Source organism: Argiope bruennichi, chromosome 5, assembly GCF_947563725.1.
Source record: "Argiope bruennichi chromosome 5, qqArgBrue1.1, whole genome shotgun sequence".
Lineage (NCBI taxonomy): Eukaryota > Metazoa > Arthropoda > Arachnida > Araneae > Araneidae > Argiope > Argiope bruennichi.
In genome coordinates, this window is record NC_079155.1 from 96,092,001 (window position 1) to 96,164,089 (window position 72,089).

Consider the following 72,089-nt stretch of genomic DNA (forward strand, 5'->3'; position numbering starts at 1 on the left):
TGTGTAAAACATCGTAGTGAAAAGGAGTGAATTGCCGAAATTATATTTTTCACTATCCAATATAACGAGTAAGATAATATAAACTAGAATAGGCAATATAAATTATTTTGCTAAGAGAGGAAGGTAAGATATTTCTAAAAAAGATTATATATATATATATATATATATATATATATATATATATATATATATAATATATATATATATATATATATATATATATATATATATATATATATATATATATATATATATATATATATATATATATATATATATATATATATATATATGTATATATATATATATATATATATATATATATATATATATATATATATATATATATATATATATATATATTTACCATACTTTTCGAACAAGACGTAAATTGGAATATCTTTCGCATACCTGGACAGCAAAATTTTCTAGACAATAAATACGTCTTATCAATTTTCTGCATCTGGAACACGAGTCATTCGATGGGAACGAGGAACAAATTAGTTTGACTTTTCGCAGAACCGGGAAATCAGTATTTGTTGCATATTTATGACACAAAACAGCTTGAGATTCATTTTAAATAAATTTATGAATGATGAAAATTAATAGGAAAATAATTACTTGGCTCATTAATGGCATCTTATGATAAAAGATAATATAATTAAACCGTTGTTCTTTGAATTTTATTCCAATGGATTGTTATTCAGAAATGTAAATATATATGTGTTCCCCAGATCTATGACCAGAATAATTTTGTCAATATGTTCTATCAAAGCCTTCTCCAAGCAAATTTAATTTTAAATCAAATTATATGAATTAATTGATTATCTCCGAACACATGGTTACACTGCAGTTATATACTTATACAGTATTACACTCAATATAACACAATAGTTTTATTGCGGTGTATTGTTCGTTGTCAAATATAATCTTTAATATGCCTTTTTGTATTTTTTTTCTCAATATACTCCCCAAATGATAGGGCGCTAAAATCTCATCAACTCATAGAGATTTCGAGAATATATTGTGGTGAAAAAGAAATAAAGTGTACACTTTAAATCAATGCAGCTATTGAAAAATACCTTACTAAAATTGAAAGCTGAATTACCACGAAAAAAACAGACTTTTGTCTGTAAATCGCGATGAATTTTTATTTCTCCTTCATTTGCTTGCATATAATCGCAAATAGCTGTTCGAATTTCAATAATTTGCTATATTTTTTTTTATAAAATTCAGTTGCTAAACTTAAAATGGTGGATGAGCTATAAAAATAATTTTAAAAAAACCGATACTGCATTTAAAATATGATAGATCCTGTTGATTTGTTTTTAAAAGATTCAATTCATATATTTAAAAATTTAAATTAATGAATCTTTACAAAACATTGATTGTTCTGAAAGATATAAGTTACAAATAAAGAAATACAATGGATTTTAAATAGCGAGTAGTGTAAGAAAACTCATAGAAAAAATTATAAAAGAATAATCAGTAAAACCTTGCATTTTTTTTAATTTTGAAGTGGTATTATGAAATTTTTTCAACATTTAAACATAAGAAAATACTTACAATAGCGTGAGATATGAGAAAATTATATAAGCTTTGTGCAGAAATTTGTAGAAAGCTTATAGGAAATATACCAACTGGTCTGGTTCAATGCATTTTAAAATGGGATATAAAGATATTTCTATGTAGGTTATTGAGGGCTATATTCACAATGTGTGACCTTGAAAAGTTAATCGTGACTTTTCAAATAAAGACCACAAAAATATAATGAAATTGAAAGTTATATTAATTGAGCAATGGACTAAAATCTATGAAACTTAGCTAAATAAATAATGAGTGGAAACTGAGTTGCTTCAATAGAATGTAATTTATGGTTGATGAATTAAGATTTGATTTCCAATACTTACAAATAATTATAAAACGTAATAAACTAATTACCAGGTAATATCATACACATCTCTGGTTAAAATATTACTATATTTAGAAATTTTGAAAATCACTATTTGTCAATGTAGTTCATTCATCGATTTTAAAACTTTTGATTATCAAAACATTCTCTTTTAAAAGCCAAAAATAAGATTTGTTAATACCAAACTCAGCAGAATTTATTCTTTTGCACGTTTTTATGATATGCATACAGAATATACCATAACAATTACTAACACAAGCATTCCAATAATAATGTCATGCATTCATCGCAACGCAGAAATTGTTTAACTGTTCAAGTTACCTGAATTTCCATTATAAAAGGCAATATCAGAGAATCATTCTTCAAAAATTTAATCTTTAAACTGTAAAATGAACCTTGTGTATTCTAAAGAAAGAGAGAGAGAAGTTTTGTATCATTGATTCGTAAACACTCCTACCATGAAAGCAATTTATGTGCTTGTACATGTACGAGTGCAATTTGGCCTTTTTTACTGTAAGTGAAAACTTGTGTCTTAGATTGAATGCCTTAAAACGATGGAATAAGGAAATGCGATCTCAGGAAATCGGTTTCTTAAATTTAGAAGAATAAATGTCGATAAATAGCTATTTTCTTGTTTCGTTTCCAAATAAATTCACATGAAATCAATAAAGCTTTGATTTAAATCTTGGTATCTTTTGATTTAAATCTTTTTTCTTGGTAACTCGAAGGCTATAACCTAAAATTTCGTAAAACTAGCCTTTCATGGGCTATCATATCGACAAAACGATCTATACACAAGACTGAATGCAATTTAAAATAATTTGAATTGATTGCATTGTAAGGATAGATATGAATTCAAAAAATAAATTCATTTTATGACACGTTTCATACAAATGGATTGAGTAGTTCTGAAACATTTCCACTTATTTATTACTTATGATAATAATTTTCTTAATTTAATTACGAATCATTAATAGAGAGTCATGAATTCATAAGTAATATTTAAGACAATTATGTTAGTTATTAAGCTACAATTTATATCTGCTGTAAGCGAAACTTTTTATAATTTTGATTAATTCGCTCTAATTCATTGTATGCTATTCATTGTATGCTAATTCATAATATGCTATCATTTCAATGCCATGTAAAATTAAAAATTCCTAATACAGCATGAGAAATTAAATTCAATAAGAATCATTTCGAAAGTGTTTATTAATTGATGTTGCATAATACTATGGAAATGGCTAGTAACATTAAAATTTAATAACGATATGTATTAATTAATGAAATAAACTTTGAAAATAATTTGAATCATAAATATTCGAACTTTAGCTTCTCTTCTCTATTTTGATATTAATTACGGATTTTGGATATTAACTATAGATAAATTTGATTCTATTTCTTTTTAGTTTGTTTCCATAAAAAATATTTTATGCCAGTAAAGTTAAGAGATGAAGTTATTATACTTTTTTTCATTATTTCTGATGTTCAAATTTCAATCTGATGTACTTTTAAGCTTCTACAACCCAAATTCATTTTGAATTAAAAAATAATATTGAAAAATTTCATTTAAATTGTCCTTAGCACCTTAAAAGATGCAAAGTTTCTTCCCATTATTAAATAATGTTTAAAAATTGATACACACTTAAGTTATATTTAAAGAAATACAATTTTTCAGTATACAAGGGGGGCAAAATTAAAACACCTCTACTCTGAGCTCAATATATAGTAAAGTAAGTGCAGGGCTCCAAACGTTTTGAGCCTACTATTCAACATAGGGGGAAATGAATTACGCGAAAAAAATAGTTACAGAAACACCGATAGATGATACTGTAGAACAAAAATATGTTGAAAAGACACAAAATACTAATTTCTAATACATTTTATTTGAATGTATCAAACATTCATCTCAAGGACCTTATCGATACAAGGGAAACTGCTTAATATGTTTCCTTCTGCTAGATGTAAAATTTCATTCTGTGGACAGCTTGTTCAACTGTGGATCGTAATTGATCGATTGAGATGCTTTTCACATGCATATTGATACTGTCTTTCAAATATGCCAAGGTCACCAGATGTCCTCGTTAAACAATATTTTTTAAGAATCCTTAAAGCCAAAAAAGATCGTGGGGATTAAGATGTGTATAACGAGATGGTTAGGTTACCGCAAAAGCACAAATAATTATTCTATCATTAGTAAAATGTCTCTGAATAAACACCGCTGGTGTGGTGCTGAAATTTGGAGAGGAGGTGTAATCTCAGGTCGTGTTCGTCACCCGACCGCAGTTCAAAAGTACGATTATTGTCCCAAAATAGCCCTTTTGTAGCTTTAAAACGGACGTTAGTATAACTAAATTGATTGCTGAAGAAACTGCTGTATACAGAGTCCAATGTGTGGAGACATTTCATCTTCCATAAAATTAATTGAATCAAAACAATGACACTGTTGCATTTGGGGCACAGCAAAATTTTCGAGCATATTTTGGTACTGCCTGGTCCTTTGCGTAAATTCTCAAGTCGAAGAAACGCTCGAAGTGCAACTTCAGCATTTCCTTTGTTTTCATGAAACAACTAACTTTACAAGCAAAGCGCGAATTCATCGCTGGTAAAAAGGATATATACCCAACTTTATCCATTTTATGCCTATAACAGTAGCACCAAACGAAGGATATATGCGCATTTTCGTGTATAATTCTTTCGCGGATAAATTTTTGCGAAATTGCAGTTGTATTGGCAGTTTTAGGTTCTTCACTTTTTTTTTTCATATGAACAATATAAATTAGAAAGGAACGACTCCATATCGCGTGTATTTTTTGGTGATCATTTGTGCCTTTTTAGCATGTTTTCTGTTGTACAGCACCACCTATAGGTGTTTCTGGAACTAGTCTTTTTCTCGTATTCCGTTTCCCCAAGTCTTGAATATTATGCTCAACAATTTTGTAGCTTTTACACTGAGTAGTTCGCTGTATAGAGAGCTCAGAGTAGGGGTGTTTTAATTTTGACCATCTTGCATATCTCATTGCTATTAACAATTTGAATCTATAGATGTATTAGAATGTTTAGAAATAAAGGAGAACATCAGATCCTTGGATCTAATTGTTTAATTGATGCATTGATCATTTACTTTAACATACATTTCACAGCGAAGTATGATTTGATTTGTGTGCATGAATTGTGACAGGTATTATTTCGCTGTCTCAACTGGTTGCTTTAACTAATGGAAATAAACAAACACATTAAGAACATCAAATTCGGAAATGAAAAAATATAGAGAAAAATAAATCATCAAATCATCAATAATAAATAAGTAAGTAAATCCTCAAATACACTTATTAATAACAATATGAATATAACTACGAATTTATTTGTCCATTACGGAAATTCACCTTCAGTTGAATTTTTATATTTCATAAACAACAACCATATCTTTTGCGCACGGAATATTTAATAGAAAAAAAATATTGTGTAAAAATGTAAAAATGGTATTGATCTTTCTCTGCGCTGTTTTGCTGATCTGTTACTATGTGCGGGATTTCTTGGGCATATACTTTGAGAAAGTTCATGCATGCAGGCTAATGACCTTTACGTTAAAGATTGGTCAAAAATTATTGAAAATAATCAGTGCTTTAATTAAAATGAAGCCAAAGTTAGAATGGCATAGTTGAGCTTTGTTAATTAATTATTATCTACCTGATTTAAAAATGAAGAAAAGATGGTTCTTGTGAATGCAAAGTGCATTAACTTCCATCTTTCAATATTATTTTATTAAATAAATTAATCCCTTTGAGGTGAACTCAGCAGCTCTTTCCAGAAACTGTTCAGAATGGGAGTGACTCGGTTTATAGAAATTAATAGATGTATTAAAGGAAAATTTCCATTAACAGATTAAAACTTAAAACCCAATATCTCTAAGCGATTTAAATGAAAATTCCTTTCAATTCACATCCGACGGAAAAAATAATTGCTTACCATAAATTATGTTAAAAGCAAATCCCCTCTAAGATCGTAATTATTAACATTAAATTAAACAATATATTTAGAATTATCTATAAGAAAAGATGTATTTTGTAAACATTTTAGTAAAGGATGTTTAGCGCTGTTGCATTTTGTCCTAGGATCAGAAATTATATTTAATATGAACTTGACAAATGCATATTCAGATATTCAACATTTTCAGAAAAGATATGTTATGAAATGTCATTTCGAAGGCACGGGTGTGCGTATAAAAGGTAAGAAAGAATTTTGAATGATATTTCTTAAGTAAAATTTAAACCACTTCGTACGAGTTAAAATATATCTGTCTGAAATATTCTCAACACCATTGAGGTAGCCAATTCAGAAATATTTCGAATTCAAACTTAACAGAATAATTTAGGTATTATAAAAGCAATGGCTACTTAAAAATCAAATATAAAGTTTAAGGATTTTATTTACTTAAGAAATAAATGCAAACTAAACAATAAATATCGAAATTAATTACTACTCTTTTATACCGGAAATATTTTATGTTTAATAAGAATTATATTTATAGCGGGAATCATTTGTATACATTTAATGTCGTATAAAATGATATAATTTTATTGCTTTGCAATATAAATGTAATATTTTAAGAATAATCATATTTTCTATTCAGTAATTTTCGATAGAATTCTTAGAAATATCTTACAAACGGTCGCAATTAAAAAAAATACAATTTTAATGTATCGGATTAGATTATAATATTGCTTTTTCCTGAAAAGTAGAGATTTTATTTTTTGACTTAAAAGTAAAACCCAAACGATATTGAATCTAAAGCAATCTTTCTTTTGATTGTAAGTAAGATACAATTATAGATACCATGGTTTGAAAAGAAAGTGACTCTTAAAAATGAAATCGGAAAAAGTAAAACTTAAAATTGGAAATGGATTTTTTTTAAATTTTTATTATAAAATTTTTCAAAACTAATATTTTAAATGCTTATATTAACCTATTATACAGTCAGCCATATTTACTTATTTTAAGCAATACGATTAAAAAACTTAAAAATATCATTTATTTAAAATTAATATGCAATTATATCTTTTAAATGCATTTCTCAAAGAATGAATATTTCACTAAAACTGGTCCATAAGAAACATAATATGTCAATAACTACTCAATAATATTTAATGAAATTTGATATCCGTATAACAATCACATTTAAGGATGTAATAGACAACATATTTTATTATAGATTCGTTTATTTATTCAACCCAAACATTTTCATTTCAAAAACATTGAGAAAAAATATGACAAAAACAACTTTAATGACAAATTAAAATGCTCGTAAAGTATTTCTTTGTAAAATAATCTTCATCTTGATAGTTGGCGTGTCGGTGTTATAGCACAAGAGCCAGAAAAGGTATGCTGTGCTAGATATATTATTAATAAAAAAAATGTAAAAACTTTCATTAAATTCAAAAAATGCATTCAATGCCTACATTAAAACTGTAAAACGAAACGGTGATGTTTTAGACACGTTTACAAATTAGAGTTTTAAATAAGTTGATAAAAAAAATTGCTTTTATGTAAATTAAAAAAAAAAGATTTAGGTGAGATTTCCCCTCAACAGTGTTCTCATGTCCAGTGATGAGGAGTTAAAAAACGTGAACGATGAAGATTAAAACCAGGACATTCAAAAAATGAGGAACCGTTAAAACCACTTAGCATCTCGTGCAATTTTCATTTTGAAATGTATTACATTCTAGATTCTTTCAGAAGCAAAATAATAAAAATTATAGTAGAATTAACGTTAAATAATTCAAGTATTATTTTCACATGTACTATATTATTTTTTAAGAATTTGTCTCCAAATCCAGATTACTTTAAAATGAAATAAAATTATTTCTTATAATTTGTTGTACAAATGTTACATCGTGCTTCATATTGGACTTACATAAAAAATGTTAGAAAATAAAATGTGACGAAACATTCACTCTTCAAAAGAATTTTAAATATATTCAGAATACTTGTACAAAAATTTGGTTCTGCATATAATTATGTTTCATTGCAAGTAATTTTGAGATATAAGTTATTTATTTTTTTGCTGACAGTAAAATGCCGTATTTTTTTTAAATAATTTATATTATAAATGTTATACCATCATTAAAAGTCTATTTATTTGAATAAGTGAACACAAATTAAATTGCAAAGAATTATTCGCTAATCAAAGCAATTTTAAAATACCCAGAATGCGTGTACGTGTACAAAAATGCGATTGCGCAAATAATTATATTCCGTTGCTCGGGAATTTGATATATAGAAATTCTTTACCAAGTTAATCTTTTATTTTTATTTTGTGTAAATCATTTTCTAGATTTTGAATAATGAATAGATATCATCTGATATTAATAAGCTATATGATATTAATATAGCTATATGATATAATAAGCTGATATTAATAAGCTCTTTATACATTCAATATTTAAAATTGTAGATTTTGCTTATTAATTAGTAATTAATTCAAAGTCCGCGCATAAGGAAATTGCGGTGAATGGATGCTTTATATATATTAATTAAACCTAGTTATTTTAGCGAAATACATTTACATTTCCTTTTTTCTTCAAATGAATTTGAAATATTCTGGTAGCTTCAAATATATATTTTAAGCTGATTAAGAATATCACAAATAGTATTATATAGGTTATAAAACCAATTCAATATCAGAAGTAACATCTTCAGTGTGGTCAGATATTTAGTGCAACAGATGCTGATTTAAGCGTAGCATGAAATTAAATACAGAATGTCATAGAGATTTGATGACTGGGAAATACTCTCGGCACCTATCATATGCGACTTACAGAACCATTTCTTGATGAACTTCTACAGATAGCTGAGAATGTCTTATATTTGGTGGTATGCAATCTCCTTAAAATACTGCTGAAGAAAATACGTTTGTTTTGGGGTGAAGGACATTATTCTTAGGCAATTGAATCGATTCAGGGAATATCAGAGCCTGAATTGACACTGATGAATTCTAGATTCAGTAGGCAAAGTGATTATCTTAGAATTTTTATTGGAGAGTTTGGAGTCCGTTAATACCCACCAATTTAATTAACAACTAGAATCATACTTGCTGCAATCCGTAGGTGGAGATAAATTTTTCTAAAGGATATACATGTTCATTCCTTGATGAACTTCTACAGATAGATAGCTGAGAATGTCTTATATTTGGTGGTATGCAATCTCCTTAAAATACTGCTGAAAAAAATACATTTCTTTTGGGGTGAAGGACACTATTATGGGGCACCTGAATCGATTCAGGCTATATCAGAGCCTGAATTGACTCTGATGAATCTATATTCAGTAACAAAGTGATTAGCTTAGAATTTTTATTGGGGAAGGTGGTGCCCGCTAATATCCAGCAGTTTAATTAACAATTATAATCACACCTGCTGCAATCCTTAGATAATATTCATCGATGAACGATTTCATTCCTCGGTGAACGTATACAGATATATAGCTCAGAATAGCTTATATTTGATGATATGAAATTTCCTTAAAACTCTGCAGAAGAAAATACGTTTCTTATGGTGTAAAGAACACAGTTCTTAGGACCTAAATCGATTCAGGGAATATCAGAGCCTGAATTGACACTGATGAATCAAGGTTAAGCACACAATGTGATTGCCTTGGAATTTTTATTGGAAAATGTTGTCTGTTAATGTCCAAGAACTTAATTAAAATCAGAATCATATTTGTTGGAAATGCAATCCTTAGGTTATTTTTTCTCATTATTTTATTCTAATTTTATTCTTATAGACAACAATGAGAGGCCATACAGAGCTCAGCTTGCTAAAAACTTCCTGGAAAAGGATATATGTTAAATATTACTGACAACTAGATAACTGGACATGGATCTCGTTCAAAATGTTTGATATCATATAAAAATGAATTAGGGGATCAGATTCGGCAATGTTCTGTGATATAAATATCATGCTTAAAGAATTCGCTTAGTTTCCATTCGAGAGTTATTGCTAAAAGTTTTGATTATTAATCTAATATTTAGCAAGGTGAAATGCTCATAAGTTATGTGGAAGAGTTCTTATTAATTAGTCGAATGCTTTTAAAAATATTAGGTGTCGTGTTTGTGATTCATGCTTTAAAAATATCAGGTGTTTGTTTATTTGAAGATTTGAACAGGAGTAAAGTTTATACTATGATTTTATTGTTATATTTGCTATAGTACTGACCATGCATGAGCCTGTATTATTGTAAAAATTGGTTACTATCCCAAGTATTAAATGATTCTCGTTTTTAATATGTAGATAAAAGAGTGCAAGAGACGATGAAACCAGCACATCAAAAATCCAATTACATGTTGTGAAATTTTAATAAACATATGCCGATTGTATTTTATGAGAGAAACATTATGAACAATTTTAATAACATTTCAAAATGAGCTAAAAAGTGAATTATGAAATTATGTGCTTGAAATTAATATAAATAGTTATATTTATTAAAATTCAATTAAAAATCTTAAAATAAAAAAAATCTTAATAGATATGTTTATATAAGTTGAGCAAAGTTTCTATATTTATAGCTATAGTCTAAATTTTACATTTTTCTGATTTTATATTGCTAAAATTAAATGAAATATATCCAACAAAAATTGAGTCATCTATAACAATGATTCCATTAATTTTACAAGCGCAAAATGAATTTTGAAGTAAATTTCCTTTTGGGGATTTTTTTGAACAAAAACTTTTTTTAAAAAAAGCCAAAAACATATTGGATCTTAGTTATGCAAATGCTGCTGAATAAATATAAAAATTCATCAACTGCATTGGAGTATTTTTCAAAACAAATCAATAATATATTTAATGCCTCTATTCTCTAAATGAAAAGCAAAAGAACTAAAAACGTATTTCACGAATTTAAATTAAAAAAAACACTCGCATTTTAATAATTTGAATATTTTGGTTTTTAATAAATGATTATTGGCATAATTTTGAAGAAATAAGGATTTATGATATAATACGACGAGGAAAATAATTCGAATACACGATTTTTTTTAAAATGTCTCTCAAAGTTTTGGAAAATAAGAAAATGTCGAATTCATTCGCTATTTTCAGCAGGAATTTATAATCAAAGTACTATCTGGCAATTAAATTCCATCTGAACAGCTTTGGACTTTCCCTACTGAGACCAAATGCAACTAGTCTGTCGATGAATTTCTATTTCATTCAACTAAGAGACGCATTTCAATAATGCAAAACAAAAAGCTTTTCGTTTTCGAAATGAACATCAAATGAAATTTTATTTTTGTTCTTATTAAGAAACGAAAAAAAAAAAAAAAAAACTTTTCTCTTCCTCTCTCTTCCCTTTTTTTCTCATCAAAATTATCTACGATCTAGATTTTCAAGAATAATGCAACAGTTATGGTGATGATGGTTAGAGATTATATTGTTAACGAATTAGAATCAAGCATTTTAAATTTTTGCATAATATAATCTTACAAATAATTAGCTCACTTATTTTGTAAGAAAAATTTACTTTTGATGATTGTCTTATCACTAAGCTATGCAAGAACTATGAAATAATTTTTATATTCTCTATGGTCAGCTTCGGTTCTTGTATAATATTTTTGTGTTTATATTATAAGAAATACACATATTGAAAAATAATTAAATCAATTTTTATGAATTTTATCAATTTTAATATCAATTGTTATGAATATTATCAGTTTTAACATCAATTTTTGTGAAAATTATTAATTTAACCTCAATTTTTTATAAATATCATCAATTTCATGATTATTATTATCACTAAATAACGTTGAATTATTCACACTCTAAGAAATTAAGATTTAAATGAATACCTAACGGAAAATTCATAACATTTAGTTACGGATCTCTCTTCGTCTATAACTAAAACGTTAAAATTTAAAAACAAAATATCAAAATTACTATTTTACAATTAATAATAGTATCGAAAAATGAAATTTCTTAATCAATTATATATGCTTTGAATCACTTGCGCAATCATTTTTAATAATGCTTTAGATTGCGCTTAAAAACTTGCTACATTTATTGAAAGATTGCTGCTTTTCGTTGTGAACATCATTATATATACTCTACAATAAATAAGAAAGAAATAAACTTTTTTGTTTAACAGAAACGAATGAAAGAGTTTTTTGCTAAATTATGATAAAAAGTGTGTTAGTTATACTTTGAAACATCGCTTAATTTCAACAGTAAGAATACGATTAAAAAAATCTCAAAAATCTGGAAATGTTCTCTTGTTTTACCTAGAAATATTAAAGCATCTTTCAAGATGTATTAGAACGTAAAGCAATGCTTAAAGTCTTTTCCATCTGGCTACAATGGCTGATGTGAAAGTTATATCGCAAGAAAAACTTCGGTCTAAATCTCTAAAGTTTATTCCTCTCGATATTCTCAAGCAAGTGGAAAGTTTAACTTGAGTATATGAAAATGCTCATCCTTGTAGGAGCTTCCGAAGAAGTTCAGGAAATAAAACTCACGTGCAAGGGAAGATACCCTGGTAAATGCAGTTATGGAAATGCGGGCTTAGGAATGGGGGAAGGCGAAGTAATATGCACAGCCGGTAAGATAGTTGGGCGGAAACGGTCTTGGAAATTGCTTTGCTATTTCGTGGAATTTGAAGGCGAAGAAGTGGATGGGGGAGAGATTTCCGTATAATTTTGTTTGCAGGGAATTATATGTTTCATCATAGCGGAAGACAGAGGAATAATTTGAGGGATATTACTTGTCATATCTGTTTTTGTTGTGAAAGGACACAAAAATCTGGCTGAACATAGCAAGGTATTTAATTATAACAATAAGATACAGAAATTGTGCTTCAGAGCAAGTTCTAATTCTAGTAAATGTAACCGGGTGGATAAGTATTGCAGCTTACTTTTACTTTTCGAACTTTCTAACTCTTTCTATTTTTCTAACTTCGAAAATCTTTTTCATGTTTAATTTTAAAGATCTCTTATATTTTTTTTGTGAACTCACAAACAAGTGTATCTACTAATTATTTTTTTTTAATTCGGAAAAGTATAAATGAAAATAATTAGAGAAATTAATTGCTGCTAGTGTTTTCATTTATTTACTTAAGGTCGTAGTGATAAGAATAAGTTTTTTTAATAGTTTTTATTTCAATAAATTGATCTCTATATTCACTTAATATTTTTTTAAAAATTTTAGTACTAATAAGGATTTACTTTAAGGCTAATAAATTTTATTATATTTTTCGTTGGAAATAATACATTTTTGTCATATAATAACCTTGGTTATATAATTCAAAAGGAAATTATTCTAATTATTACAGATATATAATGAATAGCCAATACTTCAAAACTAACAAAACATTTCGGCATATAATATTGCATAGTGATAAATAATTTCACCAATTCATGAAACATGTATCAAGATATATTATATGCATATAAAATATTTTCTTAAACTATATTTATTATTGTATTGAAATTTATAATATTTACTTTTAAAAATATGTGATTCTGATACGAAATATATATTTAAACTTATTTAAAACAATAAGGAGTACTTTTGTGTTCTTTTCCAAATTTTGTAACAAATGTTCAGTTCAAATATAATGCAATTTTTAATAAATGTATTAAAAATGTTGTTCTATAAATATGTTATGTTTTTCTATAAATGTATTAAAAATACATATATAGAAAAAGAGTATTAATTTGTTAACGTTAATTGACACAAATATTTTTTTTTGGCGAAATACAGTTTAAAATCAATTAATTCTCTTTCTATGTAAGATAATTAGAATAAAAATCTATTGCATTGGGGTTTTTGTAACAGTTTTGTTTTTTACTATAATTTTTAATTAATTAATGCTTTGATCAAATATTCATCCTATTTAAGATAATTATATTTAATTTATCTATACTTTTTTCATGTTCCAGTTTTTTTATTGAACTTAATAAATTCCATATAATATTTTATAAAGTTAAAAAATAATAATATTTCATTTAAATACTTTTTTTTGCTTTTTCTTTCATTGTGGTAAGTATATATGATCTTATAGGCTGAATAAAGACATTTCTTATTTACCAGTAAGCAAATATTTATGAAATAAAAAATTGTAAAAGTTTTATTTCCATAACAGTAATATAGTGACAAATAAAATATCAATGATTCTGCATATTTTTCGAATGAGGATACTGGAATATTTTAAATGAAGGATATAGATTTCAAAAGTATTAGAAATTATATAAACGCATTTAGCGTTTCTTGTTCATTTTTGTCACTAAAAATGTTGTAAATAATTTATTTTAGGGATCATTCTCCAAAAGTAAAAATTTCTTCCCACAATTTTTAACTTATAAAGTGAACGCAAATTGAATGGAGGGACAAAAACATCATTATAAATATGTACACAAAGTTCCTTGTTTGAAGAATCAGTTATATGATACTAAGCATTTCCTCGTTTATGGCTGGAGTGACCTGGTGGTAAAGTTTCGGAACTGGAGGGTTTTGAGTTCCAGACTCTCTTCCATCAGAGAAAAGTCGTGAAAGTGGGTGCGTTAAATCGTCTTGGGCAAATGCTCTCCAGCTGGGGAGGCGCGGAAATTTAGAGATAGATGTAAAAGCGGAAGTGCCGCCCTCGTCACCTGACCGCTGCAGAAAATTATGAAGTCGGTCGCAAAATAGTCCTAGTGTTGCACTAAAATAGGCATTATTATAGCTAAACTAAACTGAACTTATTATAACTGCTTTCAATCAGCCAAAAATGAAAGTAAAAATTAGTTAAAAAAGAAGAAATATGGATAATTAAAGTACTTATTTAAATATTCGTTTCAACGTTCTTCATTTTTACTTAATATTCTTACAGAATTTCAGAAATAGTGTTTTCGAAAAAAAAAAAAAAAATTAATTCCGTTGTTGGGTAATCTAAATGTTTTAAAAATATCTATTATTGATTAAGAATTAAATTAAATAAAACATATCTAATTTTTGTTCCCGATGTGATATATTTATCTACAATTAGTATTTACTTTTATTCCTTATACGTTAAAATTAACTAAATAAAAGTTATAGGGTTAGTTATATAAAATGAACGAAATTTCAAAAAAATGAATTTTTAAACTAAGTAAAATATCATTACATAAATTTCATGAGATTTTATAAATTATATTATAATATTCTGGCTAAAATTATTGTTACTAAGTATAATCCTCATTATTTATTGACAATAATGGTATTTTAAAATTCTTTTAAAAGATTGGACAATAGTTATCCTACCGCTCTTCAAAGAGAATGACAAAGCTAAGCATTCCATGAGTGACAGAATTTCTGATATAAGATGATCTTTGGCTATGGAAATTATTATCTTCATAATGTCTTCTCTTGAACATCTTTACTTCCTCTCTTATGCTTCTTGATTACACGCAGTATCATACAGATATCTGAAATCACGAAACCCTTGCATCCACTTATTTAAAAATACATGTTAACAAGTCAATTCAAAGAACAGTTTTATTGTGTCGAAATATGTGCGAGAAACTATTTCTGACTTCCTCTGAAGTTTAACAACAACAGAAACAAAAGCCTTATGTTCTGATTACATCACTTTTAACAGGTTTCTACATCAGCCAGAAGGCTGTATTTGTTAAACAAATTAATTATACCATAATTAAATGAAGCCATCCTTTAATCATATGTGACATGCTATACATTCAAACAATGCAAATATAAAAGTGAGGTTGTAAAATAAAAATAATTTATACAAATAACTTAATTTAAGTTTATTAGAAAATTCAGTGATAAATTGACAGGAAAAATCAATATTTGTTGGTGAGTAGAGGAATCAGCTTTAAATTTTCATCATTGAGTTAATACTTTTTTTACTCTTCTTATTTTCATTAAAGATTTATACCAATGATTTGAAAAAAAATACCCTTAATGTTTTTATTCATTTAGAATAAAACATTTTTTTTACAGTTTAAAATGTTTGAAAATATAGTATGTGCTTCAATGAACAATATAGTAATAAAAATTGAAGAAGATTAAAATAATAACTACTGTTATAAAACCTGTTAATATTCCCTGACTTTACTGTTATAAAACTTTGTTAATATTTATAAATTATATCAATTAGCATTCTATAGCCACACTTTTTCACCACGACAAAAACTTTTTATGTTTTGTTTGCATATTTACTTGATCAATTACTTTAAAATTTACCTTTTGATGTATATTCAGGAAGAAGTAAAAAAAGAGCTTTTTTTGTAATTTTAGACATTTTTAAATAATTAGAGTTTCTTTTAAATAGAGCTTTTCCAAAAAGCCTACTTTACAATAAAGCTTTATTAAACTTCGATAATACCTTATATAATTTTAATTTCATTATTTGTTTCAGAACATATTTGTTAAGTAAAAATCAGAGACATTAATAAGTGTTTTAATATAATCAATTTTATGAAAATAAGTTGAAAATACAATCAATTAACTCCTTTGAAATATAACCTTCTTTGAATAGTTGCTTAAACATTAATAATTTATAAGATTCTTATTAAAATCTCGTTTGAAAAAAAAAATTTAGTCAGCGTGATATCCATACCTATTATTGCTAAATTCTATATCTCTTAAGAGCTTTATTTTTATTCCAGAATTTACATTATCATCAGAAAGAAATATCTTTAATTAAATAACGAATAAAATATTCATTTTGTGAGATCTAACAAAAAATATCATAATTAATTAAAAGCACTATTAATGTTAATAAATAATTATTAATAACGTGAGCATTTTTTTCTTTTATCTAATTTATTCTTTTCAAGGAATCATATTAATGAATCTTAATTTAACTTTTGTTTGGTATTTCACGATTATGTCATCTGACATTCCAGAAGAATAAAAAGTAGATAAATTTATTAAACCTGGTAACTTGGAGAAAATTAATTAAAATCTGTAATCCTTTTATATGTGTCATTGGATATATTTTTTTTCTTTCGGTTAGATATAATCGCCTGTTTCCAAGGAATCTAATATCCAGTTAATCCTGTGACCCAGTCTGTGTCAAAAATTCTGTTTATGTTTATAGCTTCGAGAAAGCAAAATTATTTTTGACATTCATGCAAATAGTTTTTCTTTGTTTGAAGTTTTTTAAATCAATCATATAATCTCAGGATATGTTTAAGGTCCACTTTGATTGTTTGGGAAAATCTTGTTTTTATTACAATTTTTGCAAACATTCTGAATATAATCTACAGGAAATGACCTTTTTTCGATACGCAGCATCCTAGAAAAAGGAAAAAAAGATATATATTTCTCAATTCATGCGTTATCAGAAATTTTAAAAAAAGATCAATAAATAAAAAACCAATGAAGTTTTTTAAAAGGTTCTCTACTTTTCACTAATTTACGTTCTGGTCAAAAAGCATAAAAATATTATTATATAATATATTAAAATTTATGATTTTATTTTTCATATTAAGCATTTGAACACTTAATTAATCCACTTTTTATAAATTATGTTTAGTATTATTAGAAATTAAATCATGATTGGAAATGCCATTATTTGTTAATATTGTTTAGTAATTTAGACATTCTCTTAATTTCTCTAATAGAAGAAAATAGCATTACGCTTTTGAAATTCTTAGATTCATTTAAAAAATAATGAAGTAAAAAACTTTCCATCAAAATAAAAATATTTTTTTTTCGTCTATATATATATATATATATATATATATATATATATATATATATAAGATTTGAAACTTTCTTATTAAATCCTTTAATTTATTTTGATAATTATATATTCACGAAAATAAAATTTCGTTTTCCATGTTCCTATCACTTCTCAATACGTTAAATTATTGGAATTTTGTAAACAGTTGTATGCTTTATACCAAAGATTTTTCAAATAATTTTATGAGTTTATTATGGGTTAACACATAAATTTAATTACATTAATTTTTCATATGAATGGCGTCATCAAATTGAGAATTTTAAATCTGTTTTAAGATTCTATGATATTTTTAATAATGCATTTAAATTAATGATTGATCAACAGAAAAAAAAATACTAAAATAATAGTAATAAAAAACTTTGTTTTATGTGCACTAATAATTTGTGTTATATAATCTACTTTTACTAAATTTTAAAAATTAAAAAAAAAAAAACATTTATAATCATCCATTATATTTATATTGTAAAAATTAAATAAATTATCTCTTTCTAGAAATGAAAATTTCGGAACATGAGACCGATCAAAAACAAAGATTATTCTTTTGAATATCTGGAAATCATCTCGTGTTTTATATCACTTGGGAGAAAAAAACTAACAGGGATTTAAAACGAACATAACAATTAATTAAAGCGAAAATAATTTCAAACAATAATTCAATTCATGTAAATATCTGTGATATTTTATGAACTTCTGGCAAAGAACAGTAAAGTACGAAGGTTAAGTCATAGCGTTGTGAGGTTGTTTGCCATATAAAAGGACAATGTGAGATTCCAAGCACAAGATCTCTCTTTTATACATTGTTTGGTAACGTGCTTTCCTCTAAAGGGTACTATTTATTATATAGATTGACCTCACTTTGAAAAATGCTACTTTGCAATCTGCAAATTATTGGGCAAGCTGCAAATTATTACACAATTAAAACAAACGATCCTTATCATAAGATTTATGAAAAATTGCATGCTAATTCAGATACTTGACACATGAAAACGAGAAGCATGTGATGAATTCTGGTTTCTGAAATCCCTGTTAATTAGAAAATATTAATGCATTTCCTGCAATGAGAAAATAGTTATCTCAATGAATGTCGCAATTATTGTATCCATAAACTTTTTAAGCTTGAACTTCAATTCTTAACTGCATTTAAAATGAATATTGTTTTGAATGAAAACATTTAAACTAACTCTATTTTTAAACATTCATTGACTGTCACTATTATTTTTTTTCTAATAGAGAATAAAAATAATTTAGTTATTATAGTTAAAGAACAATCTTAAAGCCATCGGTTGAATAACACTATACACAATAACTTAAATTATGTTATGCGCTTTTATTTTTCAGCTTATTCAATGCATACTGAGAAAAAACTGGAAATGAAATTGATGATAAATTAAATCGCAAGTAATAGTATTTCAGAGCAATATTTAGTAAAACAAATGTCTTTAAAAATTATAATTTGTAACATAGTTATAAATTAATTCTATTATATATTTAAAAGAGATTATTAGTTACAAAAACTTTATGATATTTTTTATTTTTGAAAAAGTTCGGAGAGATATATTTATTATTATAGGAAAACATACAGATTACCTGACCTGGCATTGAAGGATTGCCCTTTGTTCGGAGTTATTTTTCAGTTAATAATCTCATCAATCTCGCATATCAAAGGCCATCAGATAAATTCGAGTTATCTAGGTAATATTATACTTTTTTCAGTAGCAATATTAAGACAGATTTTCTTTAAAATTATAAACTAATCATCCACTTTCATCAATCCTCATTTCAAGTTAGTTCCATGTTTCCTAAGTTGAGAAGGGACAATATTAATATATTTCAAAAATTTTATAATTTGTTTTTATTAATATCAAAGTAGAATGTCCTTGTATGTTGATGGTTAAATATCTAAAATCACCTTATTTATCGTATATATGATTTAGAGAATACGAGTAAGGATATATTTTTTCTTGAAATTTTAATTTCTTAAAAATTAAACGAGCTTTTGAATTTGCTTTGCTTTAATTTCTGAAAATATAATTGGAATAACTGATTTTTGCACCATCATAAAACTCTGTTATTTATAACTTCAATATTATTATTTCAGTTATTATAAAAATATTTTGTATAATTTGGATTTTAAAAAAAATTGTATGTACATTTTACAGCAAAATGGCCATTGTTGAAAAGAAACTGAAATCTTTTTTATCGTTACTGTGAGTATACTTTTATATATCTACTGTGAATATATTTCATCTGGATTTTTCTTCCTTCGCTGAAGACTAATTTATGTGGATTTCTCGTATGTTTCAATAGTGGATTGGTTTTTATTTCATTTTTTTATTTATCGTTTTTAATTTTGTACAAATAACAATTAGGGTTTAATTTTAGAGATAAACAAAGATTTAAAAAATCGTTTTATTGCTTGTCTCTATATATATTGCTTGTCTATATATATAAATTATTTTTTTAATTTAAAATTTTGATTTCCTAAAGTAGAGCGCTAATTTTTAAAAGAAAAAATTGAGAAATTTTTATTGCATAAATTCCTCAAATGAATAAGTGAAGTATATTCTGTAGTGTTTCAGTTTCACTATTCACTAGTTCTAATTTCTATCTTATATATTACTTTTTGAGAATCCATATAATTATAATCATTGAAGTTTATTCACTTCTTTTTTGCCAAAGTGCCAATTTTATTTGAAATGGAAATGAACAAACCCTCAATATAATAGATAATATTATGCAAGGCATAATATTATGCAAATATAAAGTACATATTTATTAATATTTGAAGTTTAAAATTTGCTAAAGGGGGCCATTAAGTTAAAATTCCACATGCAAGATTTAATAGATTTCTTTCGCAGCCAATAATCCTGGTGAACCAACTTGTCGCCAAAGTTGGCAAGTTATAAAATTTTTAGAATTTTCCCTGAACTGTACATACATATTTCAACACAAGCATTAAAAGTAAGCTGAATGATTTATTTCAATGTGACTGTGTACAGATAAACAATAAAGGGCATTAGACAATTTTATGAAAGAATTCATTCGTTACGAGGTAACAATTTATTTGCACTTTACAAAAATGTGGGTCACACACAATTTGGTATAATGAATTTCTTCGACACCCATATGAATAATTCAGTTGGAAAATGTTATTCTCTTCAAAAAGCAAATAATAATAATAATAATTTCAACATTTTCTTAATCATTTTGGGTATTTTAATATGCATAAAAATCCTTTGCTTTAATAAATTGTCCACATAATTGTTTTAATCCTATTATTCCCAATTCAGGATGTGATTCTTTGAATAAATGCAATGTTAAAATTCCATAGCCTAAACGATGTATGATAAGGAAATTCTGCTTTCAGTTTTCTTTTTCTCTTAAAAGAAGAATTATTACAGTGTTCCATTCAGTATTAAACATAAATTAAAAGAACAAAATTTAAATATAAATATAAACATAAATGGAAGAAAATTTTGTACCAATAAAAAAAAATAATTCTGAACAATTTAATGCTTTTAATAGTCCGAAATTTTCTCATAATATAAAATTTCTTTCTTTGAGTTTCCATATGAAAAGAGCGAAACTTCTTCTTTACAAAGAAAAAAATCAATATCATGCTGTAAATGGGATTTTTTGGAAATTTGTTATTGAAAATTATTTTACCTATTTGTTTCTATAAAATAATCTATGTCTGCATTCTGTCAAGTTACACAGCGAAATACTTTAATAAATTCTATGAAATATGCCGTAAATACAAATTAGAAGTAGAAAATCCTGATCTGATCTAATTAATCTTTTAATTGGATTTTTTTAATTGTAGGTAGCTGTAATCAAAAAATTATGCAAGGCTGAAAAGGTAGAAAATGAGTTTTCAAATATAGTTAAATGAACACGATAAAAATAGAATAATATAAAATTTCTATAATCTTTTTTCGTTGGCTTTAATCTGAATTCATAACAGATTGGAATAAAACTGAAACTGGAGCAGAATTTGTAAAAACTAAGAAAAAAAACTCTAACTAAGTAAGTAAGTTATTTTTCAAATCCACTTATATGAGCAAATTAAATACAAGGGCTTTCCTTTAAATGCCTGCTAGGAAACAAGATGGCACGAATTGTTCTACTTTTTTTACATGGAAACTTTCTATTTGTTTTGGAGTTTAACAATCTGAAGGACTGTTTTTTCTCTACACGCTGCCTTAACACGATGGGTTGTTTAACGACGTCTGCCATCCCGGAAAATTAAGTTGCAGCCTAAGTTAATGCAATACAACAAATGCAATTCACCAGGAAAAAAAATCTCAAAGAAAGGAAACAATTAAGCAAGATGCGGAACACCTTTTTTTTAAGATCTCCTATTTGTTTTTATTCTTTTGGAATTGGAGAAAATATATTCTTTCGTAGTCTGTGACATACTTTCGTACATGTAACTATTTATTCATTTATCCATGTATAATCCAGTTAAGAGCTACTGTAATAGTTGAGATGTGGAAAAGAAATCGATAAGAAATAAAGAATTAAGAAACATATTTCAGGAAAGAATATGGGAACTTTACTTGGATACTCTTTAATCTACCATTTTACTCTAGTTTCAAGTTTTATACTGTACTGGATGATCCATAAAGCCATCTATGAACTGTAAGGTTAATTAAAACTTATAGAAAAAAGTCAACTTTACAATATCTCTTGAGACCAAAGCACAATGGGTGACCACTATAAAGGATTCTTTGTTAGTGAGTTCAGCAAAAGGGAACAGTTTACTACATAAAACATGCGGCATTTGTTTAATGGATTATGTGATCTCAATAGTACATCTACATCGCTATAGAATAAAAATGTGCGAAATTTGTGTAGCTTCAGGCGCACTTACAGTCTTTTGTAGTACACGGTTAAAAAAATTTTATTCTACAAAATATTTTTTTTTATTGAGGAAAGAATTACCAGATAATCTATAATGCTGGTTTGAATTAAAAATATGAACCAACCCCACACTTGACCCGCACAGTAAATCTCAATTTCTGAAGCATAAATCTCAATTTCTGATTTGACATCAAGTAATGCATACATTTTTTTTTTTACATATTTAAATTGATTTATTTCATAATGTGCAAATAAACCTAAGCACATAAGTTATATTATCGTAAACCTCAAATTTTTATTACAAATCTTTATGCTAAACTGTGACAAAGGTTAATGAGCATAGGTCTGCATTTTTTATATAATTTTGCACTGATTCAATGGGCCTAATAAATACCATTTTCTTTCTGTATAATTTTCATTATTGAACATAACTTATATAATCTGAATTCAAATTTAATTACATAAATTCGAAACGAACAACTTTGGTCATTAAACATATTTACATTGATAAAATAACCCTGAAATAACCCTATTTGAAGGACATGGTGAATTCTTTTTTTACATATAATATAATTTAAATTCTGAATTAAATCATATAAATTATTTCTATATTTTTAATTAATACTTAAAAAAACTATATATATATATATATATATATATATATACAAAAGTATTAAAATTAAGTTAATAGGAAAATCAAATAAACCAAATAAAAATTAAACCAAATAAAAAAAGAATCCGGCCTGAAGACTTTTTCAAGGGTCACCCTCAGGCAGGGATTCAAAGAAAGGGACTTTTTCTGTGTAGGAAATCCAGACAAAGGTCTAATAATGATTCCTCGTGACCCGAAAATCCCCTGAAATTAGGCCCAAGAAATATACCATTTTAACTGAAAGGAAAATACAAAGCAACAAATTAGAAGAAAAAACCCACGACAAAGTAAAAATACAATAACAAAATTAACAATATAAACAAAAATATCATAAAATAGCACAAACGGAAAAAAGAAAGGCAAAAACTTACCATTAGAAGTCAAGGAAATTGTTAAGCTATCGATTGTGACACCCGCTTTTTAAAAAACAGTAACGGTAAATTAGGTAAGAAATTGTAGGCTCCCAGCGCCATCTATTGAGTGATCTAATATGCAAGGAAAGAACTATTTTTATTTAAGCTAAAGGATTAATCTCAAACCATACCTTCTTTAATTAAAAAATTGACATTACAGTAATTTCTTGGAAATTCATTTTTAATTAAATTTTTAATGAGGTTGTTTGATGCTTCAATATAGGAATTTGTATTATTGCAAACCCTTTTAATCCTGTTAACTTGTGAGAAAATTAGATTTTTTAAATTTTAGAATTTAGATTGGAATGGTAGTTACATAGTTTTGTTATTTTAAAGTTGAATTCATCCCTTTTATCGTATATACCAACTATTGTTTTTTCCTTAGCAATTTCAATTTTTAAATCCGGAAATGTAGCCGCAAGTTGATTTTTATTTGTTTCCGTTAGAATTAAATCTTTTGGATAGCAATTAGTAACAATATTAGTATTGTCGAAGTTAATCAAAAGTAGGTCATCAATATATCTCCACCCGTTTATTAAATTATATTTAATTATTTTTTTTCATAGTAATGTAGGAAAATATTAGCTAAAGAACTTGAGAAAGCTGTTTCCATTGGAATGCCCTTGACTTGTTTATAAAAATTAATACCATTAAAAACGTAATTTTCAGTAATATTAAAATTACATAACTCAAGCCAGTTATTTTTAGGAATGATATTTTCATTTAAATATTCGTCATATATAAAAGTGCAGACCTTTATTAATTTTTCATGAGGTAGATTAGTGTATAAATTTTCGAAATCAAAAGTATTAAGTTTATTAATGTTGTTATGTTTAAGAAAATCCAGTACTTCTTTGTTACTAGAAATAATAAAGTTGTGTTCAGTTTTTATTTTGTCCAGGATAATTTTTAAGTATTTAAAGAAATGTTTGCACATATAGTAATTATAACTGCCAGTGCTACAGGTCACGAATCTGAATTTTAATGGATTTTTATGAAATTTAACTGTTGGGAATAAATAAGGATAGTTAAGAGAGCAAGTCTTAGTTTTGGGGGTTTTTTTTTTTGCGAAAGCTAGCATTCTTTTATCTAATTCCTTTTTCCCGGTATTCTTTAACATATAAGTTGCATTAGAGTTATATCCATTATATCATCACATATCAGATATAAAGAACTTCATTAAAAATAGGACAACTGATTTTGAACTATTTATCAAAAGGGTTTGCAATAATAAAAATTCCTATATCAAAGCATCAAACAACCTCATTAAAAATTTAATTAAAAATGAATTTCCAAGAAATTACTGTAATGTCAATTTTTTAATTAAACAAGGTATGGTTTGGGATTTATTCTTTAGCTTAAATAAAAATAGATATTTCCTTGCATATTAGATCACTCAATAGATGGCGCTGGGAGCCTACAATTTCGTACCTAATTTACCGTCCAGAAATGCCAAATTTGGAACTCGATTTCTTGAAAAAAAAAATGTCGTGGATATGGAGAATATGCAAGCTAAAACTCAGAATCAAGTTGGAATTCGTGCTTCATCCCAAAATAACTATTGTGATGCTTTAGAACAGGATGTTAAAATAACTAAATTAAGCATTAATAAAATAATGCAGCATAGTTTTTCTTGTCGTATTTTATCATTAATTTAAAAAAAAAAAAAAATTAAAATGGAATGTCTGAGTTATCACATGTGTCAATTTTCGGGCGAAAATCATGTTGCTCAAAAAATATATCCAGTCTTTAACTGTCTTGTCTAGAAACAGCCTTGACTTTCTCTTAAGCTAGATTAAATTTTATATACTTTATTTTTACTATTTCGTTAATAAATATTGTGTTTTTATAGCAGATACTCCATAAGTATCTAAGAACGCTTGAAAAAAGAATTACAACTGCGTCACAGAGATTAAAACTCTGCACATAGTTTTAAACTTCTGTTTTATAAATGTAACAAATATTCTCTTTGGTTTGATATGTGTCAGCGATATCGATTTTTAAAAGACATATATTTTCATTTCACTCCACATACCCCTATATATTTAACCATCATCAAGTCAAATTGTCGAACTGCGAACATTATGTTTAACCGTCTAGCTGTATTTAAGTGATAATTTATGAGCTAAAACATTCAATGTTTTAAAGGGATGGTATATCACCACCTAGAACTTCGTCTAACGATGCGTCAAAATATAAAGACGTGCTATCTTCCTGATGTTTGTTGAAAGTACTTCGGTTGTAGCTAGTCTACTAATAAACGGAAGATAATGGCTATTCTACGATTAAGTTTCCTCAAATGGAGGGTGTCAGTCAGATAATAGCAGGACTCAAATATATCGTTTTCTCCTCGTGAATTGTAGAATGTTTAAATTAACCGAAGTTGCAAAGAAATCTAAAATTTTTAAAATTGATCATTTTTTAAAAAAAAATATTTGCCACCGAATTTTTTATTAGAGTCTTAATTACTTCTTAAGGTGAATCAAATGAAGGATTTAATTATTTACTAATTCTTGGAAAAATATTACAGATTTTTTTTAGAATATGATTAATGGAATAGAAATCAGAGAAGAATTATTTAAATAACAAAAGGAATTCTAAATATAAATAATTTAAATATTATTTATTTAAAATCAGCTAATTACACTTTAATTAGATAAATACCCAATTGAATCAGGAAAACAAACTCTAGATTGATAGAGTTTTCGATAGTTTTATTTCACATTCGAAAAATATAAAAAAAGAATCTTGTGTTAGAAACATAGAAGCTATAGAGAATTGATTACATTTCAGTTGTTTTCAGATTTTATAAAATTACAAAATATATAAAAAAAAAAGAATTATTACCATATTGGTAATTATCTTGTGATTAGTTACGCGAATTTGCAAGTAGGAATAGCCTGGTTGGTAGGGCGTTGGATTCGTGCCCATTGGGTTGCCCTACTGGTCAATGACTCTCCGTGTGTGTGGTGGCTGGAGCAATTATAAATCTGTCGTGGTTTTCAAAGTCCTCCATATCGAGAGTAATACCACTTTAGGTACTGGATCAAGGGGGATCTTTCTCTGATTCAGATCTAAATTACGATCTATGGATGAGTGAATGAAATGCATGAATGAAGTCCGCCCGTAAAATGGGTTCTGACGTGTGTATAGGTAAGACGTACTCTTGGCCCTAGATGGCGCTACTGAAAAAACAAGAGACTCACTCTTGGCTTAAAATCACTGACTTCTAAAATCAGTGGGCTTGTCTATGACAAGTGCCATTAGAAACAACAACAGAACGTGAATTTGAGATTTAATATATTAATTTATGATTTATTTTATTGATAAACAATTTATTATTTTAATTTATGATTAAATAAATGAATCTAATGATTTTCAGAAGCAAATATTGGCGTATTAAATGATTCAGACATTCTCATATAAATCTGCAATTTCCTTTTATCCTAATAATTCAAAATATATCCATCAGACAAAATACATAATCTCATACTGCGTTAATCCAACTGTAGTAAAGTTGATATATATATATATATATATATATATATATATATATATATATATATATATATATATATATATATATATATTTTATCTTTTTCTGTTTACATTTGTGGTGGACCTGCTTTCATCAAAACGACGTCACTATTTAAGTTGCGTGATCCTGATTTATTATACGCGCACGAGATTTTATTCTACTGCATTTTTAACTGCAAATGTATCTTTCTTCTTTTTAATGTTTCCGTAAAATAAAGTTGTTATTTTTGTTAAGCCTTCATCCAATTTGAATATTATAGCCAACATCCACACATTTATTCATTTAAGTGGATAAAAACTACTAATTAATACTAAAATAATAATGTCGAGTATTTATTAAGTGTTACAAAATTAACAAAATCGGGAAAAAATAACGAGAAAGCTTTCAATTTATTATTATGTGTATACATCAATGTAGTTCATTCTAAATTAATCATACAGAAAAAATCATGACATTAGGGAATTATTTTTACATATGCGTAAAATAAATTCCATACCCAGTTTAAAAATATTTTAATATGCTGCTTAATGCTTAATGCATAAATTCAAATAATTAGAGAGGAATTCCATTTTATCCCTAGAATACGATGAAATACTATTATTTGAACAGAATTTTAAAAATAAAAAAAAAAATAATTCGTCATTTTATTTTCCGAATCACCAGGTATCTGTCTACGTCTAAAAGGCCACTTTTGGTCAAAATTCACATTTTTTTTATTTTTTTATTTTAAAGTGCATTTATTTAGCTTTCTAAATCTGTATTTATTTTTCTCCTACGATTGATAGAAATGGAGATATGAAGAGTTATGTAATTCAAAAGAGTCGAAAACGAAACCGGAAGTGCTTACCGGAAGTTGAATGTTTTTCGTCGTTTCATCAAACATACGCTCCTAAAATCATAAATTAATTATTTTTTTAAATTTATACAAAACTATATGCAAGCCACCTAAATTTGAATTAATTTTCAGCTCTTTATATACAGAAAAGATTGGCAACAGCTGCTTCTCGAACATTGTTTACGTTTGAAAACATCTGCTCGTCTCGTGTTATATGTTTATTTACTTTGCTTTTTCGAGTGAATACAGCTTAGTTTGATTTGAATATTTATTGCTTTTTGTTTAAAAAGTGTTTTAAATGGGTGGAAAAAGCATTAACAGAAGTAAGAAACGAAAGTTTCATGGAAATAGGCATTCTTCTTCCATGCAAGCTGCAGACTCTGTTGGTGTATCAGATTCAAAACAAAAGATTTGCAGCGAAAAGAAACTGCTGAATTCGCAGTTATGTGAAGATAATGTTCCTGATTTGAAAACAAATAACCTTTCTTGATTTCGAATTATGGATATCGAGATATTAATAAGTGTTTTTACTCTTTTATGTTGTCCTTTATGCTTCAAAAGCAACTTGTATTTGTTAGAGGATTCTACCTTTGGATTGTGTTCGAATTTCTGCCTCAAATGCAAGAATTGCTCCTTTTACAAAGGTTTTTCTTCATCTAAAAAGAAAAACACATCCAATGAAATAAACACTCGACTTGTGTGTGCACTTAGAATCATTGGAAAGGGTTATACGGCTGGAAAGAAATTTTTTGCTACCCTCAATTTTCCATCTTTTCTTTCCAAACAAGCATTCAGAATGCAGGAACTGAAGCTTCTTCGTGCTTCTCGTTCTGTTGCAGAAAATTCAATGAATATTGCTGCTACTGAGTTAAAAGACAATAAAAACCCTGCTGCTATTACTGAATGTGGTGTATCTGTTGATGGAACATGGCAACGGAGCGGGTTTTCATCACTGAATGGAGTAGTGAGTGCAATCTCTGTGGCATGTGGTAAGGTGCTGGATATTGAAGTGATGTCTCAGTTTTGCCAATGGTGTCACACGAAAAAGCTGAATTTATCATGTGCATCAAAACATCAGTGTGCAAATCATAAGGGTTCATCTGGAAGTATGGAAGTGCTTGGTGCTTACAGAATATTTGAGCGTTCCAAGAGTTGTCGTAAACTGATTTATTCACAATACTATGGAGATGGTGACTCTAAGGGCTATGATACAGTTAAAGACATTTATGGGAAAGATTCCGTTTCAAAACTGGAATGCATTGGCCATATTCAGAAGCGAGTAGGCACTCGTTTGAGAAAATTAAAGTCATCGAATAAATCTCTTGGTGGCAAAGGGAAATTAACAGACTCCTTCATAAATAAGTTGTAAAATTACTATGGGATAGCAATTAGAGCTAATGCAGGGAATTTATTGCAAATGCAGAGTGCAACCATTGCTGCATTTGCTCACACATGTTCTAATAATAAACATCCCATGCATGGACAGTGCCCAACAGGAAAGGACAGTTGGTGTAAATATCAACGTGCAATTTCCTGTGGAAAAAAATTCAAAGAAACAAATGCAGGTCTTCCAAAGAACATTATTAAAATCATTAAGCCAACATATATGCAGCTATGCGATCAAAACTTATTGAAAAAATGCTTACACGGTAAGACTCAAAATGCCAATGAAAGCTTCAATAATCTTTTGTGGACAATAATTCCCAAAAACACATTTGTGGAGCTACAGACTTTACGTTTGGGAGCATCAATAACTGCAATAATTTTTAATGATGGATTTTATGGTCTCTTGGCAATTTTTTTTGAACTGGGAATAACTCCTGGGGATTATACCCTGAGACACTTCCTTTCTCTCGATAAAGAAAGAATCATCACGTCAAAAAGGCAGTCATTGGGTACAACAAAAGTTGCCAGGAAAAAATTAAGAGCTGTTAGAAAGAAGAAAACAGATAAAATTGTTAACAAAGAAGATGTATCATATAAATGTGGTGAATATTAATAAAAATGAAGAGAGATATTTTTCATAAAACACAATTAAAAACTTTAAATGCATTTTTTGAGGAACTTTAATTTTGTAAAAAATTTGATACGCAAAACATGATATCTCAAAATATTATGAATATTTTTTAATGAAATTTTGTATGTATGTTATTTATACTATCCTAAAGGCAATGAACTAGGATTATAGTTTTGAGATGAATAGTTTTTTTATTTAGAGCTCATTAATGTTGTTTATGCATAAGAATTTTGATAAATTTTCAGTTAGGAAATACTCGAACTGCTATAACTTTCTTATAAATGCAAATATTTCTTAGATCCTAGTTCATTGCCTTCACTAAAGCTCTAACTATATTTTGTAGAAAAAAGAATTTGAAAATTTTGATTAGAATTCTTGTTAGGATGTTTTGCGTTTTACACCAATTTTCACAGTTTTTTACCCAAATTTCCCCATTTGACTGAGTTGCAAATTATATAAAACTTTTTAAATGGTATTATTCATTGTTTTGAATTGAAATAACCTAAAAAATAAACTAAAAATGAAAATTAAACAGTTTTTTCAAAAATTTGTCTTCGCACGTAGACAGATACCTTAACAAAAATTCAAAATAAACATTAAGAAAAGGCGATTTATCATCGAAAAACTTTCATAATTTTTTTTCCCTCACATCCCTATCTAAGATGTTACACAATTTTTTCCACAAAGCAAATTCTAACGATAACAGCTCACAAGCCATTATAATGTCCTATACTTATTACGTATTTCCAGAGATGCTTACATAAACAACTATTTTTAGCCTTGTTTTCCTAAAGTAATGTGCCATTATTTCGCCTGCCATGTACGAAACAAACCTCTAAGCAATTTTTTTTAGATTTGAAAAATTGGTTTCTTTGATGCAGATAAGGTTCTTGTTATCTTTCAAAACAATTCTGATCAATAATATTTTTCCTAAAGCTTTGTGAGAAAAGAATGCATCAGGTGGTGCCTTCCACCTTTCCTGCTTTCAGAGCATTAAGTTAAATTATCTAAAAGATATTTCCTTATCGAAATCTTTTCAGGAAATATTTCTGATATTCGGCTTTTGAAACATCTTAAATATTGTTGTTTAACAAGGTCTGTTATGCTCTTCTATTTCTACGAAAAGATATAAAATGATTTTTCCATAGTTTTCAGGACTTTAAATGAGTAATTTGATCTACTTAACATATAAATATTAAATATAAAATACTTAGTGAAACAATTCTTTCAGTGTGATTTATTTATTTCGTAATAAAATGATTATTTTATATTTGTATGCCTCCAGTTTTAATTCTCAAAACCCATATACATGAAATAATATTACTCTTTAGGTTTATGGACATGGAAAGAAATTTATATTTCTATTTATAAACAGGAAAAAGAAACTTTTTTTTGCTCTTAAAGATTATTAGAAACTGTGCGGACTCGTAAAATCTATAGGATAACACATTTTGTTTCACCTCATTAACGCTAAGAGGAGATTTTTAATGTCAAGATACGATATGAGAAAAAGAAAACAACAAATATATATATAATGCTAACGAGCATGGCAAATCTTTTCAATCTTCATGGCAATCTTTTTAATTACTTATTTTCAAATTGCAGCTGTTAAATACAAGTAACCCCCATGAAAAAAAATTCAGACTGTTTCACTGAAGGCTTTTATGCTACACTTAACATAGCATTTGGGTTTGCTAATTATTGGAACTATAAGAAATACTCAGAATTGAGATCTCCGAAAACTCTATACTGCCAAGAAAAGAATATTTTAAAAAATCTAGATGATAAAAATAGGCATCCAACAAAATTTTTTTTCAAAATAAGCACGAAAAGGGGTTTAATACAATGATTGACGTATTATCTGTTGTTGTGACCTGTTACTTAAGTTTATTGAATCATCCATGTATTTAGATGAATCATTATTTTATATGAAATATATATAAGAAGGGATTATTTAATTAGATTAATTTGTCTAATTTATTATAAAATGAGCCGAATTTCAGGAGTAAGTTTTGTCAGAGAACGAGTCTATTCAAGGAAGTGATTGTCTATGGAACTTGGCATTCATATATTCCAAATCTATTCTCTCACAAAAAAAGATATTACATTTTTTTTAAACTCGAAAAGTTACTTTTCAATCTAATCAGTCTATTTCTATATTTTTTTGTCTTCGTTCTTAATGTTTTTAGATTTAATTTTTCGCAGAATCTGCAATGATGCTTTAACGTTACGATGCTAGTAAAATGCATCCATCAAAGCATTTAATAGCATGCTTTTCATAATGTTAAAATTAACGTAAAATGTAAAACTGTCTTCGAAAAAATACATGCTGATAATACAAAAATTCTGTTTCATACATTTTTTAAGAATCGATAATGGTTTCCAGTAGCTGAATGCAAAAATTTCATACTAAATAACGTAATGATATCGAACAAACAAATAATTATACATACCTACTTTACAAAAGTATCAAATTAAGGATTTATTTTACTGCCGTTGCTTAATCTTTCTTCATTGCATAATTTCTTTGCATAAAAACGGCATATCAAATCAATGCGATTTAATACGAGAAACCATAAAGTATAATCAATGTTTGTTTACAAGGCACTATTAAACTAGAAAGTGAAATATAATATACAATTATAAGGACATATTTTTTTAGTGCCAATAGCTAATGGCAAGTAGCTTTTACTATCTGTTCCTCTGATTTCATATTTAATGCTTTTAAAAGAAAACGTTAATTCCTTTAACAAATTGAAAATTCCATAAAAAGAGAATATTCAAAGAAAAGGACAAAAAAAAAAACTGCCAATTTTTTATATGTATTTGAATGTCATTTATTTTGGTTTGAGAATTTTTCCAATATTGTTGCTTCGTAGAAAAATTAATGACAATCCATACCTGTGATCAGAACATTAGTGATGTTCGGTACCGAATATCGATAAAAACAGCGATATATCTTGTGCGGGTTCAGTCGATGCCATTTGATGGCAGCAAACTGTAAAATAAAAAATAAAAAATAAAAGAAATGCCTGAGTAGCTTCAATGAGGAAAAGAGGAAGAAATAATCCTTAAAAATGTCTTGCCATCAATCTCTACTTAAGATTTCTCGTATTGAATTCTAAATTCTTTTTTTATTTTGTTTCATCACATTGTGGAAAAAATTATTAAAAAAAATTAAATATATTAAGATTAGCTTACGTACAGAAAATGTTATACAGATTCTTATTTTTATAAAATCATTATAACGCAGATTCTACGTCTTTCTATTTCTGTCTCGATTCTTATCCGTGTAATTCGTAATAAAAAAAAAAGATTTACTAGGAATGTTTTAGCAACTAAATTAATTTAGTAATGGAAATTAATTGAGAAAGATCTTAAATGATCTTAATTTTTCTTACAAGCTTTTTTTGCCGTGTTGTATTTGTTTGGGATGATTAAGGACAATAAAATACTAGTATCTCTTACCTTCATTTAATCAAGCAATGCAATAAACCACACCAGGTTTACTAAATGCTGGAAGAACCGAAATTAATATTTAATGAAAAATAATTGTGAGTGCTGCTTTTTCCATTAGTGGTTTTAATAAAAAAGTAACTGTGAGTTATGCATTTTCCATTACTAATGTTTATGTAAATATCGATTTTTAATGAAATGTTAGAATGCTAATCTGAAATAAGGAAAAATGAAAACCTCGTTATATTTTACTCTACAGAATTAGAAAGTTAAAGACAAAATATTTGAAAATAAGAAGGAAATAACGCTTCAATATGTCTTGCAATTGTTCTAAAATGCTAAGTAATATAGAAGTTATAAATTACATCCAGATATAGTTTTATCTTATTAGTGAATGAATATTTTGTTTTCATTCATTCGATTTAAATATATAAAAAAATGATTTTGAGTTCATTAAGCAAAACTTGAATTTTGATGGAAATATATTAACTGTTAACCACTAAATATGTATAGAAGAAGTTATAAATTAATTTTCACACACACACGCACACACACACACACACACACACACACACACACACACACACACACACACACACACACACACACACACACACACACACACACACACACACACACACACACACACACATATATATATATATATATATATATATATATATATATATATATATATATATATATATATATATATATATATATATATATATATATATATATATATATATATATATATATATATATATATATATGAATTATGATCAACGAATACTAATAAAACTTGTTATACAATTCAAAATTATATTTCTAACAAGTACAGAATATCAGTTTCTGTGAAGTTACATCGAAAATTTAATTGAAATTTTATTCTTTATTTATATTTCTTTGATTTAACTTAAATTAGACGCAGTACAAGAAAGTATCGGAATTTATAAACAAAATTAAGTAAGGAATTGTATGTGTATAACTAGAGAATAAAGAAAATCAAAACTCAATTTATTGAGTTAATTTATTTTATTTGAAAATTTATTTATGGGGAAAAGTACTACAGATAGTTATCCTCTCAAGATTATATTAAATTCAAGTAAATAAATAAAATTCAAGTATATCTAATATGCAAGTTTTTATTTAAATCCACTGTCACTGACATTCAACGGAAACTCAACAGTCAATAGTATTTTCCTTGAACGATAAATTAATCACAAAGCTGTGATAAGGATTTAAGAAAATGAAATCTTCAAACAATTTATCTAGCGTATCAAAAAATAATCGCATGTGAATGTTCGTTTATAGTATATTTTTGATGGTCTCAAAGAATTAATTTATAACTCGATTTTTTATCATAATCTTAAATCACACCGAAAGCTCTACACTAATGAAATAATAATATGTAGTCCGTTCTAAATGCATGGACTTTAACTATCCGTATCTTCTATTTTCCATATTATGAAGGGAATGAAATTTATTATTCTAATAATGTAATAAAGATCCAAACTATAAGTATTTTAATTTAAAATTTCATATAAAAAGAATGATGGTAAAATTGTTAGATTTTTTCATACTAATAGACAAAATAAAGATGTGTCGATATTTTAGATAACATGGGTTTTGTTTTCTAGTTAGGTTAAAATTTTAGAAAAAAAAATAGATGGTAAAACCTACTACATAAAAATTGGATTTTAAAGCAATGTAATCAGTGAATGGAATTTTAATCTCGACCTATATTTTTCTCATTCGTAAATTGGATTACAAATTCATCTTGAACAAAAAGGAATTCACTGCATGAGGAAATATTATCCCATGATAAAAAATATATTAAATATTATATCACATATCCGTATGAAAAATTTGTAATTGAATCTTACAAAAACAGAGGCGTGATTCATATCAATAAAAAACATGAAACTGAACTGAATATTTCGAAGTAAGAACTGCCATAGCATATTAGTGTACTTAAGACAGGATATTTACAAAAATATTTAAGACAAAATTTGTGTGAGGTGTAGAAAAAAATCGTTTTAGTAGGATAATAATTTTTTAAAAACACTTTTTCAAAATTACTTTTATCTCTTCAATATTCGATTAGTTCAATCTTTACACAAAAGTAAATTGAATTTATCAGATGATTTATATATATATACAGGGTGGTAAAAAAAAAAAAACTTCCTCTATATACGAAACCCTAGCGGCCTATCCGCTCAACCAAGCGAACCAAAATTTCAGACATGGTTGTTTGAAGGTATGCGCTGGAGATTGTGATGATTCTAAACAACGCAGAGCTCACGGTTACGGTTACATTGAGATAATTTCGAAATTTTCGAATGGCAACCCCCACTTTTTCCTTGCGCAAATTGATCAGCGTATTGAAAAACCACAAATGGTGTTGGAACGATTAGCGTGTGACGAAAATTAGCGGCGTAAATCATTTACAAAGAAGAGCATTATAAAGGACTAATGACAACAGAGAGAGGAGGAGCTTTGACGCACCTTGCATAATTCACAGGGTTAAACAGTGGCAACGAAATGTCATTAGTGACATTGTATGGATGCAAGATGGGGCTCCTCCACACATCACCCATTGTGTTCGATCACTGCTGCAACACTTTGGTCATCTCTCATAACTTTGCGGTTTCGTGGCCACCGCCATCCCCCGACCACACTTCTATGGATTTCTGCTTCTGTGGTTATCTGAAATCTAAGGTGTACACGCCTGGCCCACGAGATGTGTCAGAATTGCAAGATGTCATAACACGTATAAAGTTATGCAGATTCCTTTTTTCATGTTACGTTCGACATTGTTGTCCACAATCTTCCGAATGCAATGCGTTGTTGCCTGCGAAGGCGAAACACGTTAATCGTTCCAACGTCATTTGTGGTTTTTCAATACGCTGATCAATTTGTGCAAGGAAAAAGTGGGTGTTGCCATTCGAAAATTTCGAAATTCTCTCACTGTAACCGTAACCGTGAGCTCTGCGTTGTTTAGAATCACAATCTCCAGTGCATACCTTCAAACAACCATTCTGAAATTTTGGTTCGATTGGTTTAGCGGATAGGCCGCTAGGGTTTCATATATAGGGAAAGCTTTTTTTTTGACCACCCTGTATATATATATATTACTTTGATTCTATTTTGAGAAATTTAGCCTGTGAAACAAGGATAAGGATTTACACCACCAAAAAGAATGATTATACAGCAAACAATATTCCCATTAAACTTATGGACAACCAAAATAACTAGTTAGTAATAAAATCTCTTAAATTAAACTAGCTGGTCAGATGCAATTGGGTTCAAACTCCCTACCGTCACTATCGAACCCTTATACCCATGAATAAGTTGTATCTGTATAGGCAAATAAAACATAAAAAAAATAAATCCTGGAAGTATTGAATTTTTAAGCAGTAATAGTTATTTTTGCATTTACTAATAATATGGCTAACAAAAAATAGAAGGAATTAGTGTTTAGAGTCTCTTTTTTAACTCTGATTCTCTAGGCGTTGTCTTAAATCTAATCCACATAATACTGTACGTCTGGATAAAATTACTCTGTCATCTCTAATAACCCTAAGTATGTGTTAAGAAAGTTTGACAGCGTTCTTTGGTAATTAGTAGATATTTCATAGTTTGCTAATTTCATTAATTCTTGAGTGCAACTAATATGCAAATTACCTTACGCAGAGTAATTTTATTTTATTCTCGGATAACTTAATTATTTTATCATATTCGGTACTTTACATAATTTTATTTGCATTGTGTATGCTATCTTTAATGGATTAGAAGAGCCATCTATTGCATTTTCAAATAACAAGATATTAGATTATTTATTGAAGACTCGAAGAACTATCTTCTCGAAAATTAATAAACTCTTCGACTAATGAATTCAAAATTTTAAGTTTACAAAATGTTATTTAGTAAAAAAAACTGATTTTACTTTTAAAATTTAAACGTGTTTTTAAGATTTGAAAAGTAAGACTATAAGTAAATTGAAATAGGAATTTGAATTCCTCTATTCAAAGGCTAATTTTGTGCATATCAATATTTAATTGATAAAATGAAACTTTTACTTAATCCTTTGTGTTTAAAGGAGCAGTTAGAAATGAATCTTAATCAAATATTAAAAGCAAAATATATCAATATAAATAATACATAAGTAAGTTGATATAATACATAAGTAAGGATATTCATTTATTTATTGAGATCCCTTATTATGATGGAAATTGAGTTTCGATTCACATAAGAATTTAAGTTAAATTAAGACCTGCAATCTGAAAATTTACTTATCCTAAAAACTCAATTAATTTCAATCGAGGAAAGATTGAAAAGCTTTAGAGATAAAATAACTATTACATTTTTAAAAAAATAATTTAATAAAATTTCTTCACTTTTCTCCCAAATAAATATGTAGCTAAATTAGAATTTCAGAATATATTCAAATCTGAATTCATTTATTTATCAGAAAATTAATTTCCTGTTCTATAATATTCTCCCTTTTTGACATAAAAACCTTATAAGGAATTTAAATCAGATTTTTCACTAAATTAAATCAGAAATTTCATTAAGTAACACAGTCACTTCATATAAGCATCTCTAGGCTTTTAAAATGTAAAAATTCAATGAAAATTTCTTGAATGTATTATGTGAATGGCAGAGTTTCTTCTTTGATTAATATGCTTTGATTTTCTAGCAAAATTGAGGATTTTAAATCTAGATAACATGTAAACAAATTTATAGAATTTATTGAATGGAATCTGATTTTGCATAGTTGGTAATGAGGTTCAGTGAAATCTATAAAATAAATCTTGTTACTTGCAAAAACATTTGATGTGTATCAATAATAATGCAATTGTGCTTTATTTTGGGAATAAACAGTTGTTTTACTTGAATAATTTTGAATAATCATATATGTGGCAAAGCTCTTTACACAATCTTATTTAAAGTATACTACTTATTACCTATTAGGATATGCTGGATATGTGCCAATTTATTCTATTAATATGCAACTTTTAATAAGGTTAGAGGTATATATATTGCATTGAGATGGTAATTTAAATCTCCAAAAAATCGCATACATTTATTTTGATAAAGAACAATGCATTTCTCAATCAAGACATTTAATAATTTATAAATGCCTTGATAAACAAAAGGACACTTATTAACTTTCTTTAAAATACATACACAGGCATTTGCATACGGTTATTCCTTTATTTAGTAAACAAATATCATATATTTAGCTAAAGAAAATTTTTAAGAAAAAAAGAGACAATGATATGTATTAATAATTCTTCTCATAACTGGAACTATCTCCATGGTAAAGAAGGGAATTTTGCAGACAGCTCTAACGTATCTTAATGGATGTCGGATCAATGACCTTCAGCTTAGTGGTAAATTTGACATCTATTTGACGATTCGGTATCATATTTGGTCACAGAATATAAGATTAAAGAACAAAAAGAATCTTGGAGGTATGTTCATTAGGTCGCGAGTTATAAATTCTTTCTACAAATTATTTGGTTAATCACTGAAACCATAAAATGCCAGAAGATGCAGTCAGACGTGTACCGGGATTGTACTGAGTCTAGTAGTTCTGTTCGGCTCACACAAGTAGTCAATGGAGATCAGCAGATCATCTAGGGATATTATCCTCTTTTATGCGGAATCTCTGTGAGCATTTTGTGTTATAACTTTTATTTAATGCTGATAAGTTGCTTGTGAGCTGCTGCTGTTTTGGGTACCATTTCTGCTGTTTGGAGTACCTTTTTCCTGTATGTGTGTTAGTGTTTTCGTGAGAATAAAATGCCGTTATTCGCTATTGAGCTTGTTGCCTGTTTCACCATACACTCAGAACATCGAACCTTTGATTTTCGGATTTTGTATTTTCCATAAAATTATACTACAACAGTAAACGGAAATAAATCATGTTTCATCATTTTGTAATTATAATAAATACGAGCAATTTCCTAGAGGGATCCTCATAGATTTTCATCCAGCAGACAGAATATCATTTATATTGAAAGTTATTTAATAATGTTAGTTAAAATTGAAATGTAATGGAATGAAATGCAATTGTAAATCCACTTTGTAGTGCGTGATCTAAATTGTAAAACAATAGACTACATAAATACTCATATTATTACATCTTAGTTACTTGTAAAACGATTTAAGTGAAAATAACTTCTTTAATTATTTCGGTAAGTAGGAGCTGTTTAGACAAGGAAATTAACTTTTAATCTCTATTTTGTTGAACACTTTAGTTGCAACACCTTCTTCAATCACATGGAAGCATTTAATGATGAACGAAGGATCTGATTAGATAGAAATGGTTCAAGCCTTTTCTCTCAAATCTTCATTAACAAGTAGAGAATTACTTGTTTGTTGTCGGCCTATACGATTTCGATTTTAACAAGATAAATTTACTCAGCTATAAAATAAATCGAGCTGCTCGGCTCGTAAATGTTTCCTAGATCACATTAGTTTTCGAATTCTGAGGCATATTCAATTTGAAGTAAACTAAATCTAGGAGTGCTTATTGCTTTATGTAAAATGAAGTATTCCTATAAATTTTATTATTTATGATTGATTTTATAACTCAGAGTTGATTAATCTGAAATAAACGGCGTATTATTTTCATTTTATGATAGCCTTAATTTTTAAAAGTACTGAACAATTTGCTCTACATCAACATCAATGTAACCAATGATTAAAAGTTTCTTTATTAGTAAAATGAAATACATATTTTCAAATTTTTTAATCTGTTTATTAATTTATAGATTAATTTATTTAAATAATAAATGATTTTTATTTTTCTATTTATACTTATAAAAAAGTATTTGGTGTGCGACTGCGATGTCCAAATATATCTATTGAACTTACAGTCATGAAATTTGACACTTAAATACTCGTAATAATCGTTATTTACTGGAATTTCTTAAATATTTTTAAAAATATCTATTTTTCTGGAAAAAAGTTAATAAATAAGTTTGATGTTTCTAAATCTAATATTTTAATTTCTTCATCTTGATTCAAATTTTTGAAGTCATTATTGAAACATTCATGTTTAATTTAAAGCAGAGAGATTAGGAAAACCCATTTTCATTGATTTTTAAGTAATTGTTTTCCTGTTAATTTCAAGTAATTTAGTAGCCTTTCTAGTGAAATGGGGAAAATTCTTTATGGCAGTGAAGAACAATCGAGAAGACGAGAAAAAAACAGCAGCATTTTAAGAGATACTTTGAATTTGGGTTATGAAAGAAATTAAAAGAGTTATGGTATACAGCAGGATTTGCGTTGATCATCATCATATTGACAAAAAAATTCTACTTTCTTTATTCATAGAATGCTTTCTAAACGCAGAAAAACAGTAAATCATTCTTCCATGTCAAATAAAAAATTTGAAAATAAAACCATATGCAATTTTGTAACAATATTGTTCCTTTTAATGAGTGAAATATTCCTAAATAATCGACAAAAAAAATCGAGAACGATATAAATTATATATTAATTAGATTTTTAAGTTTTTAAAATTTGAAATGATCATTCTGTAAATTTTATCAATTATATCTTAGATATACAAGCATTTTATAGCAATTATATTTGACTCCTTTTAGATCTGTTGATTAATTTAATATCGCTTATAATTCCATTCGATTTTTTTTTCTTACAATTTCTGTTAGTTAATATAATGCATTTATTTTCAATCTTTTTTTTATTTTAAAAATAAGGATTTATTGGCTCTGAAAAGATTTTAAATTATAATAATTAAATATCGCTAAATTGAAGAGGCTATCCTACTCGTCACTCAAAGAATCACTAGTGTTTTTGTTTTGCTTTCTTTTACAAAATTTAAATTATATCTCTACTGAATGTTATATATATTTTAAATTAATCATAAAATAATTAACGATAAAAATAATTTCATCCTTTAGTTTCTTAAATAAATACTTAATAACTACAGTAATCTGCAATAATTAGTTCTGCATATCATCATTGGGAAGTAAAATAAATATGCAAAGTAATAATTATTTTTACTTGGGTTTTCATAGTTATGCTATAACATATTTTCTTTTTTATGAAATTAATTCGTGTTCTCTGGTTTAAATAGCACTTTCATTACGTACGGTTAGTAATAACTGAAATTATGCAGTGCTGATAAGAAATATTTTTTAAAGTAATTAGTAGGACTGAACCATTTAATTTCAAATGAAAGTAACAGAAAAGTCAGAACAGTCTAAAGAAATACTGGGTTTCAAGAAGTCAATGTATATTATTCTTCAAAGTGAGAGCGGCATTTCAAACTATATTTAACAATAATTTAAAACATCATTAAAAAGATGCATCTAAAATCTAGAAAAATGCATTTTTTGCTAATGTTAAACATTTTTAATGTTACACTGAGTCTCGGCTATGTATACTAAAGTAGAAACTGAAATACAACTCCTCAAATCACTTTTCTTTTCATTACTGTTTCATGATTATAAAAAATGTGTCCTATAACATTTAAGAGTCATTACATTTCATTATTCTTTATGATTCAAAAGATATTTTGTTTGTTATTTTCTATAATATTTAGATAGGCATCAGGCTACAATTTATCCAATGAATCAGACAGAATCTACTCTTATTATAATATTCGTAAAGATAGATTGGAATGTTCTGATTTCTTGACTAGTGATTTTGTGTACATTGCAAAATAATGTATTCCTTTTGTTAAAAATAAGACACTTGTTTCCGAAACATGCATCAGCAAGAATCAAGTTCCAAGAAATTCAGAGAAGTCATTAAACTTTATGAACTAGTATACTCGAAGATGCTCTATAATTCTACTAAAAATAGAGAAAGAGAAAAAAGAGTTCGTGAAATAATCTAGAAATTTAAAGTCAATCTGATTATTCTTCACCTGCATGAAACAAACGAAAAGGAATCATATGAGAATGAATTTAGTCAAGAGTTCTCAGTACATATTGAAATAATTTCCAAACACTAGACACACTATTTAAAAAGACATATCTTCATTAATATCTCAGAAAAAACTCAAAGTTAGTTTTAGAATGATAAAGGAAAAATTTAAAATTCGTAACATTTATTTCTGAAAGACAAATTCGAAAGATCAATAATTCGACTTGTTAACTAAATGGTGAACAAGATTTGTGTTGCTATTCATTCTTGAATATTATCTTTAATATTCAATTTATTATATTCTACTCAGTATTTCATCGAACTATAATAAATCTCAAGCACAAATTTTCATGAATTTAAATAGGTTATTATTTAATGGCTTATCAAAATTTCACTTCGTATGATTTTCTAATATCAGCAATTTGAATACTTAAAATTTTCTATCCTTTTCCACATTATACTTAATTGAATTCCAACATGAGATAAAACATGAGATTTTTGTGGCTATTATAAATCAAATTTGAATACTTAAAATTTTCCATCCTTTTCCACATTGTACTTAATTGAATTCCAACATGAGATAAAACATGAGATTTGTGTGGCTATTATAAATCAATTTTTAATTAAATACAAATTTCATTTCTCTCAAAGATGGGGAATCGAAATATTAATATGTCGTTTACAGAGAAATCGCAAAATGATGTAAGCGTTTCAATTGTATTTAAATATTCTAGATTAAATAGTCCAGATCAATTCTTATTAAATCTAATTAACATTTCTAATATAACTGAACCTATGAAGATGAATCGCCTAAATCATCAATTATATGCAAAAATGCTGAATGAACCTAACTTCGACTAACTTATACCATAGCATTTCAAGGTTTTAAGAAATTAGTTAAGACAGTAAATGCTTTTGAGGAATGTGAACTCTCCATACTTCGTGCAGTCATGTGTTTCATCCATATACAGATAAGATAAATTTTGAAATACAAAAACAAGAATTCTTTTCTTCGTAGTAAACAAATATTCTTCTGTCACGGTAATCTCTCATTATAAGATTAAAAGTAACATTCTCATTTTTAACTTATTATAATTAATTAAATTTATAATTTAAAATATATTATAAGAGTAAACAGAAGTTTTATATAATTAAATAATTTTATTCTCTCTGAAAAAAAGATTGTTGATTATAAAATTATTTTGTTTCTCTGATGTTTAAAAGAAATAAACAGAATAAAGAATTTTTTGAAGCTAACAACGTGAGCAGTATTTATTGATATTTGCTGAATAAATATTACTAACACGTAAAATAGCAGGTTTGAAACGCGCAATATCTTTCATACTCAAGTTAGCATACTTAAAATGGTAAAATAATATTAACTAGTTTCTGAAATGATAAAGAAAGTGTTTCTAATGGAAGTGAAAGAAATTTTAAATGAGAGGTAATTTTAAATTTTAAATCCGTAAGGCACTATAAACTCTAAAAAAATTTCTATCACATTTTGAAACTTTGCGTTTCATTAGAATAAAAATTCAATCTATAATTATAAAAAAAGTTTTTGTTTGGTAATATGCTTCTGTATATTTCAATTGCTAAAGATGCGCATTTCTATGTCAGGCACTTCATTTAGATTTAAAGAAAAGCATATCACAAATTATATAATAATTTTTATCAAAAAAAATATGAATAATTAAAAAAAGTTTGAATAATTATAATAAATCATATGAATAATTATGATTCTTAAGTTGTAGAAATAAAATTGCCTTTAAAAACTTTTTTAAGTATTCTGAAATCGAAGTAAATTCCTATGATCGAAGAAATACTAAAAAAAAATGCCTATTAGATGAATTTTCAAAATTCAAAAACTAGATAAGATTTTCCATTTAGTATTAAATTATTTTCAAAATTCATCTGAATAAAATCATTTTAAACTTAGTAATTATTGTTTGATAGTAAATTTCATAACTCATTTTAAGAATTCTATTCATTTAAGAATTCTACTAAACAGGAATTAAACATTGCAAATGAATAGTATTTTTCTTTATTAGAAAGTAGTAGTTCATATCATAACTATTTCAGCCTTACAGATAAATACTTCGAATTGCTTCAGACAGCTGTCACCATCTTTAATAAATATTATAATTAAGGACAGGAAATCAAATAATCGAATCAGTGAGCTAGACAATCTTTACCCAAACTGCTTCCATGTTGATAATAGTACATAAAAATTTATTTCGTTTTTAACGCAAATATTAGTTAAATTTGCATAGACCAGAACCAGATATTCTGTATAAATACCAAAGTCTAATGCAGACGATGGAAATATTTCATACAGTTGCTTAATATTGTGCAGATTCGTTGGAAGAAACTGAATTGGTATTGCTTTAAATGAACAGTAACTGAAATTATGCGTGTATTAGAGCGTATCTTACCTTATGTTCTTTCATCTTAATAATTGGCATCTTTATTAATGCATAAATATTCAATATTGAATGGCATTTCTGTAAATAATTAGAAATTTATGCTCCAATTGCATCTGACGTGATAGATTAATCAGAAATATTTCATAAGTGCCTAGTTAGTGCAATGTGACCGCTGTTTATTAGGATTTTATTTTTAAAATTATTTCGAAACTATGTGACTTATCGCTTTATATATAAAAAAGAAGCTGCATTGCAGCAGCATGGAATTCATTTTGAAAGTACAGTCTAAAGTAGGTTTTATAGTAAAGTTAAAGCATTACAGTAGCAATAAAAATGCTTTTTTGTATGATTTCAAGTTTCTAGTATTACATCGTAATTAATTTGAGGAAAATTATATGAAATGAAATATTTTAACCAATTGCACAATATACAGATGCTAGATTGTACAATATACATGCTTTGCAAGTTAAACACTAAACAAATTTATATAATTGCATGATTTCAATAATCTTAATTTGATTACGAATGTATAACGGAATAAAATTTATCCAAAATAGTAAAAAAAATAATAATTATTGTATCATTATTTATGAAGAAAAAAAATGCAGCATTAAATTTATAGATAGATGAACTATAATTGTATCATTAGAATAATGTTTAAGATTCTAATGAAGATATTGGAAAATGCTTTATCTTAAGATACAACAAAGTAAAATATTTTCTGTCTTTTAATAATCATTAAATTCATTATTTTTTCTGAATTATTCTCTTATCTCTTATTTTTCTCTAAAAATATCTAATAAATGCAGATGTTAAAAATATCTAATAAAAGCAAAAAATCAGGAAAATAAGTGGTTACAATCATTTTCCTGTTATAATGCGGCTGATGAAAATATGTACAATCTTGGGAGTTTTTGAAATTCCAAATATAATTTTAATGAAAAAAAAGCGATATTTTCCCTCTATATATGTCTAAAATATTATGCCAAAAATATGCTTTCCATTATTTTTATTTATATGATCAGTGGAAATTATTTAAATATTTTCTATTTTTTCAACATTATATATATATATATATATATATATATATATATATATATATATATATATATATATATATATATATATATATATATATATATATATATATATATATATATATATATATATATATATATATATATATATATATATATATATATATATATATATATATATATATATATATATATATATATATATATATATATATATATATATATATATATATTATTTAAGCTAAGCAAACAATAAGCAATAATGAAAAAAACACAGATTATTTATTTTTATTTTGGGAATTGATTTATAATCAAAATAATGTAATTGCAAAAAAAAAAAAAAAAAACCTTTCCAAAATGCCATCGAAAATTAAAATATTCAGAATAGTTGAAGCAACAAGAAAATCTTATGAAATTAGGCAACAATCTTTTATGCTTTGGCAATAATTGCATAATTAGTTTGGCAAAACTTAAATTAATGCTTTTTAGAGTACACTAGTTAGTAGTTATTTCTAAAAGTAGTTATTTATCCAAATGATTACATTAAGAATGATTTTATTTATAAAATAGGGAAATTATTCGATTGGCAACGATCCCATTCCAAATTCTAAAAATCTTCAAATAAATTTTTGACTATAAAACGGAATATTAAAATGAAATTCTCAAATTCATTTTCATATTCTTAAATAAATCTTATTGAATGAAATCGGATTGGAAACTTTTCATTGAAAGAATGATTAAAATACCTTAATATATGAAGTTTAAAAAAGTATTTCCTTTCTCACATATTAGAATACAAAGGCACGAAAAATATTTAATTTTATAAAGCACTTTCTATAACAGAAAGCATTCAAATAAAAAACAAAAACAAAAATAAAAATAAAATGCAATTAAACATTGATATTCTATTCTATTTGAGAATTTCTAATATTTCTCTTAAGAAAATATATAAAAAATAAAGCAGAGAAAAAGAAAAATGGAAAGGTAAACGCCAACGTTTAAAAAATAGCGAAATTGAAAGAAAACATATATATTTCTTTTTGTATCTGCAAAGGCTTCTGCGTCGTGTGTGACGTCACGACTAGATTGCTAATAGAATTTTTCTTCTGCAGCTCTTAGAAAGCTGTCAAAATGTCTTCTGATTATCGGACGTTTAGAAAAGAAAACTCAATTTTCTTTTCTGTAAAGATTGAAGTAATGGATTATTGAAGGAAGAAAGGTAAATCTGAAGTAATTTTTTTCAAAAGTATAATCCTGCCAATAACATTTAAACATCATTTTTTTTATGTTATAATGCGTCATAAATTATATCTTAAATATTTCTGGAAATTGGTTTGAAAAAAACTAAAAAGAAATGACTGTTCTTCCGTATGCTACATTTTAGTTATTTTATCTTCTTTCTTGAAAGCACGCACAAAAATATGCCTTTGTCATCTTCAATTCTGAAACTGAATTCTGACATTGCAAAGTTTAATCAGTATTGAGTGATGTAACACTTATTTTTTTTTCTTTTAGTGCTCCTTCAAACTAAAGTAAAACTTTCTATATGATTCTACATGAAATTCAAATCAAATTTGTAAAAATGTATTCGGCCTTTCCATTTTTGTATTTAATAAAATATAAAATCCATGCTTCTCTTTTTTTTCCTGAAATGTAAATCTTTTTTAAGACTTTCCCTATGTCTTGACTTAAAACGTTACATCAAACCAAGATATTTTTTTTGTGTGTGTGTGTTTGTTTGCTTGAATCATCCATTTCCATTGTTTGATATTTTTTAAAGTATGATCATGAGCGTATATTTAGCGAATAAAGGATATTAAAAGTTTTTATGCAATATAATATTTTATTTAGAATGTATATCATGCTAAAATATATAAATAATATAAAATAATATAAAAAATATATAATATATATAAAAATATATAATATAAAAAAATATTTAAGTAAGCATATTTCTTATATCATTAAATTCTAATACCTCTTGTTTCTGACTTTTATATCTACCATGCGTCAGTTTTCTTTGAATTTTCAAAACATTGTGATTTCTGGTCAAAGAAAATTCTAAAAGATAATATTATAGCATCAATAAATAAATAGCGTTAATAAAGAAATCTTTAAAATTAAAGTTTGCACTGAAGATATTTTTTTAACTCATTTGTAATTTAAATAAGAACTTAACCCAAATTTTTATGAATATTGCATGTTTACTTCCTGATTTACCGATATAAAGAACATTTTGATTCAGACTGATTTCGATTTTCATTTTTCTGCAATGCATCTATTATTCTTGCTTTTAGTGATTTGTATCATTTGCTGAATTTAGGGTACATAATCAGTTTTCTATCATATTGATATAAAAAATAAAACTATTTTTGTAAATCAAAAATCATCCGAAATTAATTTTGAAAAAAATCATGTACCCATCTCCATGCCAAAATTTTTTATATATATTTGATAGAAACAAAAACGTTCGAGGCTATTTTCCATCTTCTTCAAATTCTTGAAATAATAATTTCGAACACATATATCTGGAATAAAATATTTTCATTGATCTTTGCAAACATTAAAAATTCATGTGTTTGTGAAATTTAAAGTATTTCCTCTTTGTAATATTTAAGAAGAGAAAAAGCCATTAAATTTGAAGCCCCATGTCTATAATTTTAGTTTAAGTACTTTTTTAACGAAAAAAAATCGAAAAGATTGTTTAGGAAAGATCATATAACATCCAAATTTTCATAGGGAATAATAAGATGAAACATCTCTATTTGAATTCCAGAAATTAATTCAATCTATACATAAACAGATTACAAAAAAAAATTACCAGCCTCAATTTTTTTCTGTTGGACCTTCTTGAAAGTACAACAGTTTGATAAAAACAAACGGTGTTAACTAATTTATGACAAATTATCAGTAGTTTGAAGTATCAAAAACATTTAACGTAAAATTCACATAAGATGTGCGTGATGAATTACCTATTTTATAGAAATTTGGTATTGTAGATCATTAATCCTCTAATCTCTGAGAAAATATGTCATTAATTCCCCTTTCTTTAAGGTCATATTGGAAAAATTCTCAAAAATAAATGAATGACAAGAAAGAAGTTGTAAAAAAATGGCAGCTTATTCATTGATATTTCTTTTAAATGCTTTTGCGATTTTACAGTCAATTTCGGAATTATTTTTGGAAAAAGTTAGCGAAACAGTACGGAAGGAGATTATAAATGTATTATAAATGTAATAGTATAATGTTATTATAAAATCAAGTGTCAGCAGCTGGATAGCAAATGAATAACACGTAGCTGCATTTAGTTTTCTAGTGTGATCAAACCTTTAAAATTAAGCTTTAATTATATCCCGTGGGATGTATAGATTTACTATGACGTGATGTGATGAAATTTACACAAAAAAATAATAATGATATTTTTTTAGAACTGTGGGTAAGAGAAATAATCCATTCTATTCTTTAGAAGATCGAAAAATGTATTCATTTTACTTCTTCGATTCTACTTCTTGACTGATATTATTATATTATTTTTATAACCAGGTTTTTATTAATTATTATTTTGAAAAGTAAGAACTAAATTTTTGGGGCCGATTAACATGAGCAAAAATAATTTCTCAATTAATTTTATTCAAACTCGTATTCAATTATACTAAAAAAATAATGAAATCAACATTAGAAAAAATCAACATATAAGAATTATTTTGGCAAGCAATTTTATGGTTCTTTCTAATGCATTAAATGGGAATTGTACTTAATGCGTATTATTCTTCAGGATTTGCTTCCATAGATGAATGTTCCGTTTTTTATTTTTTTTAGAAATTGAAATCAGATTTCCTGATTCACTTACAAATTTACTCATCCCTTTGAAAGTTCCTTAGAAATTGCTATTTTGTATTTTGTGTCATTATTGTTGTATTAAATATTATTATACATTATTTCATAATTGCATTCTATACTCATCGTAAAACATGTGTTTATTAAGGAAATAAAAATGATAATGAAATTTTTGACTCAAAATAGCTTGTTTCTGCTGAATATTACATAGTGATAAAAAATTACCAACAATTATTTTACAATACATACTTAAACCTAATTTGGTTTAGAAATGCAGAGTAATTTGACATATATTTCACATTGATTATTGTAACGCAGTCAATTAAAGCTACTTCGATACTTCTTCTTGCGTACTGCCGACCACCCCGCCACCACTAAACATAGCAGTATAGACATGATAGCTATTTCGATACTGAATGCATTCTTATTTGCAAAGTAAATTATGGCGATAAAATTTTAATGATTATATTTCTCAGTTGTTAGAGAGGTGTTTTTGATAAAACCTCTATATAATGTGTCATTAATAAATTTTTATTTATATGAGAATGAAAACCTACCACATAAATGGTAATAGCTTTCTTTGGTTTAAATATCGAACGTAGAAGGGGAGTAATGGCTCAGATGCCATCGTCAGCATCTGAACATAAATAAAATTTATTAGGTACCGTCTAAAATAGGTTAAATGTACTTTTCTGAACAATACAAGTCAACGAACTTATAAATCATGTGTCCATAACTATTAAATTTTTCAAAGGATAATAAATGCCAGGAAATAATAATAATAAAAAAGTTTTTAAGTAGGTGAATTCATTAAAAAAGTTAATTTAATGAAAATATTCAATATTTTTTATTTAATATTCCTAATTTATCATTTTTAATAAAAAATGCTTTAGCTTTGTTTCTGCGTTCATCCTTTGTGAAGTTACATTGATTTTTACATATACACATTTTTAATTGCTATTTTCGCAAGTTCTAAATTTCGGTATTATTTTCTGTTGAACATCTCTTAAATTAAATACTAATGCATATACTTTGGTATAATAATTTCACAATATGTTTTCTTACATGTACAAAATATATTTAAGGTGATTACACCGTTTTTTTTTTCTGCTTCATAAGTGCTAGTACTGAAAATTATTATTTGCCAGTCGAAAACTAATATTACAATTCGGATATAAATACAACTTGTTTATTATTATGACAAAACGTTTCTTATCTACAAGATTTTGAACTTCCAAACTAGAGGTTTTTGACTTTACAACTATTTTTCAGTACACACACACAGAAAAAAAAATTCCAATTTTAAAAACGATTTTGTTTCCAAATTCTTTTTTTTTTTTTTGCTAAACAAACTTTTTTTAACTTTAAGCAAAATTGAAAAATATAAGCATGTTAAAATAATTTTTGAAGCATTCGTTCCGAAAGCCATAATTATTTGCTTCATAGCTGAATAATCTTCTTGACTCTATAAGCAGACTGCCTAAAGGCAAATAACTCCTGTTTTTTCCAGGTTAATTCAAAAACTACTCCAAGACAGCTTAGCTTAAGCATTTAAAAGGGGAAATATATGTAATGAGCTTACAAATTAGTTTCTCCAACAGATAAAACAATACTTAGAAACCAACGATTAAATTAATGAAAGCCATTGTTTAAATGAAAAGAAAAAAAATATTTTTTTAAAAAAACATCTATTGTTTTTTCTGAAGAAAATTTGTTAATCTTATTTCGAAATCTTTTACAAAGAGCATGTTCTATTTATATCTTGTAAATTTAAGAAACGGAAGAAAAAACACATTTTTTTGAAAAAAGCATTCAAATATGTGAAAAAAACACACACCACAAGTTAATGATTCTCTGAACATTTCAGTTCTACGTTATTATAATTAAATATTTAAAATAACAATACCTCTAATAGCAACTCTGAGAATACTTGAAAATTATAGAATAAAACATGATGAAAATGCAAACTCTCTTCAATGGTGTTATGTTTGATTGAGAAAAACTATTCTACATTTACTATTACTGTTACTAATTACTATTTTAGAAGTTTTAATATTTATAGAAAATGAAAACCTTATATATATATATATATAATATATATATATATATATATATATATATATATATATATATATATATATATATATATATATATATATATATATATATATATATATATATATATATATATATATATATATATATATATATATATATATGTGTGTGTGTGTGTGTGTGTGTGTGTGTGTGTGTGTACTATTTGGCGACTGTAAGTTATGAAGACTACAAAATCTCTATTTCAAATTTACAGTTGTATCCGTTGCCTGTAAAAAGATGTTAATGTATCCTTTTTTAAATGGAAATTTTATATCCCTGGGTTATTAAGCTTAGATTTTTTTTAGCCATAATTTTTAATCGCCTTTAAATTAAAAACAACCTAAATTTTACGGAATTAGTTTTTGTTAGGTTGCAAATATTTTTTTTTGTATTCTGTTTTGTAAAAAGTATGCAATTTATGCTTTAGATTATAAAACATTTGATATCAATATGAAAACTGTAGAAACTTAACTACACATAAAGTTAAAAAGAATGAAATGAAGCAAAAGTATTTTTTTTTCTAAATGGAAACATTAATTTTGTTTAACATGTCGCAAACCTGCTGCCATCAGAATAAACAAATATTTACATCCTTGTTCTTTAAGTCGAAGTTTCAGTTGCTTATAAGATTGAGTTTTTAATCAATTTTTCATTTATATGGAAATCTTATTTTGCATTTAAGAGATTACTTTTGAACTAAAAAGTCGTCTGTGAGTTAGTATTTTTGTTATTGTTATGTACACTTTATGTTGCTATGCACCTCTTAAAGAATTAGATAATTTGGATCTCCTTGAATTTAAAATGGAAGCACTAAAATGTTCTTTATTACAAGTCCTTAAAATGATTAAAATTAAATGAATGAAATGATTAAAATTGCATTTTAAGCTTTTCTCTATTCGAAAATAAAAACGATTACTTTTTAAGATTATAAAAATGATTAATTTTTTTATAGCGAAATGCATATTAAATTTCTATTTCATTTATGCGTTTGAATATTTATTCTATAATTTCTAATTAAAATACTAAGCAAATAAAAATTGTAAAGGCATTTTTGTTTCCATACATTTTACTTTTTTCAAGTCATTCCTTGAAACAGATACGTATAATTCTCCTCTTAAGGTTTAAAGTGTATAATTAGGTTGAATTTAATCATTAAACCTTGGAAATATTTTTATCGTATATTTTAGGTTGCTAAAACATCGTTAATGTTGATTTTTTCACTTTATTAGTTAAAGAGGCATTTTTGTTCCTGTCTGAAGAAGTATTTACAATGTAACTACTACCAATTTTTTCCATATAGAGCACATATCAATTTTTAAAGAAAAAAAAATATGAAATTCTTATTACGAAAAATACAAGTTTTATTTATGACGTGTTTTTGTGATCTGTAAATGGGTTTTTCATGTATTAATAGAAAATATTTTCTCATTAAAAAACATTAGTTAATTATATTTAACTTTCTCTAAATGGAAATAAAATCATTTTTAATAAAGTGATGAAAATGCCTTATTATATCATGAAATTATTTTTTAAATTGAGTTTTAATATTTAAAATACGTCTTTATTGTTTAAAATAACCTAAATTGATAAAAATATAAATATCAACTATTGTTATAATTAATAAATCAAGTTATAATTCAGATAATATGAATTATCATTAACAATATTGTAAGAGTGTTGTAAATTTGAAAAGAAATATTAAGTTACTTTTGCACAATTGTGACAATTTTAAATAATTGCATTAACGCTTATTGAGACTTTCTTTTTACCTTCACACTGTATGGTGTAATTTTTCTTTTAATTAATAAAAAATCCTTTCGAATAAATTATTTGAATCTGATGAAAGTTCGAAAAAATGTGATGAGAGCAGCACCGATTTTAAATAATTATATAATTTTGTCATCAGTAATTAATAATTATTCATATATTTCACAACAGTTTTACTCAAAATCATCAAAGACGAAAAGGTTAAATAATGAATTAAGAACACATTACTTGTATTTTTAAAGGAAAGCCAGTACCTATATAAAATGCTTAGCATTAAAAATAGGATTACTGTTGTTTTTTTTCCTTTAAAAAATTCAACATTGCTTCATCTCCTAAATTTAAATATCAGAAAAATTATTATTCCAATGAAAATAAAGCAAAACATAGCGATTAAATCAATGAAATACTTCATTCTGAAAACGAATATAATATTTCCCATTTTATTTTATAAGGTTTAAATTCTCAATAACTTTATGCATGAAACTTTCATCGATCTTTATGTCTCGTTTTTCAAATACTTATTGCTTATAAAAACCAATGGTATCCTTCTGTAGGAAGTACCTTAGATGAAAAACATTTTCTTCCCTGCTTCTTTTATTTGCTTTGAAAAATGACCATTTGTTTCTTCTAGACTATCCAAACAAGCTCAGAACACAGTAATCGCCATGACAAATGTTCCTGAATATGTTCTCCTGAATAAATAGAAATTCTACAAGCAACTCTATCACTCCACACTCTACGAAAAGCAAGAGGATTGAAAGAAATGCAAAGTATATGAATAAATATTCGGAGAACTTTGGATAGAAGGATTAAACATATCAAATGGAAACATTTTCTTTTATTTTTCATTTATGTAAAAGTTGATGGATAATATATCAATATAAATAACATATAGATTCTTCTAACTGCATATTACATAAGTAAATGCAGAGTAGAATTCGAAATTTATGCTAGGAAAATATTGTGGAAAGATATTTACACTTGATATTCGTTGGAATGGAACATGTGATTTTTCAATTTAATCAAAGAATAAATCTTTCTTAGATAACGAAAGTAATATAAACGTAAATGTTTTATACATTCAGAATTGCAAGCAAATAATTCTTTCTTTTATAATTGTGTCATTTGGCAATGCAACAGATCTATAAAACAAAAGGAAATTTTATAAACTATCTATTCTGTAAATTTATTTACTTTCTTTTACATCATTGAAAAAGAATTTAAATAATGTATAACAATGCAAAATGAGGATTAATATCAGTTAATTCCAGGTGACAGGAAACATTAATATATTTCAAATTCGTAAAAACGTTTAAGCACGTTTATTTTAATAAAAAGCTTCAATTATTATTTTTTAAAGCATAAACATTGTGAATCAAATATCTATTTTAATGAATAAATCCTTTAGGTTTAGAAAACACAGTTTTTGCGATTTCTTAATGTGGTCAAAATATCAACATGATATTCCAAAATAATATATTCATGAAGAATCCTTATAATATCCCTTTTTTGTTTTTTTAAACTAAAAGATAATTTGTCTTGTTTCACTTTGCAGTTTATAGAGAGCCTAATAGTTATAATCATTATAATTACAGAAATATTGAATCAAAATAAATACTTTTTTAAATTAAAAATATATTTAATATACTGCATAAAATTCATTCTCTATGGAAAAAAATCTAAATGATTTGCATGATCGAGATGGCGAAATGATTCATTTTTGCTAATCAAGTCATGATTCAAGTTTCATTATAGGGATTTCCTTTTAGACATGCACAAGCATCTCTTTTTTTTCCTTAGACATGAAAGACGATTAGACAGCTTAAATTTCTAAGTTGCTATATATTTAGTCAGAGTTTTACGGTATATTGATCCAATATAATTCCATTCTTTCATGCAGTTTAAGATGGTATGTCATAAACAGTAAATGTATGATCTATGTATGCTTTGTAAAGCCTCGTCACGTTTCCTCTTTTCTGTCATTAATTCTAATACGTTACTTCAAAAGTAAATAAATACGCAATGCAATTTTCGGCACCAAGAGAGAATTTAGATTTATTTTACAGAATATTGATAAATGATTGAATGTTCAGATAAAATAGTTTTTCACCCATACCATAAATTATTTCTTTTTCAAACAAAACGATTTTTTGGATATGAAACTAAATGATGTACCCTCACGAATTTATAACATTACATAAACACATTCTCATAAACTGTGGTATACTTAATATGAATAATTCACCTGGATAAATTATAGTATTTTAGAATTAATAATTGCAATTATCCGAATAAACTATTTGGATTTTTTAAAAACTTAATTATGCTTATACTGGGTAGTCTAATATTAGAACGACAACATTAGATAATTAGTAACAGACAAAAAAGTGAAACAAAAATTGCACTCAAACCTGGTTGAAAGGATGAAAATTGCGAAATACAGATGGAGGATTGCACCGAACAGCGAAGAAAATATGTTCCATGTGATTCTCCGTTGTGTCCATAGGAATCGTGTAAAGGAAGAAATTTAAGGTCTCATAGGATTGAATTGAAGATCAAGCAATGGTGATCGAACTTGAAGACCTAACAATGGCCTTGCTCTTCCATTCCACCTCCTTGGGGTGTAACATTACAGATTATTATGCGTCTTGTGGGGAAATTCCGCAGGGGCTCTAATGCATGAATTGCTGCATTTTCCCCTGAGCCCGGCATAGTTCATAGCATTTATGGGAGGAGACATTTTAGAAAACCAAGCTACATAGATCCATTCAGACGCTCGAACAGCAAGAACATCTCCAACTGATAGTCTCTGAGGATATTTGCTCACATGCTGATATTCAAGTTCTGCTGATATTTTCGAGGTATAATGACAAAGGAATAATTCAACACCAGTATATGTTCATTACGTGTACTAACAATGTGTTGTGGAATTTGGGTGACTTTCGCAAGATGTTCAGCATTTCAATGTACGTTCTGCTGCAAATTTTGTTCTTCTTGATATCTACAAACGACATTATGAATTTTCAGTCCAGTCTGCTGAGCTTAATGATTTTGTAATAGAAAGCCAATATTAAGGTTTAGGACACGTTTATGATTCTTTTCAATGTGTCTCCAGTTTGACTTTTTTCTTTACCTAGAATTGAAAGGTACAAAAATTAGTAAACACCTGCACAATAATTGTTTTTTTCACAAATATTAATAATGAGAATTGAAAATAACGTAGTGTCTTTTAATTAATGTAGTGATACGACTATTCAAATTATGCTTTCTATATTATATAACAGAATTTATTATTATGAACTATTAAAAATATTCATCTCTCTAATAACTTAATAAATTACTATTATTAAATTTTTGGGCATATTTTGGAGCATGAATTTGCTATATTTTTCATAACAACAAAATTTAAAATATTGAAACATCTTGAAGATTATGCTAAAACTTTTTTAGAAGGGAAAAGTTTTATAAGTCATCAAGTAAAGTAATAGTTAAAATAGTTACTTTAATGCATATTCTTTTTGAAGAAAGAATATCATTTTTAACAAAGAATTTTAGAATATTATTCAGTACCACTTATTAATGTAGATGACTGTATTGTAAAGTCGATGTTTTTTGAAAATATGATTATTTTATTTAATATTCTTAATGTTTGAACAATTTTTTTTAATAAATTATTTTCAATTTCGAAGTCCATTTTTTGGAAGTTACACTGACTTTTATATTCGCATTTATACGAGCTTTAATGTTATTTTATATCTTTAAAGGCTATTTTCACAAATTCTAACCTTTGTTAGAATTTTCTAACAAAAATCTACATAAGTTAAAATCTAAAATATATTTTTTTTGTTGAAATTTAGCATAATAATAGCATAATAGTTACTCAGTATGTTCTGTAGTTCCTGAACACGAAAATAAGTAATTTATTCATTTAGAAATATTCTACAGTTGTTTTAATGTTTCACAATGAGAAAAAAATAGCAATATTTTTCAGTGGAGCCTTAATATTTAAGTAGTGGATAGAAATAAAACTCATTTTTTTAATTTAGGAAGTAGAAAATATATTTTCTTCTGCTATCTACAAAATTTTAGGCAAATAATTTGATAAGCCTCTAAATTAAAAAAAAATATGCTTTATACTCTTTTTAATAAAAAAAATCCCTTTTCTTGCTATATTTTAAACTTTTGTCATTTAACTGGTATATTTTGGTTCCATAAATGTATTTTTTCCAGATTTTTTAATGCAAAATTTCAAAAATATATTAATTTTAGAAAATCTTCAAAAATTCTTAGTCAAATGAAAAGAAAACTGTTTTTTTCATTGTTTCTTACAAAATATAATTTTGTATATAATATATTTCAGTCATATTTTTGATTGTTTACAATTCTTAGAGTGAAGCTACATTTATACATAAAGAATTTATGCAAATTTTATCATATTTACATAAATATCTTTTTTTTTTGAAAATATGGTTCAAAAGATAATATTTACAGATTATTTCCTCTTGGAAATAATAAAGAGAAAGATAGAAAATATGTTTTCATAATTTTAGATCAAATCTGTTTAAAAATTCACAAACACTAGGATACAAGATATATTTTTGCATAATATGCATATTATCTACCAAATGACTTAATTTCGAAAGCATTTCTCATATTTCAGAGAAGAAGCTCTACATACCATACCTAGTTTTTAGGGATTTTAAAATGATCTTCATTAATAGTCTTCACTCTGGTACGTAAATTAATAAATTATGTGTATTCTTCTACAAAGATTTAAATTAATAAACTATATGTATTCTTTTACAATTATGTAAATTAATAAACTATATGTATTCTTCTACAATTATGTAAATTAATAAACTATATGTATTCTTTTTCAATTATGTAAATTAATAAACTATATGTATTCTTCTACAATGATGTAAATTAATAAACTATATGTATTCTTTTACAATGATGTAAATTAATAAATTATATGCATTCTTCTACAATGATGCATTCTATGGAAGTTGTGCACTTAATCTTTGTAAGTGTCCAAATTTAATAAATATATAATTTTAATTTTATCAAAGAGTAGGCAGGTATTGGAGAAAGCAAACGATGCATGAACGACCAAATTCTCACTTACCATTTCCTTTAGCAGCAAATAAATAAAATGCTCACATTTCGGGGCTCGAAGCTGCGTATTAAATTCCGCTTAAGAAGAGATGAATCTGTCTGTTCAAGGAGGATGATCCATATGCGTAACTCGGAGACATAACAAAACAAGATAATTACAGTCCGATGACGTTATCTTTCCCTTGCCTTCCATTTATCTTGTTGGTGCAACGTCAGTAATTGTGGATCGTGTTCTTAATTTTTTTGTTATTCTCCCGATTTTATTTTTGAGCTTTAAGACTCCACATTGTTAGAGTTTGGTGGGTTTATTTATATGCAATTTACTTGACATCGCATGCATATATTTTGTCTTTAGTAGGAGGGTGAATCGTTACTGAACAGCTTATTTTTAATTTAAAATAAGATTGTGCTTTATTTTGTCCTCATAATCAAGGATGAAAAAAATTTACTATGGCTGTTTTTATGTTTCTATTATGTCAATGTTCACGACAGCCGCAATTACAGAAAGCATGGAATGTTTGTTATTTTTTTAGATTTTTCTACTTGTGAAAATTACTGCATATAACTCTTTGCCCGGTATAATACTATTTGGGTCCCAGCATAGTCCAAATATAATCCAATTATAATTCAATTTAAATCATACAGAATATTAGAATCATATATAACAGAAACTTTTAAAGAAATTTCTCAAATAATAATATATCTAGAAGATTTTAAATATTTATACAAATTAAATCCAGCTTCATTAAATAATTAAACAGGAAAGTTCTTAAATACTTTATCAGTATTTCATATTTCAAATTTGCTTTTTATACTTAAGGCTAATGCACTTTGATTATTACATGGTTATTGCCATTAACGATTCAAAAGGGTATTTAACTTCCTTGTGAAAACTTCATCATGGATATTGAAAGTAAATTTAAAAATAAAATTATGTATGAGACTTTTTTATTGATACAGTATAAACCATTTAATTGAAAAAAGCAGTATTGAGATCCGAATAAAATATTCACAAAAAAAATTAATAAAAAATAAAAATAATTAAAAATCATGATGAGATTAATGGGTATATATAGTCAATGGCAAAAACCATAATTTAGTTTTCAGTAGTATTTTTATCCGGAATTCTTAATCATCGGTGAAATTACTAATAAGATTCAGTGCAATTAATTAAATCTAATTTGCAGCTATTATATCATCTCTTTTGTGAAATATTAATGACTAAGTTTGGCCAGTACATTGTTGTTTTCTATGAAAATCATTGTCAGTAGCATCTGAATAGAATTCTCAATGAATGATCAATAGATTCTCTAAAATCTAAGGGCACAAATTTAATGATAAAAAAGTAAATGCTATGCATTTGAAAGGCAATGTTTATATATGTTCACATATTCTAATTTAATGGTTCCAACGCTTCATACATGAACTCTTGGTAGAAATATCTATAATAGAAAAGTCCATTGCAACATACAACGTCAGTATGAGTTTAAAATTATCTCCCTCTTTTCATCATATTGATGAAAAACATTGATGCGCAAACATTGAAACATTTCATCACATTGATGCGCAAACATTGAAACATTTCATCACATTGATACGCAAACATTGAAACATTTCATCACATTGATGCGCAAACATTGAAACATTTCATCACATTGATGCGCAAACATTGAAACATTTCATCACATTGATGCGCAAACACAGCTTTCCTTCTAGAATTAAGCTTGTCAGACAGATGTTTTTTAATGCTTACATTGATTAATCCTTATGAGAATAAACCTAAGCATCAAAACACTATTTATGAGGTAGAAGAGAGAGTATGAGAAGAGTTAAACATTATGGATCATTAATATCCGAAGGCAAGGAAACATTTTTTTTATACGTTCTATATATTTATAGTTAAAATGTACTACAAATAATAGATTTTTTTATAACTTAAGATTTCAAGTAATGTGCATGAAGTTTCTTACAAAGCTTTCATTAGTTAGACTGTGAATATTACATCTGATATATTATTAACAGCTCTTCTAGATTTTTTAGTATAAGATAAAGTGAATATTCAGTCCAATTTATTTTCTCAAATATGATTCAAATCGAAATAAACCTTAGTGTGCTCATTCTTTGGCGTAAATTTGTGGTTGATTGTTTAATTTCAATGTAAATAAGGTGTTTAATACAGATTTTATAATTTTTCATGTTCAGAAAAAGAGGGAAACTATCATTTTGTATATTTTCAATATTGATTAGAAAATCACAAAAAGCAACTTGCATTTCTGCATTTCGTCTGTATAAAATTCGTTAACACACTAGACACAGAAATCGCTCTTACTTATTACCAATAGGTGATAATAAAATGTAAATAAATCTTTATACACACATTTCAAACTGCTACGCTGAACGTTGCGCAGCTGCAATTATTAATGGCTTCGCTGGTTAATGGAGCCCTTAAATATCATAAAGATGTTCTGATAGAAGTTCGTCTGGAAAATCTGGAAACAGCCAAATATAGCGCGGAGATTAACTCTTAAAATTCTTCGATTGATTTAAATATAAATGTTTTTGGCGACAAGTTGGATCTGTCAGTTCAAAGAGTTAGCTCAATGAAAATTTAAATATTAATTCCTACTTCCATTAGCAAAAGGGATACTTTTGAAAATGGCTTCATAATATATTATGGTAGTTGGGGGATTTAATGAACAGCATGAATGAATATCATTAATTTTTTTAAATTTTTCGTTGAATCTAAAATGTTTTCTGGTACTCTTAGATTGTTGTTTTAGTGGAAATAATTTGATTGATTGATAAGAATAATATATAATTTATAATTATAACACTGATAAAACTTTGTTGACTTGTTTCAGATTCATATTACTTTTTACTTTTGAAATCCAATAAAAAAATTCAGAAAATATGATTGAATTGAATTATGCTTGAATAAATGGCAACTAAGCTTATCAACATGATTGATTTGTTCTTTTTATTTTGGTTTTCCTTATGAATCTTGATGATAACTTCTAATCTTTATCATTAAGATCACGTAAATGGTAAGGTAAAATGGCCTTATTATTACTTATATTTATAGATATAATATTTTGAGCTATTTATAAGATGCAATTTTCAAACTGTAAGAATAAATAATACATAACAATGTACCTGAATGTGCCGAAAAAGGAATTAGTCATTCCAAAAATGTAAATCTTGTTTAATAGATTTTAGATAGCATTGTGACTCATTCTCCAATAATAGATAGCATTGTGACTCATTCTCCAATCAATAGAATGTTACATGGAACCAAGCTGTTATGTTTGACAGATAACAGTCTATCTTTATTTCACATATCTGAAATTCAATACCTTTAAATTCCTTTCGAAGAGATCGAGCGTCCTGTTTGAAATCCAGACAGATGGATGAAAAGCATTTTAATAAAGGACATTCTAGCATGCCATTGTCATTAAAGCAATAAGTTATGTCTCGACCTTTTTACTTATAGTGATAATTTGTACAATTGCGAACAAAAAAAATAAATACATCTGCATTTTTTTTTATTAATTGTCTCATGTTAGCAAAATTGGTATCGCAGTAAGCGATTTCAGAGGACATGTTTGCTCCAATTAATGTTTGATTAATAGATTTTCGGGGCAAGAGTAAATATACAATTAATTAATTTCTAAGATTAGGCAATCTGTTGTCATGGAATTAGTCTCTAAAAATTATGGATTTCTTATGCCAATTTCATGAATTATAGAGTTCTGTAAAATGATGCTTTGAAATGCAAAATGAATCTTGTGAAGTGTGTGGAACAATGTCGAGGAAACTAAAATAAATTTTTCAAACAATTTTGCATTTACTAAAACAAGTTACTGTATTTTAGTAAACCATAAAATTAATGCATATGCACAAATGTAATGTTTTTTATGCATTTTTAAACATAAATGTGTCAAAAAAATTATATGATATCTCAGAAGAAAAAGAAAGAACATGAAGAAAAATATCGTATTTTATTTCATAAGATTTTAATTTTAATGCTCGGGTGCAATTTTTTCTCAGTTTAAGATTATATTTCTTAAATGAAATGTTTTACCTTACATATAATAAACAGTATTTAAGTGATTACTTTTGTAAAATTAAAATAAAGTACAGAAAATTTACAATTATTCTCATATTGCTAAGTTGACACTCAGAAATTATAAGAAAATGAGATCCCAAAGATATTAAAAATCGCATCACTATTTTTCTATAAAATTTAATTCAATGAAAAAGGAACTACAAGAACGTGTGTAAGCTCAAATAATAAGTATATTCTTTTAAAATGAATTCATTTTTGGAATGCAGATGAAATAATATGTCTTTTTATTTTGAAATAAACCTACTTTTCTGAATTTTTCAGGCTCAAATTATTACTTATTTGCAAAACAAATCCAATGATAAATTTATTAAATCACTTTTTCATTGTTCAATTGTGTCAAGAATCCCCACAAGACAAACTAAAAACAAGAAATGCCTAGAGTAAGAGATTATTTTGATTCTACAAATAGTAGAAAATGTTGAAGAAATAAAACAGATTCCTGTAGGAATTACGAAATTTAAGAGTTCGGAATCGATAAGATAATTTTTCATGTTTGTACAAGAAAGTCAAGCATTTTTATACAAGAAAGTCAAACATTGTCGAAAAAGACTGGAGTTAAAGAAATTTGAAATATTCTTTATTTTTAATCTTTTTCGTTTCATGCTTTTTCGTTTCAATAATTCAGATGCAAAGCCATTATTTTTACACGTTTTTTAATCATATTCGTGAGGAAAAAATATGACAGATAAATATAAAGAAAGAAAAAAACAGAACAAATATTTTAAATTATAAGGATATGAAACCGCATAAGGTTGTGATTTAGTATCATCTGCAGGAAAATATGAATATCTATCAAGCCTTTTTCATAAATGCCGTCAATGAAACTATTAATCCATTTGAAATTGGAAGACATATCCATTTTCAATTTGTATTTAGACACTAAATACTATAAGTGCAAATACATAGATTCTAGATCATCATCAGCAAGAACCAATAACATCAGCTTTGCACAGCAACCAAAAGAACGAGAAAGAGAAACCATTTCACGGATTATAAGTACTAAATTCCACTTTGAACTTCTACGTCCATTACCTAGCACCCAATTTAATTTCCTCTAAGTGAAAATCCTCCGAAATTACTAATTGAACCAAATAAGTCAAAGATTAAACCGTCTGACTGTAAGTATTTCCGTATTCATATAAAAATAGCTTATAAACACATTGATTAAATCGATAAAATTTGGTATCATATTTTTTGAATACAACTATAGTTATGTGCCAAATTTCATTTCAATCGATCTAAGAGAAGGTTTCCAAAATACATATTCGCAGATAGGTTTAGTAAAATTACTAATTATGGCCAAATATCTGTATTTTGTAACTATTGCTTCGAATATAAAATTTTCAATTTAGAATTTATTGTAATGAACTAAATTATTTGGAATATTGTTTGAAAATTCGCTAATGCCAAGTAAAACATTCGAGTCCTTATTTAAAGACCACATTTTTATATGAAGGAAAAGAGATAAGATCATTATACTAAAGTATGTGAGAAATATTTAGAGAGATTCGACTGGTTTTCTCATTTTTGCTTTACCCTCTGTCAAAAATTATTATTTATTATCAAAAAAATAAAAAAAAAATGTGTGTAACAGTTAATAAAAACATCTAATATCAAAAAACATGGGAAACAGTTAATAAATACTTCTAATATTAAAAAACGGTATTTAGTTTAATTAATTCATTTTCGATATTAATTATCTATTTCGTATTTTGGGTCCCTATTAAACAGCCATTTAGAGTATATAACTGCAATTTGATGGCAAATGACGCCATCTGTTGATTATTAAAATCATATTAATTCAGTGATGCAAAACTTTCACTAGATTGAAAAGGACTGTTTTATAAAATTAAAAGTATCATTTACTGATCATTTACATATCGTAACAAACGGTTCAAATAATATGATGTGCATATTATTTGAACCTAGATAATTAGAATCTAGATATTTTGCGCTAAAGATAAATTGCTTTTCTATAAACTGTATATAATTATTAGCTGTAAATGGTAATGATTTTTTTTTTTACTTATCCTTCCTTTCTATATATATATAGTAAGTCAAATGTTACATGAATCTGAAATTAAATGTTCTGTTACATTAAATGTTCTGAATCAATCAGAAAATAAATGAATCTGACATGACTTTATAACAGGACTTGAAGTTAAGAAGTGTAAAGAAAATGGTAGAAATGTATCTTTCTCTTTGAAACTTGATGTGAATGTAAAATATTCTTGACATATTTTGATATTTTTACTGTTTAATTTGGCAGTAATTATATATCACTTCTTAGAAGTGTTATAATAGAATTTCTGATAAATTAATGTATTCCTTTGTATAACATTAAAATGTAGAAGTATTTACTCACATTCTCTCATGTTTCTGCTCTTTTTCCCAAAACAAATTACAAACATTTTTCATTTTGAATTCTAGCACTATGTAAATGTAAATTAAATGCCAAAAAAAAGTAAAAGATCTCAGAGATGCTTTAAAAACTTTTTGTCTTGTCTATTGAAATCAGCAAAAAATATGTTTTCTTTTATGAATTATGTCAAGTTCAAATGTAGTAAAATCGAGCTTTATTGCTTTTTTTTTAAAAGAGAGATTTTTTACATTTACTTACGTAGTAATTATTTGTGCATTTTAAGCATCAAAATGGAACAAGTTGAAATTATAGAATGCATTTGTCTTAAAACGTAAGAAAATTTAAAAAAAAAGATATATATTTATTTCCTTATTTTAATGAAGTTAACACGAAGTATATATGAAATGGTGAATTTAAATAAATTGTGATAAACTAAAGCAGAATACATCGAGTATACGGCGAAAAATAAAGGTGACGAATTATGTAGTCCATGAATTCTGTAAAAAGAGAACGAACTTTGAAAAATCATTCTTTCAAAATCATCCAAGGCGATAAATTATTTTAGCGGTTTTGTATGTTGATGGTTAAGACGATATCTAAGCAGATAGATATCTTCTAATATATATATATATATATATATATATATATATATATATATATATATATATATATATATATATATATATATATATATATATATATATATATATATATATATATATATATATATATATATATATATATATATATATATAAGAATTATTTGGGGGGGGGGGCAAAAAACCTATCTAATTACATTTTTTTAAGCCATGAAGCAAAAGAGAGTCTTCTCATATTCAGAAAATATTTATGCATTTAATTACTTTTACAAATACAAAGAACTATAATGACATTTTGGGATTTCTCTTGTGCAAGACACAATCAATTTTGCTTAATGCCATAAAATTACAAGTAGAAATTCTTCAAAGTAGCTTCTTAAATAAGGAATTATATGGATTTTAAACAAATTATGTGCAGTTGTGCAGCACAACAATAGCTTTAATACACTTTATTCCATTGTTTATTGTTCTTCTTTAAGTTTTATAAGTGTGTATGCTTAATGACAATGTTTGATAATGCATAATTCCAATGTAAGTGAAATATATAATAGAAAAGCATATTTAATTTTTAATTCAAAAATTTTAATTGGTTTCAAAATTTATCTTCTTTTTTCTTGTATTCATTTCCCCCCGAAATAAAGTTTCGAAATAAAATGTTAGATCAGCGTTGTTTAATCAAAATAATCCTCGATATGAGCTTAACAGCAAAATATTTGAAAGTATCTTTTTTAAGAAGTATAATAACTGTTTCAAAGAATAAAACATATAATATGAAAAGACATAAAATGTCTTCCAAAAACACAATATAAAAATGAACAACAGAACTCCCTTACTTTTCCTTACATTTAATGGAACACACTGAACTTCCATTTTTACTTACTTTTCGAAAGAGATAGGGCATGGTTAACACCTGCATTGTAAAGTACAGAGCGGAAACGCAAAGGGACTTTCTTTTTTGTCAAGTTTTTCTATTAATGGAACAAGAAGCAATAAAAAGAATGGAGGGAGACAAGTTTACAAAGAAGATACACATATTCTTGAAGAATGAAGTTTTTGAAACGGACTTTTAGTTAATTCTTACAAATTCTTTTTAACGTGGCATTTTTTTTTCTGCTACTTCTTTTGGACTTTTGAAAAAAAATAGTAATAGCCATAAAATGGCAGATTGTAGAAGTAGAGAAATATCAAATTAAGAGTATATAAGAGTACAAAAATATTTTTCGTTACATATTTTTTGGAACCCTTAAGCCATTTCCAATTATATAGTAATGAGAAGTTTAATAAATTGAAAATTATAAAACTTATGGATGATGTGGTACTTTTAATTCTTGGAAAAGATAAAATGCTTTTAGAACTCTTAAATGTTACTTAATATGAAATTATGTTAAAATTACGTTTAAATTACAATTAAAAACTAAAACTAAAATGAAAATTCCACATTATTTTGTGTGTAATACAAGTTATGCGTACGTAATTTGTGAAATTTTAATGATATGATTCTTACCTAAAGACGACATGTATGTTTGTATGATATTACGATGTCTTTTGTATAAATGATTTCCGATCCAGATTTCGAACTATTTATTTAAAATATCTGATGTTTTCATACTATTAAACAATATTATTTTCCTTAATTCTTCTTTAATATTGTATTTCAATTCTGAATTATGTTGTAAAAATATATTCCCTATAAAAATAATCTTCCTATGGCTAGCTTAGTTATAAGGATTGTCTACTTTTCTTGTCCAGAAATCGATATCCCATTGTTCCAAAGATTATATGTTAAATGAGGAATCGGAATGCATATAATATTTTCGAAGGGACTATTAATAAATAAAAGATCAATTTGACTTTGTCCTATTCTTAAATTTAACAAGACTGCCAATTGAATAATTTAAGTTGGAATTAGAGAATAGAAATTTGAATTTAACATAAAGGGAAACTGAATAAAATTCAAATGTGAGATTAAGGTAATCTTATGTTAATTTCTCTAATACAGTAAAAACTGTATAAATAAACATCAAAACAAAATGAAAACATAAAAAGTAACATCAAAACTCTTATATATAAAAGATGGAGCCATCACTTACTAGTTGTTTTAGAAAAATCACAATTGATGCTATAAAGAATCGCAAATTTCATATTAATCATGTGATTGCATCATCTAATCAATAGTATAATCATCTTAAAACTGTGTCATTATTCTATGAAGAATAAAATATGTAAAATACAAAAATTGATTTTGTAAATCATATCAAGTCGAGTCATATAACATCTATTTTGTTGACACTGAAGAAAAGTAAAGCATGAAAACCATCAATTTGAAGATAATTTAAGTATATTTTGAATCAATTTGGAATTATCGCTGGACATAAAAAAGCATTTTAAATTTATTGCAGTACATACATTTGTTCTTAAACCTTTAATGAGATGAGATTGAAGACTTTGAATTCACTGGGGTGCTGACATCTGCAAGATGGTATTAAATAAATAGTTAAAATTCCTCAATAAAAATATTATAACAGATTTGATACTTCATGTACTCTTAAGGATGATTTAAAGGAAATAGATTGTAATTAAATAAAATAACACAAACTTCTTATAAAAAGTTAAGAAGTTTTAATGTCTTTAACAATATTTTCGCCCAAAAGAGCTTGAATATAAGTCAGTTTATCTGAAAGATAAAAGTTGTGGTAATTATCTTTAAGGAACCAATATATATGATTTAGATGTGAAGAGTATAGTTTAATAAAAGCTTCAGATTGAAAATGTATTCAGCCTTTTCTAGTGCAATCACCATTTTCTAGTGCTATCATTCTATATTTAAAAATAAAACATATTTCGCCATTTAACTCTCACCAAATGGATTTTTTGAACATTATCTATATCATATATTTTTTTTTTCAATTCAACTTACTGAAATACCCAACAAAGAATATTTACTAATAATTCCCAGAAAAGAAATGGTGTAAACGTAACATCTTTAAATTTTATTTGGATTCATCATTTTATAAAATTAATATTGATTCATTCTCTTATTTGGTTTAAAAATACTTTTATCACAATTTTGAATGACATTGACAATGAAATACGTTTAATTAAATATGGTTAAATCATAAAATTGAATGCATTAAGACTGAGTTACAGCAAATGTAAACGAGAATTTAAAAAAAAATCACTCATCTTCTTTAGAGGTGTCTTATAATTCTTTTAAAAAAAAGTCAATTTTCTTTAAGTCACACAAGAGAAATTTTATTGATATGAACTGATCCATTCATATTTCCATATTAATCACGATATGAAACAAAGTCTTTTGCTTTATTTCCTTTTTTAATTTTATAATGAAACTATTGAATTGATTAATATTTGTATTTTATTGATTTACTGAGTTAGCATACTTTCTTGAAGACAACAAGAAGTTTATAAGAAAAGGACATGGATTTGTAATTATGTTCATAAGGTAAGACCGATAGCTCCGCAGGCGCTACCCAGGAATAGAAATTCCTGGGTAATGTCAAATGCGTGCACCAAAACCACAGACTCATTGACACTAAAGATAATAATACTAAGGGATTTATTACGTATATAGATATATTGATATTATACTAATATATTATGAGTCCTGAATGTCAATAGATTAAGTATTAAAGTCAACTATCGTAATCGGAATAATTAATTATTTTTCCTTCAGATTAAAATTGATGTAAGTATCAAATTATTAAAAAAATAGAATTTTCCGATGTTCACGGATATGGGCACGATTTAAACGGGCCCATACTTTTGAAATATATTTTCAAATTTTCATTTTCTTCGTGGAATTAGAGTATCTGTTCTATAACCTACTTATAGATAGATTTACATACATTGTTCTTTACAATCATTCCATGTGGGATGATTTCATTTATTTCTAGCATTAAAGGCGGTAATATTCTCAATTTTTATAATTTATTTTTACATTATTAATAAGGTTTTTGTGCATAATTAACCGAACTGAGAAACATAAATGTGCTAAGAATTTTTAATTAATAAAATTATTTTGATTAGTTTCATTAATAAAAAGCAATTAATGCTTTCATTCGATTACCTACTGCCTGCTGTCGGAGCTGCGCACTTAGGAATTTTATTTATTTATATTTTTATTTTTTTTAGGAAAACACATTATACTTTTAAGATATCAGCCTGATTTTGAGTGACATTTTGAGCACCATAGTAAATGAAGGTATAAGCATTTTTTTTTAATTTCACTTAAAATCTTGCTGAAATCTAAGCATTAATTATACAGAGATTTGTTATAGATATCATAAAAATTTAATTCACACGAAAACATAATTAATAGCTATAAAACATGTCGATTCCAATATCATAGCATAAATTTACACAAATTAAAACTAATTACAAAATACACCAGTCCTATACCATATATTAAATGTTCTGCATTTATTTTGAAATTGGATGCCTTTCATTTATGCAAAAGTATGTTTTGTACAAAATTACTTTATTTCCGTCTGAAATTTGCAGCTTCTATTCTACGCTTGAGTGAATGCAATTTATCCATTAAGTTTCAGATGAAAACTTATTACATCTCAGATAAGGAGTTATTAAATTTTACTTTACAGATCGAAGGAAGATTCAATGTATTTCCGTTCTCTTAATGAGGGAAGGAAAAGGTGTCTTGAATTTCTGTGCAGACTGTTTATCAGCAAACACAAACTTTCCGTGAATAGCATTAAACTATTCTCAGTTCCAAAGACATTAAATTATCCAAACCCGTGCGAACGTCTATTATCATTACTGGCATTTCCTCTTCGACAAGAAGAATGTTAAAGTAATAGTGGTGTAAAGCTATTTCTTTGTATCTGGTGGTTCTATGAGCGATTAAACATGTCATTTTATATTTTTGACTCACTGAAACATTTGTATATTTGAATTACATTACTTTATATATATATATATATATATAATTTAAAAAATTATAAAAATCAACTTTTTTTAGATTTTTTTCTGTCTTAAATTATCTCGTTTTTGAATCTATTCATAATAATGAAAATTTCACAAAGGTCTTTTTAAAAGAGCACTTTCAATAATGCAAGAAATTATTTTCTATGTTTTTGTCTATGGCAGCTTACTTGGAATGTTGGAATTCTAGTATGGATACTATGAAATTGGAATGTTGGTAATACTAGAATTTCTTATCTGTAGAACAACTATCAAATTTTTATAATAATAGATTTCATAATAATTTAAAGTAATTGCTTTTGGAAATTCATTTTATGTAAGGCAGCTATTTCTTTCACCTGTTATCTGAATGCTATATTTATTCAGATACCATTGATTAACAAATTTTACTTTTACTTTAGATTGCTATGGGTCAGAAAAAGTAGATAGTTGTAAATCTATAAAGTGAATTTTCACCGCTATTCTGAATACCAATTTTATATTTATTACGAATTATTCCAAATGTTGGAATTCATAAAAAAAATTGTTTTAATATAGTTTTTAAAAATAAATTCATTTTTTTTAAATCGGGATCTTTCCTTATGCACATATATCGTTTCTATTCACATCATTGTGCTTTTAGACCAGAGATCTATTATATTAGAAACTTTTCTTTTTCTTTTTTTTTAAATTTTAGCTTCAAGTTGTCACGAAAATATAGAAATTGGTAATCAAATTCATGAAAAAAAGACCTCAGAGCTGTAAATTTATACATATATTTTATTATGTTGAAATGATCGGTTGCTACTGCGTCGAAAAATCAATTCATGAGACATCGGTTATGTAACAAATGCCTTTTATACTGAAAATGAAGCCAATAGAAATTGGACACATAAAAGATTCAAAATTGTGTAGGTGACAAAGTACATTAGAACGTCACACAAACCTCAGGCACCTAAAAAGAATCATATTACGAAAACGCATATAACTTGGTAAAATGGTTGACGATGAATTTCAAGAAAAAGTGGTTAAATCTGGAGCACAATGGACATCCGTCTGGAGCTTCAAATGTTTCGTTTTTCATACCGAAATTGTATCTTGTAAATCGAACTGCTAAATAGTAAACTGTATTAGTACTGTTTTTAGTAAATCATATTGCTAAAAGTGGTGCAAAGTTTAAAAGAAGTTGAGTCTAGTATAATGGTCTAATAGTCTACGAAATGACAATTCTCTATACTGACATTCCGATAGAATAATCTCAATGTGAGAAAAGCCTCTGAATTCTTTTTTTTCTGGCTGTGTAATGTCGCAAGTTAAGTTGGGAGGAAGATAATCGTTCATGGAATTTTAATGATTTCGATTTGGTCCTTTGATCCATAAAAGGGATGTTATCCAAGATAAACCGTGGATATGTTCTAGATATCTTCTTCATTTCTAAGCTGCAAACATTGTGGTCAAAAATGTGGTTGAGTCAAATT